The sequence below is a fragment of the Microcaecilia unicolor genome, chromosome 1, assembly GCF_901765095.1.
Source record: "Microcaecilia unicolor chromosome 1, aMicUni1.1, whole genome shotgun sequence".
In the NCBI taxonomy this organism is placed as follows: domain Eukaryota; kingdom Metazoa; phylum Chordata; class Amphibia; order Gymnophiona; family Siphonopidae; genus Microcaecilia; species Microcaecilia unicolor.
The window spans coordinates 5,982,916-6,055,004 of NC_044031.1; the positions used below are offsets into that span (position 1 = coordinate 5,982,916).

At 46.3% G+C, this 72,089-nt stretch overlaps 1 protein-coding gene across 1 annotated transcript; it reads left to right on the top strand.

Annotated features, from left to right (window-relative positions):
• Positions 1-21,021: 21,021 nt before the first annotated feature.
• Positions 21,022-30,421, top strand: LOC115460444 (gastrula zinc finger protein XlCGF26.1-like; the record flags this gene model as incomplete). The annotated part of the gene is made up of 2 exons (XM_030190212.1): positions 21,022-21,042; positions 29,531-30,421. Coding segments are annotated over exons 1-2 (912 nt in total), but the record flags the coding sequence as incomplete, so codon positions are not given.
• Between the last annotated feature and the right edge of the window lie 41,668 nt (positions 30,422-72,089).

A 72,089-nucleotide genomic window follows, 5' to 3' on the forward strand; every position in this document is an offset into this window, starting at 1 on the left:
TGTTCCACTGCATGTGGAAATTGAAAAGGATTAAACCATTCTTCCCAAGATTCGTCTTCCGCAACCTAGTGCAATCCCTCGTCCTAAGCCATCTGGATTACTGTAACTCACTATACACAGGCTGTAAAGAGCAAGTGATGAGGAAACTGCAAACAGCCCAGAAGACAGCAGCCAGACTCATCTTCGGAAAACCAAAATATGAAAGGGCATACTAAAGCAACTACACTGGCTTCCATTTAAGGAACGCGTCACTTTCAAGGTATGTACACTAGTCCACAAGATCATTCATGGTGAAGCCCCTGCCTATATGTCCGAGTTGATAGACCTTCCAACCAGAAATGCAAAAAGATCATCCAGAACATACCTCAACCTCCACTTCCCTAATTGCAAGGGCGTGAAATACAAGACGCTACACACGTCAACCTTTTCTCACACGAGCACGCAACTTTGGAATACACTGCCGCGCAACCTAAGAATGACTCACGAACAAGCCTCCTTCCGCAAATTACTGAAGACTCATCTGTTTGAAACAATTTATGGCAAGAGCCAAAACACATAGAGTCCACACTCACTGATCATCAATGCTCCATACATCCACTTCTAACCTTCATCCCCCGTAATTCCACATCACTCATACATCTGCTCACAGGAATATGTACACCATATATCTCTGTGTCTTAACACTGCCCTTTAAGCTTCCCATTGTCTCTTTCCAACGTTTCAATGTTGATCTCCCATTGTCATATTCTTAATGATACTTTGATGGTTTCACAAAACTTGCACAATGTAACCTATAACCAAGTTGTAACAAATGTATTTCCATTATTCATATCTTATTGTAAGCCACACTGAACCCGCAAAGAGGTGGGAAAATGTGGGATACAAATGCAATAAATAAATAAATAAATGTTTGTTTTAGTGGCTCTTTACCAGGAGAAAATAAATCTCTGTACGGATATAGACTTATATTTGGAAAAACAAAATATGAAAGTGCAAAACCCCTAAGAAAGAAACTACACTGGCTCCCTCTTAAAGAACGTATCATGTTCAAAATCTGTACGTTAGTCCATAAAATCATTTACGGAGATGCCCCGTCATACATGCTTGACCTAGTGGATCTCCCATCCAGAAATGCCAAAAGATCTGCCCGTACCTTTCTTCATCTGCACTTCCCCAGCTGCAAAGGATTAAAATACAAACTGACACACGCGTCCAGCTTTTCCTACATGAGCACGCAGTTGTGGAATGCACGTCCAAAACACCTAAAAGCAATCAATGAAATCGTTGAAAACCTCTCTCTTCACCAAAGCTTACCAGGAAAATCCATAACTAAGTACAACACACCACCACGCGTTCCTGATTATGAATGTCTTGTTTTCTACAACTCTTTGATTAGATGGATATGTTAAGATTACTATTCTTGTCATCTTTCTAACACCAATTGTATTTCTGTACCCTGAAATGGTGTTGCCATTACAGGCATTTGTAAGCCACATTGAGCCTGCAAATAGGTGAGAAAATGTGGGATACAAGTGCAATAAAGAAATAAATAAAAACACATAGTAGAGTGTGTGTAGAAGGAATGGATCCTAAGGAGCTTAGCCTAACCAGCCCCTCTTATTTATCTCTATAAAGGTATTCCGTTATTATATTTCCTCTGTGTCCATCTGTATACTGCACAAGCCGGCAAGTTTGCAAATATAAGTGAGATGAACCAAATGGAGTGTTGCTTTGTTTTGAGTGTACTAGAGATGACGGATGTGCGGAAAAGGCGAAAGAGAGATTACCCTATGTGGCTTCAATGATTTGATGTCACTTCAGACTCTAGAGCCCGCTTCTTCCCCTGATTGGTCAGAAGACTCCCGAGGGCGGGATTGCTCTAATAGAGGACGTGCTAGAAGGAAAGATGCTCCCTCCCTATTTATTGTTCATCAAGTGCAGGAAATGACGTATAGACTTTTAGAGCCTCTGCTTCCTCCTTCATTAGGGGAGACCGTAAAGAGTAGTTACTTACCTGTAACAGGTGTTCTCCGAAGACAGCAAGCAATATATTCTCACATATGGGTGACGTCACGTCGGCCCGGAGCACTTTCTAGCAAAGTCCACATCAAAATCAAAAAATGTCCCCCGTCGCGCGGGCGGATGCAGTGCGCATACGCGCGTCCGTTTTCCCGCCCATCGCGAGGGCACATTCCTCAGTTAATTTCCAAGAATTAGAGGAATACAACTCCAAAGGGGAGGTGGGAGGGTTGTGAGAATATATTGCCTGCTGTCTTCGGAGAACACCTGTTACAGGTAAGTAACTACTCTTTCTCCAAAGACAAGCAGGCCAATATTCTCACATATGGGTATCCCTAGCCCCCAGGCTCACTCAACATAACAAAGAATGGTCAATTGGGTCCCGCAACGGCGAGGACAAAAACAAAATTGACCTGAAACCAAACACAACTAACTGAGAGTGCAGCCTGGAACAGAATAAAAATGGGCCTAGGGGGGTGGAGTTGGATTCTAAACCCCAAACAGACTCTGCAGCACCGACTGCCAAACCGACTGTCGCGTCGGCTATGCTGCTGAAGGCAGTAATGTGATGTGAATGTGTGGATTGAAGACCACGTCGCAGCCTTGCAAATCTCTTCAATGGTGGCTGACTTTAGATGAGCCAGTGACGCCGCCATGGCTCTAACATTATGAGCCGTGACATGGCCGTCCAAAGTCAACCCAGCTTGGGCGTAAGAGAAGGAAATGCAATCTGCTTGCCAATTAGAAATGGTGCGTTTTCCGACAGCAACTCCCCTCTTATTGGGATTAAAAGAAATAAACAGATGGGCGGACTGTCTGAAGGGGCGTGTCCGCTCCACGTAACAGGCCAGTGCTCTTTTACAGTCCAAAGTGTGCAACTTGCTTTCGCCCGGGCTCATGTGAGGAGGGGGAAAAAATGTTGGCAAGACAATTGACTGGTTCAGATGGAACTCCGACACCACCTTCGGTAAAAACTTGGGGTGCGTGCGGAGAACTACTCTGTCATGATGAAAGACAAGGAAAGGTGCATGAACCACTAGGGCTTTAAGCTCACTGACCCTACGAGCTGAAGTAACAGCCACCAAGAAAATGACCTTCAAGGTCAAGTACTTCAGATGGCAGGAATCCAGTGGCTCGAAAGGAGTTGTCATCAGCTGGGTGAGAACGACATTGAGATCCCATGGCACTGGAGGAGGTTTGACAGGGGGCTTTGTCAAAAACAAACCTCTCATGAAACGCATGACTAAAGGCTGTCCAGAGATAGGCAAACCATCTACATGTGAATGATAAGCACTGATTGCGCTAAGATGAACCTTGACCGAGTTGGTTTTAAGACCAGACTCGGATAAATGCAGAAGGTACTCAAGCAAGGTCTATGCAGGACAAGAGAAAGGATCTAGACCATTGCTGTCACACCAGACGGCAAACCTCCTCCATTTAAAAGAGTAACACTTATGTGTGGAATCTTTTCTGGAAGCAAACAGGACTCTGGAGACACCCTCAGAGAGACCAAAAGAGGCAACCTCTATGCTCGCAACATCCAGGCCGTGAGAGCTAGAGACTGGAGGTTGGGATGCAGAAGCGCCCCCTCGTTCTGAGTAATGAGGGTCGGAAAACAGTCCAATCTCCATGGCTCCTCTGAAGAAAGTTCCAGAAGAAGGGGAAACCATATCTGACGGGGCCAAAAGGGCGCTATCAGAATCATGGTTCCCTGGTCTTGCTTGAGTTTCAGGAGAGTCTTCCCCACTAAAGGGATGGGAGGATACGCATATAGGAGTCCCGTCCCCCAAAAAAGGAGGAAGGCATCCGACGCTAGTCTGCCGTGGGCCTGAAGTCTGGAACAGAATTGAGGAACCTTGTGAGTGTCCTGGGAAGCAAAAAGATCTATCGATGGAGTGCCCCAAACTCGAAAGATCTTTTTGGCAATAGTCATGTTCAACGACCACTCGTGAGGCTGCATAACTCTGCTCAGCCTGTCGGCCAGACTGTTGTTTACACCGGCTAGATAAGTGGCTTGGAGAAACATTCCGTTTTGACAGGCCCATAGCCACATCTGCACAGCCTCCTGACACAGAGGACGAGATCCGGTACCCCCTTGCTTGTTGGTGTAATACATTGCCACCTGATTGTCTGTCTGAATGAGAACAATTTTGTTGGCTAGCCGATCTCTGAAGGCCTTCAGGGCGTTCCAGATTGCTCGCAATTCCAGGAGATTGATCTGGAGATGAGACCAAGCTCCTTGAGTGTGAAGCCCATCTACATGCGCTCCCCACCCGAGGAGGGATGCATCCGTTGTCAGCACTTTTTGAGGCTGAGGAATTTGGAATGGGCGCCCCAAGACCAGATTGGATCGAATGGTCCACCAATTGAGGGAGTTGCGAAAATTGATGGACAGCCGGATAACATCCCGATTCCCCGTGGCTTGAAACCACTGAGAAGCTAGGGTCCATTGAGCAGATCTCATGTGTAAACGTGCCATAGGTGTCACATGAACTGTGGAGGCCATGTGGCCAAGCAGTCTCAACATCTGCCGAGCTGTGATCTGCTGAGATGCTTGCACTTTGGAAACCAGAGACAGAAGTCTGTCCGCTCTGGGTCCTGGGAGATAAGCACAAGCTGTCTTTGTGCACAACAGAGCTCCTATGAATTCCAATTTCTGAGCTGGGACGAGATGGGACTTGGGATAATTGATGACAAACCCCAGCATCTCTAGCACCTGAATAGTCATCCGCATGGACTGCAAAGTTTCTTGCGGGGAGGTGTTCTTCACCAGCCAATCGTCCAGATAAGGGAACACATGCACTCCCAGTCTGCGTAGCGACGCTGCCACAACTGCCAGGCACTTTGTAAATACCCTGGGTGCAGACGCCAAGCCAAAAGGCAAAACACAGTACTGAAAGTGCTGTGATCCCAGCCGAAATCGAAGATACTTCCTGTGAGTTGGAAGTATCGATATGTGAGTGTAAGCGTCCTTCAAGTCCAGAGAGCATAGCCAATCGTTTTCCTGAATCATGGGAAGAAGGGTGCCCAGGGAAAGCATCCTGAACTTTTCTCGGACCAGGAATTTGTTCAGGGCCCTTAGGTCTAGGATGGGACGCATCCCCCCTGTTTTCTTTTCCACAAGGAAGTACCTGGAATAGAATCCCAGCCCTGGTGGAACGGGCTCGACCGCATTGGCGCTGAGAAGGGCGGAGAGTTCCTCTGCAAGTACCTGCTTGTGGTAGGAGCTGAAAGACTGAGCTCCTGGTGGGCAATTTGGAGGTTCGGAAATCAAATTGAGAGCGTACCCGGACCGGACTATTTGGAGAACCCACCGATCGGAGGTTAAGAGAGGCCACCTTTGGTGAAAAAATTTTAACCTCCCTCCGACCGGCAGATCGTTCGGCACAGGTACTTTGATTCCGGCTATGCTCTGCTGGAGCCAGTCAAAAACCTATCCCTGGTTTTTGCTGGGGAGCTGCAGGGGCCTGCTTCGGTGCCCGCTGCTGACGAGAGCGAGCGGGCTGGGGTCGAGCCTGAACTGGCTGACGGGAATAAGAAGTGTACTTGCGGTTTCTAGAAACGTAAGGAGCACTTCTTCTTCCCTTAAAAAATTTCCTAGAAGTGGAAGTGGTTGCAGAAGGCGCCCGGCGGGAGAGAGAATCCATAGCGTTGTCACGCTGGTAGAGATGATCAATCATCTCTTCTACCTTCTCTCGGAAAAGGTGATCCCCCCGGCATGGGATATCTGCTATCTTCTGCTGAGTTCGTTCCTCCAGGTTAGAGGCACGCAGCCATGAGAGCCTGCGCATCGCTATACCTTGAGCAGAGAAGCGAGATACCACATCGCAAGTGTCAAAAACGCCCCTGGACAGGAACTTGCGACACGCCTTCTGCTGCCTGATCACTTGACGAAAGGGTTTGGCTTTCTCCTCTGGGAGTGTATCTACCAAACTCTCAAGTTGCCTCACAGAGTTCCGCAAATGAATACTCGTGTAGAGTTGGTACGACTGGATCTTGGCGGCGAGCAGACCAGCCTGATACGCCTTTCTCCCAAAAGAGTCCAAAGTTCCATACTCCCGCCCCGGGGGCGCCGAGGAGAAGCTCCTGGAACTCTTGGCTCTTCTGAGAGCGGAATCCACCACCGCTGAATCATGAGACAATTGAGCCCGCATGAGACTGGGTTCCCCGTGGATCCGGTATTGGGACTCAACTTTTTTGAGGACGGTTGGGCAAGAAAAAGGCTTCTCCCAGTTCCTCAGCATAAGTTCCTTGAGAGTCTCATGAAAAGGAACTGTGGCAGAAGATGAAGGTGGAGATGGATAGTCCAGAACCTCAAGCATTTTGGCTCTGGGCTCATCCACAATTTCCACGGGGAAGGGGATGGCCTCAGACATCTCCCGAACAAAAGATGAAAAAGACAAGCTCTCGGGAGGAGACAGCTGCCTCTGTGGCGAGGGAGTGGAGTCAGATGGAATGCCTTGAGAATCCTCGCCAGAGAACTCCCCATGCACCCCATCATCATCCTCAGATGAGGTATTGTCAGATGGGGCTAAAAGCTCAGACAGAGCCGCCTGGATCTGAGCCCGTCTCGACGAAGAGGCTTGACGGCCTCTATGATGATGCCGAGAAGTTGACGGTCCCTGAGACTCCGGAGAAGCTTCCTGCCCCGATGTCTCGGGAGAGTCAACTCGGGAAGTCAAAGACACCGGCGCCGGAGGCGGCACCGGTGAAACAGACCTCACCACAGGCTGAAGGCCTGATGCATAAACATCCGGCACCGGCAATGTCGATACCTCCGACGCCGTCGGCACCGGTGCCTCTGAAATCGACACCGGCACCGCCGACGCCGTCGGCACTGACAACCTCGATGCCGATTGCCACTGCTGCATCATGTCCATAAAAAATGGAAACATGGCCTGCATACGCTCATCAAGAGCTGCTGCCGGAAGATGCTGAGGGGTCGGTTGAGGCATTGGAGGCAAAGTCTGCTGAGGTTGGGGAGTGGGGACTCGGCTGCCAGTGACCCCACGCGTCGGAACCTCAGTAATAGAGGGGGAGCGGTCCTCTCGGCACCGACGCTTCTCGGGTATCGAATGTATCGATGACCCGGAGCTCCCGGTGCCGTGACGCGAAGGAGACCGACGACGATGCCTCTTGGCCTTCGCCCGACGCCCGTCGTCGAGACTCCTCGGCACCGGAGAAGAGGACGTGGAATCCACACGTCTCTTCGGGGCCGGGTCCCATGCAGGACGGTCCCGGGGGGTCTGCAAAGCAGGAGGCGCCGAGATGGGTGGAGACCCACTCGATGCATCACTGCTCCCAGCGTGCATCGGTCGAATGGCAGCCTGTCCCCGGTCTCCCGGTGCCGACGCTTCCTTCGACCTCGACGACACCGGCTTCGAAGACATCGTCCTCGACGGCACTGACTTCACCGGCACCAACTTCAGTGGCGCCGATTTGGACGGCGCCGACTTAGACGACGTCGACCGACGCCGAAGCACCGGGCCCAAAAATCTTCTCCCTTTGGGCATCTCGGGAGAGCAGTGTCCGCTTTTTCATAGCGAGACACAGTTTGCAGCCCTCCGAGCGGTGGTCCGGCCCAAGACACTGAATACACCACGAGTGTGTGTCAGTGCCGGAGATGGCCCGATGACAGCGGGCACAAGGCTTGAAGCCGCTGGGCGTCTTTGATGACATCTCGGGAAAAACTGTCCCTGCCAAATCAAAAGATGCGATTGTGTCGTTGAAAGAAAGGACACAATAAAAAAAGGGAAAAACAAAAGTAAATCCCGAACGAGCGATTTAAATAAAATCGCAGGCTAAAAGAAAGGAAACTTAATAAACGAAAAAACACTAATAAACACTAGTAAGGATACTTTTTTCACTGAATTCTTCACCTCCGGGCACAGCAACACGAAGACGAAAGTCGAGCTCCGTGTCACCTCAGACGCGGAGAAGAAAAAACTGAGGAATGTGCCCTCGCGACGGGCGGGAAAACGGACGCACGCATGCGCACTGCATCCGCCCGCGCGACGGGGGACATTTTTTGATTTTGATGTGGACTTTGCTAGAAAGTCCTCCGGGCCGACGTGACGTCACCCATATGTGAGAATATTGGCCTGCTTGTCTTTGGAGAAATACTATTTCCTGATCCCAGCACTGATTATTCAACAAAGCCCAGCTCTGCCCCCAGGGATGAAGGGAGTCAGGGCTGGAGCTGTAGAGAAGGGCAGCTCATAAGTTTGTCTAGAGTGTACTAGGGAGACGGCTGCGCAGTGCGCGGGTGCAGTGGAAACAGAGACTAACCTACTTGGTTTCAACGTGTTAACGTCACTTTGGTCTCCTGTCTATTAAACATTGCACGAGGGAAGACCCCGCCCTTTCTATTGATTGGTCACAAGACTCCTGAGAGAGGGGAGAGGAGGCCAAGATTCCACCCCTCTGACCCTGATTGGTGAGAACGTTCCTGGGGGAGGAGTTCCACTTCTCTGGCTTGTCTTACCTTTCCCTCCCTTTTGTTCTCTGGTCTCTTCATCACTGACCCTGATTTCAAGCACTGACCCTGCAAACCCAGGGGGGATAAAAGGAGTCAGACTCACAGCTGGAGCTGGACAAGGGCAGGAGGATGGAGCAGGTAGGAGACTGGCAGGAGGTGGGCAGCAGGGGATGCAGTGCCAGGCAATGCCACACACAGAAGAAATGAGCCTGGCACTGCTCAATCCATTCCCTGCTGTAGCCCCTCAGGCTCTTCTTCCTCATTCTCCTCCCCTCACTGGTAGGAGGTGGGCAGCAGGGGACCCAGTGCCAGGCAATGCCACACACACACAAGAAGAAATGAGCCTGGCACTGCTCAATCCATTCCCTGCTGTAGCCCCTCAGGCTCTTCTTCCTCATTCTCCTCCCCTCACTGGTAGGAGGTGGGCAGCAGGGGATGCAGTGCCAGGCAATGCCACACACACACAAGAAGAAATGAGCCTGGCACTGCTCAATCCATTCCCTGCTGTAGCCCCTCAGGCTCTTCTTCCTCATTCTCCTCCCCTCACTGGTAGGAGGTGGGCAGCAGGGGACCCAGTGCCAGGCAATGCCACACACACACAAGAAGAAATGAGCCTGGCACTGCTCAATCCATTCCCTGCTGTAGCCCCTCAGGCTCTTCTTCCTCATTCTCCTCCCCTCACTGGTAGGAGGTGGGCAGCAGGGGATGCAGTGCCAGGCAATGCCACACACACACAAGAAGAAATGAGCCTGGCACTGCTCAATCCATTCCCTCCTGTAGCCCCTCAGGCTCTTCTTCCTCATTCTCCTCCCCTCACTGGCAGGAGGTGGGCAGCAGGGGATGCAGTGCCAGGCAATGCCACACACACACAAGAAGAAATGAGCCTGGCACTGCTCAATCCATTCCCTGCTGTAGCCCCTGAGACTCTTCTTCCTCATTCTCCTCCCCTCACTGGTAGGAGGTGGGCAGCAGGGGACCCAGTGCCAGGCAATGCCACACACACACAAGAAGAAATGAGCCTGGCACTGCTCAATCCATTCCCTCCTGTAGCCCCTCAGACTCTTCTTCCTCATTCTCCTCCCCTCACTGGCAGGGGGTGGGCAGCAGGGGATGCAGTGCCAGGCAATGCCACACACACACAAGAAGAAATGAGCCTGGCACTGCTCAATCCATTCCCTGCTGTAGCCCCTCAGGCTCTTCTTCCTCATTCTCCTCCCCTCACTGGTAGGAGGTGGGCAGCAGGGGACCCAGTGCCAGGCAATGCCACACACACACAAGAAGAAATGAGCCTGGCACTGCTCAATCCATTCCCTGCTGTAGCCCCTCAGGCTCTTCTTCCTCATTCTCCTCCCCTCACTGGTAGGAGGTGGGCAGCAGGGGATGCAGTGCCAGGCAATGCCACACACACACAAGAAGAAATGAGCCTGGCACTGCTCAATCCATTCCCTCCTGTAGCCCCTCAGGCTCTTCTTCCTCATTCTCCTCCCCTCACTGGCAGGAGGTGGGCAGCAGGGGATGCAGTGCCAGGCAATGCCACACACACACAAGAAGAAATGAGCCTGGCACTGCTCAATCCATTCCCTGCTGTAGCCCCTGAGACTCTTCTTCCTCATTCTCCTCCCCTCACACAGCAGCTGCTGCTCTTCTTCCTGATTCTCCTCCCCTCACTGGCAGGAGGTGGGCAGCAGGGGATGCAGTGCCAGGCAATGCCACACAGTCAGAAGAAGAAATGAGCCTGGCTGGGAGATGGCTTAGGCGGAGTCAGTCCTGGAGAACACAAGAGCTGGGTGTTAATGCCGGGGGAATTCTACACAAAAAGATAGATAAAGCTGAATTTTTAAGAATTCTGCACAGTTACAACCCAAACACAAAGGCAGGAGCTGAAATCTAATGCATTCTGAGTACCTCCCGTGTCCCTGACTGTGTTTCTGGTTTGTGTTTCAGATGCGGGTGACATTTGAGGAGGTCTCTGTCTCTTTCTCCCAAGAGGAGTGGGAGTATTTAGATGAAGGGCAGAAGGAGCTTTGGAGGGAGGTGATGAAGGAGAACTATGAGATCCTGATGTCTCTAGGTAAGGGTTTCCCGTTATTCTTAAAATCTCTTCTCAGGAGTGACTGGCAATGGGTGAGTCTCACTACAGGAAGCCGGTGAGACTGATAATGAGTGATGGCGAGATGACATTAGTACGGGGGATCGGCCTGTTTCTAAGATTCTTCTGTTTTCATAGGAGTATTGTTTCGATTCCTGTCTGTAAAACCTTCATTAACTATGACTCTGGCATTCTTAGGGTATCCTATACTTTGTTTTTCACAATTTGTCACTCGGCAGGACTTGGGGGTGATTGTGTCTGATGACCTTAAGGTAGCCAAACAGGTAGAAAAGGCGACGGTCAAAGCCAGAAGGATGCTTGGGTGCATAAGGAGAGGGATGCAATTCTGGAGACCACACCTACAGAAGGATATAAACAGGATGGAGTCTGTCCAGACAGGGCCATGAACCTCAACATGTATACGCTGGAAGAGAGGCGAGAGAGAGGGGAAATGATAGAGATGTTTAAATACCTCAGTGGCATTGATAAACAGGAGGTGAGCTTTTTTCACATGAAGGAATACTCTAGAATGAGGGGGCATACAATGAAGTTAAAAGAAATAGGCTTAGGAGGAATCTACGAAAGTATTTGTTCACGGATAGGGTGGTGGAGGCGTGGAATGGCCTCCTGGTGGAGGTCGTGGCAACGAAGACTGTCAATTTAAGAAAGCATGGGACAGGCACGTGGGATCTGTTAGGAAAAGGAGGCGTTAGTGGTTTCTCAGGAAAGGCAAACTGGATGTGCCATTTGGCCCTTGTCTGCCATCATGATTCTATGTTTGGGGAGGGGAAGGGGAGGTTGAGGCTTTGCTGGGTCAGTAGTTGTTTCATCTTATACTGTAGAGGGCTATCGGAGCCAAAGCTAGTAGCTTTATTGGTTTAGGAACAGTTAGATGCATTGTCTATTTCTTATCTCAAAACCAAGTAAAGAACAGCAGATTGAAAAATCGTTGAAAGGTTTATTATTGTAGTTATCTGGTTCTTGCCGCGTTTGAGTAAGAAGAACCGACATTTCAGCCACCGTGAAGAAAGCCAGAGCACGTTGGCTGAAACGTCTGTTCCACTTACTCAGACGGACAACCACAACATCATAATGCCAGCTGCAGCAGCCTAAGAGAACGTACATAAGTATTGCCACACTGTGATAGGCCAAAGGTCCATCAAGCCCAGCATCCTGTTTCCAACAGTGGCCAATCTAGATCACAAATACCTGGCAAGATCCCAGCAAATCTTAATACATTTTATGATGCTTACCCCAGAAATAAGCAGTGGATTTTCCCAAGCCAATTTATTATTTTATTTATTGCACTTGTATCCCACATTTTCCCACCTATTTGCAGGCTCAATGTGGCTTACAGAGATCTGTTATGGCATCGCCATTCCAGGGTAAAGGTACAATTGGTGTTACAAAGAGGATGACGAAAAAGAGCTAGGCAAACATTATAGAAGGAAGACGTTCAGAATAAGGGAAGAGTGGTGAAGTGTTATAATTGAGCTATGGATTATCGTGGTAGGCCTTGTTGAAGAGAGAGGTTTTCAGAGATTTGCAAAAGTGGGTTATATCGTTAATTGTTTTCAGGTTAGTTGGTAGTGCATTCCACAGCTGCGTGCTCATGTAGGAAAAGCTGGATGCATGTGTTAGTTTGTATTTTAATCCTTTACTGTTGGGGAAGTGTAGATTAACAAATGTGCGGGCAGATCTTTTAGCATTTCTGGGAGGAAGGTCCACAAGATCTAGCATGTAGGTCGGGGCGTCTCCGTAGATGATTTTACGAACAATCGTGCAGATCTTGAATGTGGTCTGTTCTTTAAGTGGGAGCCAGTGTAGTTTCTCTCTTAAGGGTCTTGCGCTTTCATATTTTGTTTTTCCAAATATGAGTCTGGCTGCGGTATTCTGGGCCGTCTGAAGTTTCTTGATGGTCTGTTCTTTACAGCCAGCGTAGAGTGCGTTGCAATAGTCCAGGTGACTTAGTACCATTGACTGTACCAGGTTTCGAAAAATGGCTCTTGGGAAGAAAGGTTTTACTCTTTTGAGTTTCCACATGGAGTAGAACATCTTCTTCATTGTATTCTTCACGTGGTTTTCGAGTGTGAGATTTCGATCAATGATAACTCCAAGAATTTTCAAAGTGTTTGAAACGGGAAGGGAAAAGTTTTGGTATATTTATGGTGGTGAATTTACTTGTATTATGTTGTGAGGTGAGTATAAGTCATTGTGTTTTTTTCTGCGTTACGTTTTAGCTGGAATGCATCAGCCCAGGAGTGCATGATTTGGAAACTTTGGTTGATGTGGTTAGTGATTTCCTTTAGATCATGTTTGAACGGGATGTAGATCGTGACATTGTCTGCATATATGTATGGATTGAGGTTTTGATCGGCTAGTAGCTTGGCTAAGGGTATCATCATTAGGTTGAAGAGGGTTGGTGAGAGGGGGGGATCCTTGAGGAACTCCGCATTCAGGTGTCCATGGGGCAGATATAGCCGCATTGGCTGTTACTTGGTATGATCTTGTGGTCAGGAATCCTTTAAACCAGTTGAGAACGTTACCTCCGACTCCAAAGTATTCTAGGATATGGAGTAATATTCCGTGGTTGACCATGTCGAAGGCACTGGACATGTCAAATTGTAAGAGAAGTATGTTGTTACCAGTTGCAATTGTTTGTTTAAATTTATTCATTAAAGTCACTAGTACTGTTTCAGTGCTGTGGTTCGACCGAAATCCTGATTGAGATTCATGAAGAATTGAGAATTTATTTAAGTAGTTAGTGAGCTGTGTTGTCACCAAGCCCTCCATAAGTTTGGTTATCAGCGGGATAGATGCTACTGGACGATAATTGGTTAATTCATTTGTATTTTTCTTTGCGTCTTTAGGTAGCGGAGTAAGCAGAATATTTCCTTTATCCTTTGGGAAGAGACCATTTTGTAGCATGTAGTTCAGGTGACTCGTTGGGTCTGTTTTGAGTTGTTGAGGGGCAGATCTTATGAGGTTTCTAAAAAAAATTTTTTTTAATGTTTTGTTACATTTGTACCCCGTACTTTCCCACTCATGGCAGGCTCAATGCGGCTTACATATACAGGTACTTATTTGTACCTGGGGCAATGGAGGGTTAAGTGACTTGCCCAGAGTCACAAGGAGCTGCCCGTGCCTGAAGTGCGAATCGAACTCAGTTCCCCAGTTCCCCAGGACCAGAGTCCACCACCCTAACCACTAGGCCACTCCTCCAGATGTCTAATTTGCATTGTGATTTGGCGTATCTTCCAAGTGATTGGGAGATGTTATCGATCGAGAGTGTGTCAAAGTTGGTCCATGATCGGTCTGCTGGAAATTCCCCAGGTAATGGATCTAAACATTCAAGGAGGTTTACATAGTCAGTTGCGTTGGTGGGTATCATGAGTCGTAATTTAATAATTTTCTCTTTGAAGTAATTCGCAAGATTGTTTGCTGATGGGGTGTCTATGTTGTTAGAGGTAACCGGTGTGGTATTTAGTAGTTTGTTTACGAGTTGGAAGAGTTTATGTGTATCCTTGTAGTCTGGTCCGATTTTAGGTTTATAATATGATCTTTTAGTTTCTATGATTGTGCATTTGTATTTCATGCTCGTTCTAATCTTCTGACTTGTGTTTTTAATTCTTTTAGTTCTTCATTAAACCATGGTATCGAGTTCTTTCTGTGTGATGTTCTGGTTTGAAGTGGTGCTATGTTGTCCAATATGCTTCTGCATCTGTTGTCCCATTCATGGAGAAATTGGGGTGAGTCTGTTGGTGATGTCCATTCGTTGTTGTAGAATTCTTGCCAAAATGTTAGTGGGTCTATTTTGCCTCTCGTGGTATAGGTTAGTTGTTCTTGTTTATGTTGTGAGACTTTTGTTCACCAGTAGAGGGAAAGGTTTGCTTTGTAGTGATCGGACCATGGTATAGCTGTCCATTTTGTATCTGTTAGTGCGAAATTTAGTTCTGTTGAGAATTTGTTTGTAATGTGTGTCCTTTAATATGGGTGGGTTGCATATTTGGCCAGTGAAGCTCCCATAGTTGAAGGAAGTCCTTGCATTCACATACGTTTGTTAGGTTAGTATCCTCAAGGTGAAGGTTGATGTCTCCTGCTATGAGAAGGTTTTGGATAGAAACACATGTGCTCGATATGAAATCCATAAATTCCTTGTCATCAAGCAGATGAAGCCATTACGTATGGGTTGTGTCTATCAACCAGCAGGGGGAGATAGAGAGCACTCAACTTTTCACAGTGCCTCATGGCCAGCCAGCTCCACTGCCTCTTCAGTATTCTCTATCTCCCCAAGCAGGGTGGCTGCAGCTTCTTCGAGCTCCATCAAAATTCTGCCTGGGGGTGGCTCCTGGCTTGCCAGTTGTTAGCCGGGGTGTTAGAGGCTATAGCAGCTTCACTTTGAAGGCACATAGGTCAGCCCTTTCCCTGCCTTACCCATGCCCCCGTAGATGTGGACATATTAGCTTGCTTTTCCCTGTCCTTTCCCACTCAGTGGATGCAGGCACATTGGTTCGCCTTTCCCTTCCTTTCCCACTCATCTGAGCCTCCGGAGTTCTTATTACCTCTGCTTTCCTCACAGCGTTAAAACAAAAAAAAATGGAACAGAGGTTTTCCTTTGATTCTTCTATGGGACCGGAGCTGTGATACTCGGTCCGGTGAGGTAAGAGTGTTTTCTAACTCCTCCGGGGTGGGCCCGCGATGGGGGCGTTTTTGGCGCGAAACCGCCATTTTGAATTTTCCCGCCGTTTTCGGCGATGGCTGCAGAGAATGTAAAGCGCTGCTCCCGGTGTGGCAAGCGCAAATCAGCAGCGGGGCTCTGTAAATCGTGCTGTACAGGTGTAAGAGCCGGCCCGAGCATGGCGAGCGATGATTCTTCCCGCTCAGAGCTGGCAGAGGACGCCATTTTGATTTCTCTGCATGGCACGGCCTCCGTAGAGACGGAGAGCCCTGAGTCCGGGGGGGGTGGGGACCTCGAATTGAGGCTATTCAGGGAGCGGCTAGCCCCGGATTTTGTGTTATTATTGCATAAAGCATACATGCAGAAAAGAGCTCTCCCTCAAGGGTCGTCTGAGGCCCCTTCTATTGTTCCCCCCGGTGGATTCTGGCCTGGGACTGCCCGCTGAGGCTATTTTCCCTGATAATTGGCATAAAGAAAAGCGTAGAAGGGCTAATTCCCCTTCAGATTGTGGTGCACCTCCTTTTTTCCCCCCTGTGGTCGGGCTGTGAGGATTTGGAGAGTTCTGGCAGGCCTTCGTGGTCTGAGGAGCCAGAGTCAGGAGCAGAATTATCACAGGATCTGGATGATCCCTCCGCGGTGAGGATTTTCCACCGTGATGAGCTGCCAGCGCTTATTTCAGATGCCCTACAGGTCCTTTCTATTGAAGAGCCTGACAGTGGCACGGCCTCCTCTGTGAGTCCTAGGATGGCTAGTACCAAAAAGCCTGCTCGAGCCTTTCCTTTGCATGACTCCATCCAAGAGCTTATTTCCGCTCAGTGGGCTGACCCCGAGGGACCTTTGAAAGTTTCCAGGGCTATGGGGCAATTATACCCTCTGCGTGAGGAGCATTTGGCTCGCTTTGCAATGCCTAAAGTAGATGCCCTAGTCACTGCGGTGATAAAAAGAACTACCCTCCCTGTGGAAGGAGGAGTTGCCCTGAAGGATATACAAGACCGTAGGCTGTAAGCAGCACTTAAACGGTCCTTTGAAATTGCAGGTCTTACTATTCGGGCGTCTGCATGCAGTTGTTATGCTGCTAGAGCCTGCCTGGCGTGGTTGCAACAGGCAGTGGAACAGCCCGGAGATGGAGCGGAGTCCTTCTCGGATGTGGCTCCGCGGCTGGAGTCGGCCTTGTCCTTTTTGGCTGATGCCCTTTATGATATTGTCAGAGCTTCGGCTAAACAAATGGCAGTAGCAGTGGCGGCTCGCTGTCTTATTTGGCTACGACATTGGGCAGCGGACATGGCCTCTAAGCAAAGGTTGGTGAAGTTGCCCTTTCAAGGCCTTCTCCTATTTGGTGAGGAGTTGGAAAAAAAAATTGTTAAAGGCCTGGGAGATCCTAAACCCCAGCGCTTGCCCAAAGATAGGCTGAGGCCTTCCTCCAAGGGCCAGGCGGTCCACTCCTCTTATAGACCTCGCTTCCGTGAAGCTAGAAGGTACCGCCCGGGGCGTTCTGCTGGGTTCACTTCTCGTGCCCGTTTTTCAGCAGAGGAACTCCTTTCGCTCAGACAAGCGTTCCGCAGCCATCGGCTCTAGGCCTGGAGTTCAGGGGCGACCCTGTCAATGATGGTGCGCCGGCCCCCTCCTCGCTTCCTGTCATCGGAGGACGTCTTTCCCTCTTTGCCGAGGAGTGGGCCAATATTTCCTCAGATCAGTGGGTTCTGGACCTGATCAGAGATGGCTACAGAATAGAATTCAACGCCCCAGTAAGAGACGTGTTTGTGGAGTCCCGATGCGGTTCTGCCGCCAAACGGGCGGCGGTAGAGGAGACTTTGCACAGTCTGATTCAGTTAGGGGCTGTGTCCCCGGTACCTCCCGCCGAACACGGCTACGGCGGATAATCCATCTACTTTGTGGTGCCGCGAAAAGGTGGGTCTTTTCGCCCTATTCTGGACTTAAAAGAATTAAACAAGTCCCTGAGAGTGCGGCATTTCCACATGGAAACCCTGCGCTCCGTCATTGCTGTGGTACAGCCAGGAGAGTTTCTCACGTCTCTAGACCTGAAAGAAGCTTACTTGCACATACCAATTTGGCCCCCGCACCAGAAGTTTCTGAGGTTTGCGGTGTTGAGAAAACATTTCCAGTTCCGGGCCTTGCCTTTTGGTCTCGCCACAGCTCCCCGAACCTTTTCAAAGGTAATGGTGGTAGTAGCTGCTTTGCTCAGGCGAGAAGGGTTTCAGTGTGCTCTCTGGGTCAATGTGCTGTTGCCTGGGTCTAGGGAGTGTGACATCATCTGGGAGGGCCTTGATAAGGAAGTGGTGTTGTTTCCTTCAGAGCCTTTGCAACGGTGGTGTTTGCTTTAGGTAGGGTGGTGCAGTGTGCACTTCTGACTTTGTGTCTAGTTTCCCTGCTTGCTTTTGCTAAGGTCCAGGTTAGTGTTAGTGCAGTGTGCACTGGTGTCTGTGTGTTTAGTTTTTCCCTTGTGGTTCCCCTGGTTTTCCCTCTTGGTTTAGGAAGCACCTTGATAGTTTGTGTCTACCTTGCTAGGGTAGTGCTTAGGAAGCACCTTGTTAGTTTTGTTTCTAGCTTGCCAGAGTAGTGCTTAGGAAGCCCCTTGTTAGTTTTGTGTCTAGCTTGCTAGAGTAGTGTTTAGGAAGCTTGTTAGTTTTGTGTTTAGCTTGTTAGTATAGGGCTTAGGAAGTCCTTTTGTTAGTGTAGGCCTAGGAGTGCCCTGGTTAGTCCAGTTCCTTGGAGCACTGCTGTCTCTTCTGTTTCCAGTCCTGGTCTCTGGGTCATCTGGTATCCGGTAAGTCCTGCCGGCCACTCGAACCCAAGGGCTCAACCCTTGGGGGGGGGGGGGGGTAGTGGCCAAGCGCAGGTGAAGCTGTACGGACCAGTCCAGTGTGCTCCAGTCCAGTGTGTTCCAGTCTGGTGCGCTCTAGTCCAGTGTGTTCTGGTCCAGTGTGTGTTCCAGCCCTGTGTCCTCCACTCCCTGGGATTGCAGTCCAGTGTTCCCCAGTCCGGGGGATTCCAGTCCGTGTGTTCTGGCTCGCTGGGCAGTGCCTGCAGTCCCTGCCGGTGCCGGTGTGCTTTCCCAGCGTTGGTTGGTGGGTTTTGCCTGCTGCTGTCGCTCCTCGGCAGCAGCCCAAGGGCTCATGTTTGCTCCAGAGCCTGGCCCCGCGGGCTCTGAACCTGAGAACCTGACAGATTGCAAAGGCCATGAGCCTGGCAAGAACCCTCACCCAGCTGACCCAGCTGGGATCCAGCTCCATCATTGTTCTTGATCCTTCTATGACTCTTCGTCAGTATCGTGGGAAACTTTTGTCTCATCCTGTTTTGAAGAAGACCCCTGAAGCGGCAGCTGAGAGAAAACGTGTCCGGTGGCTTGAAATCGCTGAAAACCCAATTTCAGATATGGACCCTTTTATCACGCTCGCTGAATATCGCCGCAGACTGGTCTTGAATCCAGCTTTGTGGGATACTCCTGACGCTGTCGCTGAGAGGAGATGTCTGAGAAGTTCCACGCTTTGGGCCCAGAAGGGATCCAGTCCAGTCCAGCTGCGTGTCCAGTCAAGTCTACAATTCCAGTTCAAGTGGCGCTTCCACTCACGCCTCGGAGCCTAGTCCGAGGAGTGCTTCGAACCGAGCCTCCTATCCCAGTTCAGATGGCGCTTCCATTCAAGCCTCCGAGTCCAGTCCGAGGGATGCTTCTGACCGAGCCTCCGAGTCCAGTCCAGAGGGCGCTTCGAACCGAGCTTCCTATCCCAGTTCAGGTGGCGCTTCCATTCGAGTCTCCGAGTCCAGTCCGAGGGATGCTTCCGACCGAGTCTCCGATTCCAGTCCATGCAGCGCTTCAAGCCAAGTCTCTGCGTCCAGTTCAGGTGGCGCTGTCTACTGAGCCTCCTAGTACCAGTTTGGATCCCAGTTCCAACCCCATTTTTGAGCTGGATCCGTTTCTGACGCTCCATGATTACCGTGTCAAACTGTTGTCTGATCCAGCCCTGAAGAATACTCCTGAAGCTGCAGCGGAGAGAAGGCGTGTCTCCTGGCTTGGGTTCGAAGAAAACCCAGTTTCTGCTATTGATCCCTCTAATAAGCTGTTGTTTTACCGCTTCCAACTCCTCTCAGAGCTAACTCTGCGGGATATTCCTGAAGCCCAAGCTGAAAGAAGGTGGCTTCCTGACTCTGCCTGCCAAGCTTCTGAGTCTGTTTTGAGTTCCAGCCCAGATGCTGAGTCCAAGCCGAGGCCCAATTCCAGCCAAGTTCGGAGGCCTGTCCGAGCAGCGCTTCTAACCGAGCCGCCAATCTCAGTTCAAGTAGCGCCTTCAGTCAAGCCTCTGAGTCCAGTCCGTGGGACGCTTCTAATTGAGCCTCCGATTCCTGTTCAAGTGGCGCTTCTGGCCGAACCTCCGGTCCCAGTTCAAGTGGCACAGCCAGTTAAGCCCCTGAGTCCAGTCCAAGGGACGCTTCTGACTGAGCCTCTGATGCCAGTTCAAGTGGCTCTGCTAGCCAAGCCGCTGCCAAGTTCCAGTGGCAGCCAAGATGCTGAGTCTGGAGCGAGTTGCAGCAGTGGCAGCCAAGATGCTGAGTCCGGCGCGAGTTGCAGCAGTAGCAGCCAAGATGCTGAGTCCGGAGCGAGTTACGGCAGCCAAGATGCTGAGTCTGGAGCAAGTTGCAGCAGTGGCAGCCAAGATGCTGAGTCTGGAGCGAGTTGCAGCGGTGGCAGTCAAGATGCTGAGTCTGGATCGAGTTGCAGTCCCAGCTGGGATGCTGAGTCTACACCGAGTGATGAGTCCATGATGAGCGCTGAGTCTACACCGAGTGCAGAGCCCAGCCGAGATGCTGAATCAGAATTGAGTTGCAGCTCCGGTCAAGATTTTGAGTCCGGGGAGAGTTGCAGAACTGGTCAAGATGCTGAGTCCGGTGAGAGTTACAGTCCCGGCCAAGATGCTGAGTCCAGTGAGAGTTGCCGTCCCGGTCAAGATGCTGAGTCCGGGTCAAGTTGGAGTTCCAGTCCCAGGCAAGATGCTGAGTCTGGGTCAAGTTGCAGTCCCGGCCAAGATGCTGAGTCCAGGTCAAGTTGGAGTTTCAGTCCCAGGCAAGATGCTGAGTCTGGGTCAAGTTGCAGTACCGGCCAAGATGCTGAGTCCGGGTCAAGTTGGAGTTCCAGTTCCAGGCAAGATGCTGAGTCGGGATCGAGTTGCAGTTCCAGTCAAGATGCTGAGTCCGGGTCAAGTTGCAGTCCCGGTCAAGATGCTGAGTCCGGGTCAAGTTGGAGTTCCAGTTCCAGGCAAGATGCTGAGTGCTGGTCAAGTTGCAGTCCCGGTCAAGATGCTGAGTCCGGTGTGAGTTGCAGTTCCTGCCAAGATGCTGAGTCCGGAGCGAGTTCCAGTGCCAGCCGAGATGCTGAGTCTACACTGAGTACCGAGTCCAGCCAAGAGGCTGAGTCCGAATTGAGTGGCAGTTCCGGCCAAGAGGCTGAGGCCAGATCAGGTTGCAGTCTCAGGCAAGATGTTGAGTCTACTCCGAGTTCCCATTTCATCCAAGATGTTGACCTCCTTCTGAGTTCCAGCTCCAGCCAAGAGACGAGGTCCAGTCTGAAGTCCAGTTCAGATTCCAGGATGGGTGTGGGCTCTAGCCCAGTTCTGGCTGCTACAGTGGAGTGCCAGGAAGTCAAGGAAGTTGTGGACTCCTTCAGGAGATGGTTCCTGTTGAATAGAACTCCACTTGTTGCATCCAAGACTCTGATCCTGCCTAGCAGCCGTCCTAAAGAGCCTCATGGCGGCCAAAGCCACACTGGTATCCAAGTTCAAGATGTACTTGTTACTTCCTGCCCAGCCATCCAAATTTATGTTGTGAAACCCATTGGGAGATTTCATCACAGTTACCCATGGAGACCAAAATTTTCTTTGGAGACCTGGAGCTCCCGTGGGGACACGGGAGCCTTGAGGGGGAGGTGCTGTTATGATTGTGGTCATAACCCCTCTCAGACTTACCTTTTTCCTGGTGGTCAGCTTAGCTGGCTTCTGTTTCTTTTGTCTGTCCTTTCTGAGCTAGCTCTCTCTCTCTGTGCTGGCAGCTTCCAGCAGCATGGGGCTAATTGTTTCACTTTACTACAGCTGTGTGTGTGGACTGAGTTAGCTCTAACTCTCTTTGGGTGTACTGGCTTCAAGTGCTTCACGGTGCTGCATTGGTGTGGGTTGGGCCTCTATGGGTTTCAGTGTGCTCTCTGGGTCAGTGTGCTGTTGCCTGGGTCTAGGGAGTGTGACATCATCTGAGAGGGCCTTGTTAAGGAAGTGGTATTCTTTCCTTCAGTGCCTTTGCAACGGTGGTGTTTGCTTTAGGTAGGGTGGTGCAGTGTGCACTTCTGACTTTGTGTCTAGGTTCCCTGCTTGCTTTTGCTAAAGGTCCAGGTTAGTGGTTGTGCAGTGTGCATTTTGAGTTGTGTTTAGCTTTCCTGCTTTTCCCTCTTGGTTTAGGAAGCACCTTGATACTTTGTGTCTAGCTTGCTAGAGTAGGGCTTAGGAAGCACCTTGTTAGTTTTGTGTCTAGCTTGCTAGAGTAGTGCTTAGGAAGCACCTTGTTAGTTTTGTATCTAGCTTGCCAGAATAGTGCTTAAGAAGCATCTTGTTAGTTTTGTATTTAGCTTGCTAGAGTAGTGCTTACAATGCTTGTTAGTTTTGTGTTTAGCTTGTTAGTATAGGGCTTAGGAAGTCCTTTTGTTAGTGTATGCCTAGGAGTGCCCTGGTTAGTCCAGTTCCTTGGAGCACTGCTGTCTCTTCTGTTTCCAGTCCTGGTCCCTGGGTCATCCGGTATCCGGTAAGTCCTGCCAGCCACTCGAACCCAAGGGCTCAACCCTTTGGGGGGGGGGGGGGTAGTGGCCAAGCGCAGGTGAAGCTGTACGGACCAGTCCAGTGTGCTCCAGTCCAGTGTGTTCCAGTCTGGTGCGCTCTAGTCCAGTGTGTTCTGGTCCAGTGTGTGTTCCAGCCCTGTGTCCTCCAGTCCTGGGGATTGCAGTCCAGTGTTCCAGTCCTGTGTCCCCCAGTCCGGGGGATTCCAGTCTGTGTGTTCCGGCTCGCTGGGCGGTGCCTGCAGTCCCTGCCGGTGCCGGTGTGCTTGCCCAGCATTGGTTGGTGGGTTTTGCCTGCTGCTGTCGCTCCTCGGCAGCAGCCCAAGGGCTCACGTTTGCTCCAGAGCCCGGCCCCGCGGGCTCTGAACCTGAGAACCTGACATTACCTGGTGGTCTATAGAACAGGATAATGTTTAGGTGGTCGTGTAGGGTTGGTTGGTTGATTCTAACTGAAGCAATTTCGAGTTGGGGAAGCATGGATTCGGCTGTTGTTGTGACGGTGAATTGGGATCTATAGATTATAGCTATGCCTCCTCCTCTTTTTCCATTCCTTGTCCAGTGGGTAATTTTGTACCCTGGAGGGCATAGCTCTAAAATTATGGGTTCTTTGAGGTCTTGGATCCAGGTTTCGCTAATAAATAAGAAATCGAGATTGTCTGTTGTGATCCAATCGGTTAGAGTCGTAGTTTTGTTAACTACCGATCTGACATTTATATAACCCATGTGTATTAGTTGGTGGGGTTCGGTTGGGGTCGAAGATGTGATGATTTTTATTAGTTGTCTGTCCTCCTGGTATTTGAGTTTGTTTTGTCCCTTTTTTTTCCTTTCTGTTGGTTGTGTCCGTAGGTGGTAGGTTTTCCATTCCATTTTTTAATCTTTTGGGTGGGTGTATTGTTTTTGGGTTGTGTGCATGGTTTGTGTCCTGTAGGTAGATCATTGTCTGTGAGAGGAGTCGTCAGTGCATGGTGGATTAGGGAGAGACAATAGATGATTAGGAGTAATTTGTTAGTGTTCATGTTGGCGATAGTTTGTATAGTGCAGTTGGAGCGAGCGTAGGTTAGTGTTCAGTCCTGCAATTTAGTGGTGATTGGTTAGAATTTGCAGTCAGTCGTGTAATTCAGTGTACGTACTTACAGTCCGTAGTACAGTTCAGTGTTTTGCAGATTGGAACAGAGGAAGTGGTTAAGGTCAGCTTTAGCAATTTACAGTTTTGCAAGTCAGTGAAATGCTATGAGATGTATACAAAGCATTTAAAAAGCATTTAGAGGTCGTCAGACAGTTCAATAGTACAGTTCTATATAATACAGCAATACAGGCCTAGAGCAGTCAGCAAGTTGATGACACAGTCCGTATGTTACCATGTGGTCTAGAAAAAACAATCAAGGTGGATAAGTTCTACCTCACTGTACTCTAGGTCTCTCCTCTAATATCCTGCTCAATTTTCTTTCTTCTGCACCCTACTCGTTGGTCACCTCTTCGCCTCTCTTCCACATTACCTGCACACAGCCATAGGCGCCGACTCCGTGGGTGCTGGAGCACCCCCAATATTTTTAGCACCGGAAGTTCCCTTCGTTCCAGCCAGATTAAAAGTCCCTCCGATTCCAGGGCCCATCCTCCGTCCCTCCCTCTGCCCGTCCGAATTTTAAAAGCCCTCTTTTTACGTCGTCAGTGAAAAGTGTGCACTGCAGGTTTCTTTCTGGTTTCTTCAGCCTTCCTTCCTTTCTGTCTCTCGGCTCTGGTCCTGCCCTTGCGAAAACAGGAAATGAGGGCGGGACCAGAGCCAAGAGACAGAAAGGAAGGCTGAAGAAACAAACCTGCAGTGCACGCTTTTCACTGAGGAGGTAAGAAGAGGGCTTTTAAAATTCGGACCGAGGTAGGGGGGGCCTTGGAACTCGGACAGTAGCTTGCAGACTTTCACAGGATTTCCTATAAAATACTCATTCTTAATATCCTACACCCTAGGATGCACTCTGCAATCTTCACAACTTAACCAAGTTGTGGTACCTTCTTTCAGACGTATTTGTTTTGACTACTAAAGAACTAGGATCTTCAGTGTCACTGGTCCTTCTCTTTGGAATGCTTTACCTTCCCATTTATGCCTAGAGAGTTCCTTCGATAAGTTTAAGATCACCTTGAAGACATTTTTCTTTCCTGATGCCTTTAGCTAATGTCATAAAGCCCACACTTCTGCAGCCTGCTGTGAGTTGTCTCCAGATCACAGCCCTTGGGTCAGATCTGTAGAACTATTATTTTTCTCTGTCTTATCAATGATGTACTTCTGTTCATTTTCTTGATAAACCTATTTTTGAATTTGTAAACTGCTTTGAAAGGCTCCTCTAGAGCAGAAAAAGATCTGCACGGTCCATCTAGTCTGCCCAACAAGATAAACTCATATGTGCTACTTCTTGTGTATACGTTACCTTGATTTGTCTCTGCCATTTTCAGGACACAGACCGTAGAAGTCTTGCTCAGAACTAACCCCACCACCCGAACACCAGCCTCGCCTCCCAATCTCGGCTAAGCTTCTGAGGATCCATTCCTTCTGCACAGGATTCCTTTATGTTTATCCCACGCATGCTTGAATTCTGTTACCGTTTTCATCTCCACCACCTCCCGCGGGAGGGCATTCCAAGCATCCACCACTCTCTCCGTGAAGAAATACTTCCTGACATTCTTCTTGAGTCTGCCCCCCTTCAATCTCATTTCACGTCCTCTCGTTCTACCGCCTTCCCATCTCCGGAAAAGATTTGTTTGCGGATTAATACCTTTCAAGTATTTGAACGTCTGTATCATATCACCCCTGTTTCTCCTTTCCTCCAGGGTATACATGTTCAGGTCAGCAAGTCTCTCCTCATACGTCTTGTAACGCAAATCCCATACCATACTCCCCCCCACCTATGCAATCCTCAAAATTCAGCAGTGGTACTGCATTTACATTCATGAAATATGAAGCTATACAAATAGATGTAGGACAGTAAAGGTTACCACTGTATATGTATTTTCAGTGCTGCCAGTTCTACAGATATTGGCACTGAATATATGTAAAATATTTAAAAGTTAAGGCTAGGATTTTTTTTTTTTAAACACTGACCATAGGGTTTAGGATCCTGAAAGGCTTTTTCAATATGACGTTTAAATTCAACTCAAAATTCAAGTGGTGAATACGGCAATTTTCTTTTTGTTTTGAAAATGGCCAGTTGCTGTATGTTTCTGTACTCACAGTATCTACCTTTTTGAGCCATTTTCAAAACAAAAAAAAAAAGCCCAAATGAAAAATGCACAAAATCAAGCCATTGGGATGTAGAAGGAGCCAGCGTTCTTGGTATGCTGGCCATGCGGACATCCCAGCAGAGCAGTGGGGCACCCTGGGGTGCACTGCAGTGGACTTCACGGGAAATGTCCCAGGTACACATCTCACTGTTACCACCTTATGTTGTATGGTAAGCTCTCCAGGACTCACCAAAAACCTACTGTACCCAACGGTACACTACTGCAATAGCCCTTATGGCTACACGTGTAACCTATATGTGGGTACAGTGGGTTTTTGGAGAGTTTTAGAGGGCTCACACATTCTACTACACGTATAATAGGTAGAGTGGGATATAGACCTGGGTCCCCTTCTCTACAGTGCACTGCACCAACCACTAGGCTACTCCAGGGACCTGCTTGCTGCTCTGATAGGACTAGCTATAACAGAGGCTGGTATGCACTTTCTTCCACATTTGGGGGGGTGGGGGTGGTGGTGGCTGGGAGGGGATCACTGACCACTGAGGGAGTAAGGCTAGACATGTTGGGGGAGGGGGATTGAGGTTTATCCTTGACCTTTGTACCTGCCCGTCAAGCAGACAATTATTGTCTCTGGAGAGATGTAAATGCCAATATGGATATTCCATAGTCATCCCGAAACTGTACGTCTAGCCCTGTCTTTAGCCGTTTTCAAGTCCAAACTCAAAACCCACCTCTTTACCACTGCTTTTGACTCCTAACTCACTTACCCTGTCCTTTATCCTCACCTCTTTATTCCCTTACCCTTAATTGTTGTGTCTGTTTATTCCCTTACCCTTAATTGTTCTGTTTACCTGTCTTATCTAGATTGTAAGCTCTTTCAGCAGGGACTGTCTTCTGTATATGGTGTACAGCGCTGCGTATGCCTTGTAGTGCTATAGAAATGATAAGTAGATAGATAGTAGATAGGGAGGAGGGAAGGAGGGCCTGGAACGCGGAGGGAGGGGGAAGAGAGAGAGAGAGGAGAGGTGGGCGGGGAGAGGAGAGGGGGGGGCGGAGGGGGGCGGGGAATGCACCACCTGTAAAAAAAAAATTTCAGCACCCCCAATCATTTTGAAAAGTTGGCTCCTATGCACACAGCCATGTGCAGTTCCAGCCACAGCAGCACTCCGGAGCACCCTCAAGCTCTAGATCTCGGACTGGGGTGGTCTGAGCGCTGCTCTCGGTGTGGTCTGGCTGGGTCGGGGTAGCGCTGGTGGCCAAAGATGAGTCAGCTCTCGTCCGCCGTCGGTTGGATCACTCGATCTGCAGACCGATCGCCTCACTGGTCAATCGCCGGCGCTGCCCGTCTCTCCACCCGGTGGGTTGCTCGGGTCGGGCTCCGATCTCCGTACGGAGCGTTCAGGAAACTGGACGAAACCCCTTGTAAGCTGCACGCAAGCCACTGCGTGTGAGCACGCGGAACAGCGCTTTGCTGTCCAGGGTTTCTCACCGTGGCTCTCGTGCTCAGCCCTCGTCTCCCTGGATGTTTCTTCAGGTCCAGTCCTTCCTGTGGGTGCCCCTTTCTCGGTCCGACTTGGTCCTGGGCAATCGCCGGCACCGCCCGTCTCTCCACCTGATGGTCTATGACTTTTCCTTTAGGAAGCCGGCCAGACCCTTTTTAAACCCTGCTAAGTTAACCGCCTTTACCACATTCTCTGGCAACGAATTCCAGAGTTTAATTACATGTTGAGTGAAGAAAACTTTTCTGAGATTCATATTAAATTTACTGCTTTGTAGCTTCATTGCATGCCCCCTAGTCCTAGTATTTTTGGAAAGAGTAAACAAACGATTCACGTCTACCTGTCCCACTCCACTCATTGTTTTATAGATCTCTGTCATATCTCTCCTCAGCCGTCTCTTCTCCAAACTGAAGAGCCCTAGACGCTTCAGCCTTTCCTCATAGGGAAGTCGTCCCATCCCCTGTATCATTTTCGTCGCCCTTCTCTATATCTTTTCTAATTCCACTATATCTTTTTTGAGATGCAGCGACCAGAATTGAACAAAATATTCGAGGTGCGGTCGCACCATGGACCGATACAAAGGCATTATAACGTCCTCATTTTTGTTTTCCACTCCTTTCCTAATAATACCTAACATTCTTGCTTTCTTAGCTGTTGCAGCACACTGAGCAGAGCATTTCAATGTATCATCAACAACGACACCGAGATCCCTTTCTTGGTCGGTGACTCCTAACGCAGAACCTTGCATGACGTAGCTATAGTTCGGGTTCCTCTTTCCCACATGCATCACTTTGCACTTGCTCACATTAAACATCTTCCATTGACCTGCAACGCATAATTAAACTGTGGACTCAGTTTCTGGAGAATGTGGTCAAAGCAGCTAATATAGAAGGATTCAAAAGAGGTTGAAAGTTTCTGGAGGAAAAGCCCATAAATAGACTTGGGGGTTTCATTGCTCATCACTGGAAAATGAATAATGAGAAATAGATCTGCTTTTTTGGATCTGCCTGGCACTTGTGACCAGATTGGCCAAAGTTGGAGACTCGATGGAGCTTAGCCCAGCTCAGCATATTGTATAAATCTGCAATCCATAAAATGGTGGACTACTGTGTAACTCCTAAGATTCCTGCCCTTCTATCTGTGAAGCAGAGTCTCCCCAACTCTGTAATACATCAAGGTAAGGTCATCAGGAGTTCATAGGCAGAATTCCAGCAGAAGTTCTTATCTAACATTCCACTTGCAAGCACAGCAACAGGGAGGGGTGAAGAAGGAGGTGAAACAAGCCCTAGGGCTATCGTGCAGATTTGTGCCTGTGGGTTGTGAGATTGGTTTTGCAGGAACAAATATAGCCAGATGTTGTTTTTAGATAAGGGGGGCACCGCAGAGACGTAAGAATTGGCTAATGGTGAATCTCTTCCTGTGAACTTCAGGATCAGGTAATGCCCAAATTAGTTTATCTGGGGAACAAGCACCCTGAAGGTTTAGCCTTGCATCTTGCAGCCTGTCTGAAAAGAGCAGTTATAGGGCTAAACGATATCTATGTACAAAGACCAAAAGGTGCTTTTAAATATCAACTTCAATATAATCATATATTCTGTATTCATCCCTGGTAGTGATTACCTTGGAAATGTATTCCCAACAGGGAGGGGGTGGAAAATTTACAATTTATTTATACAGATTTTTTATTGAACTCGTTAAACTGCTGTTCTCCTACAGTACTATACAATGCTCTGTTTTTATTTATTTAGAAAAAGATGACCCTAAGAACAGTAATGCAGAGACACATAAATGGAAGCTCAGTGAGAAGCCTGAAGAGGAAAAGATGTTCTCAGAAAGAGAGAAAGAAGAGACTTCGTCCTGTTCTGACTGGGGAGAAAAGGGAAAAAATCAAAATAAACAAAAACCTTCAACAGGAGGTGAACATTGTACCAGTAATATCACACAAACAGTGGAAGAACAGACAAACCCAATGAGAGTTCAGAAATGTTTGTGTGATGGATGTGAGATATTCCTTAATGATCATTTAACTCTGAAATCACATCAGAGATCCGATACTGAAGAGAGACCATATACAGGTACGGACTGTGGGAAAACCTTCAGTCAAAAGAGAGAACTACAGCAACAGCAGAAAACATGCATAAGAGAGACCCACTGTATAGGTTCTGAGTGTGGGAAAGATTTCAGTAGGAAGAAAGAGAAACATGAGAACAATAATACAGAAACTAGAGTGTGTACAACTACAGTAGATGAGAAAACCTTTATCAATAAAGGAAGCGTTACAAAATACCAGAAAAATGACACTGATGAGAGATTATCTGCATGTTCTAGTCATGACAAAAGCTTCAGTCAGGAAGAAAATGTCATAAGAAATACAAAATTCCACCCAGAAGAGATACTAGTTTCAAGTGCTGAATGTAAGAAAAAATTCAGCCATAGAGAAACATTCACAGTTCATAAAACTCCTCAGAGTGGTGAAGAATCAATGACTACTACTAAACCTGAAAAAGTCTTTTGCAGAAAGACAGACCTCTCAAAGTACCAGAAAATTCAGAAAAATGAAAGCTTGTGTACTTCTGCTGACAGTGGTACAAGTGCTTGCTGGAAAAGAAACCTCCCTATGCAGAAGAGAAACCACAAAGGAATGAAACCACTTAACTGTACTGAGTGTAATAAAAGCTTCAGTCGGAAGAGAAACCTCACAATACACCAGAGAATCCACACAGGAATGAAACCATTCATCTGCAGTGAGTGTAATAAAAGCTTCAGTCAGAAGGAATACCTCACCAACCACCAGAGAATCCACACAGGAGTGAAACTGTTTATCTGCACTGAGTGTAATAAAAGCTTCACTCATAAAACAAGCCTCACAAAACACTGGAGAATCCACACAGGAGTGAAACCATTCATCTGCACTGAGTGTAATAAAAGCTTCATTCGGAAGGCAAACCTCACAGAACACCAGAAAATCCACACAGGAATGAAACCATTCATCTGCACTGAGTGTAATAAAAGCTTCACTCATAAAATAAGCCTCACACAACACCAGAGAATCCACACAGGAGTGAAACCATTCATCTGCATTGAGTGTAATAAAAGCTTCATTCGGAAGGCAAACCTCACAGAACACCAGAGAATCCACACAGGAATGAAACCATTCATCTGCACTGAGTGTAATAAAAGCTTCACTCATAAAATAAGCCTCACACAACACCAGAGAATCCACACAGGAGTGAAACCATTCATCTGCATTGAGTGCAACAGACGCTTCAGTCAGAAGGTACACCTCACAAAACACCAGAGAATCCACACAGGAATGAAACCATTCATCTGCACTGAGTGTAATAAAAGCTTCAGGGAGAAGGGAAACCTCACACAACACCAGAGAATCCACACAGGAATGAAACAATTCATCTGCAGTGAGTGTAATAAAAGCTTCAGTCAGAAGGGAAACCTCACCAGACACCAGAGAATCCACATAGGCATCAAACCATTTATTTGCACTGAGTGCAACAGACGCTTCAGTCAGAAGGCACACCTCACAGAACACCAGAGAATCCACACAGGAATGAAAGCATTCATCTGCACTGAGTGTAATAAAAGCTTCAGTCAGAAGGGAAACCTCACAATACATCAGAGAATTCACACAGGAATGACACCATTCATCTGCACTGAGTGTAATAAAAGCTTCACTCATAAAATAAGCCTCACAGGACACCAGAGAATCCACACAGAGATGAAACCATTCATCTGCACTGAGTGTAATAAAAGCTTCTTTCATAAAATAAGCCTCACACGACACCAAAGAATCCACACAGGAATGAAACCATTCATCTGCACTGAGTGTAATAAAAGCTTCAGTCAGAAGGTAAACCTCACAAAACACCAGACAATCCACACAGGAGTGAAGCAATTTAGATGTTCTGAGTGTGGTAAAACATTCATTGACAAGGAAACACTTACTATGCACCAGAATAGCCATTGAGTAGTAAAACCATTTCCATGTACTGAGTGTGGCAAATGCTTCAGGTTGCCTGGTGTACAGCCCTGCGTATGCCTTGTAGAGCTATAGAAATGATAAATAGTAGTAGCAGTTGAAGAAATACGTGATACAGCACCAGAGAATACACACAGGAGTGAAGCTATTTAAATGTACTGAGTGTAGTAAAAGCTTCACTGAGAAGGGAAACCTGACAAGGCACCATAACTTTTACATGAGAGTGAAGTCATTTACATATAGTGAGTGTGGGAAGAGCTTCATTGAGAGTGAAACACTCGCCATACACCAGAGAATACATTCAGGAGGAAAACTATTTCTGGGCACTGACTGTGGCAAAAGCTTCACAAAGAAATACATGACAATACACCAGAGAATCCACAGAGGAGTGAAGCCTTTTGCATGTACTGAGTGTGGTAAAAGCTTTACCATTTATCTGCACTGAGGTTGAAGAAATACATGATACAGCACCAGAGAATCCACAGAGGAGTGAAGCCTTTTGCATGTACTGAGTGTGGTAAATGATACAGCACCAGAGAATCCATACAGGAGTGAAGCCATTTAAATGTTCTGAGTGTGGTAAAAGCTTTACTAAAAAAGGAACACTCAACAGACACAGGAGAATCCACACAGGAGTGAAGCCATTTACATGCACTGAGTGTAATAAAAGCTTCTGTTAGAAGGTAAACCTCAAGAACCTATGGAAATGATAAGTAGTAGTAGTAGAAACTACTGAATGATCCACACAGGAAGGTTCCTGCACTCTCATATTGTTTTGGTATTTCAGACTGGCCTCTTAAACACCTGCAAAAACTAGGGGGCCCTTTTACTAAGCTGCGTAGACGCCTACAAACACCCAGTGTGCATCAATTTGGAGTCATCACCCGGCTACTGCGTGGCCTGGGCAGTAATTTCGATTTTTACGTGTGTCCACTATGCGCGTCAGAAAATTATTTCTATTTTTGGTGCATGGTGGAAACCAGGCGGTAATCGTCATTCTACGCACGTAGACCATTACCACCCGGTTAACGCTTGCGACCCTACCACTAAGTCAATGGGTGGCGGTAAAGTCTCAGGCCCAAAATGGACGTGCGCCAATTTTTATTTTGATGAAGTCAAGGACTGCTTTATGGAGCAGCTGGTTCAGGAACCAACAAGAGGGGGAACAATTCTAGACCTAGAGCTTAGTGGAGCATGATCTGGTTCAGGAGGTAATGGTGCTGGGTTCACTTGATAACAGTGATCATAACATGATCAGATTTGATATAAGCTCTGTAGTAAGTACACGCAGGAAATCCAATATGTTAGCATTTAACTTTCAAAAAGGAGACTATGATAAAATGAGAAGAAGGGCGAAAAAAAAAAACTTAGAGGAGCAGCTGCAAAGGTCAAAAATGTACATGTGGGGGGGGGGGAGCAGAGGAATATGGCTGAGAGGACACACGAGAATCTGCTCTATCATGTGTAAGAGGTTTGAGAGGAGTCCACTTCAAGGAGGGCGAAGGCAGAGGCAGAAGGAAGGTGTGCTCTTGAGGAAGATCAAATTTCGTTCACATTCCTTATAAACATGGAATTCGCCTCCTAGTGGCCAAAAGACCAACCAGCATACTAACTAGGAGTAAGAACTACCATCCCCAGAACCCACCCTTAGGCAGGACTCTCAGGAGATAGAGGGGGAGGGGCAGGACTGGGAGATGAGGATCAGCTGCGAGAACTAGGTGGGGAGGAGGCAGTAGAGGAGATGGGGGAGGAGAGCATGGAGGTTTCAGTTCTTGCACAGACTCCAGATGGCATGGTGAAAGGTTTCCTGGCTGCAGTTCTACCTGAATTGTTTAAGATTGGGGAAGTTTGGGAGGAACCTGTGGAGGAGATTAGTACAGCATACTACACAAGGACAGAAGGTTGTGCCTGGAAAGATTGAATTGTGATTAAAGCTCCTTAAAAGAGGAGACTGAGACTGTGTTAATGAACTGATTGTGAAAAGTGCAAGTAGCCAGCAAACTACCTGAGGACAGAAGATAGTGCTGAGGAAAGTTGGACTGTGTTTAAAATTATTTGAGGCAGGAACTTAAACTATATGATGGGGCTGGAGAAGCTTCAGGTGTGGAGCTGTCCTGTGATGATGAAGCTGGAACAAGAATAAGAATGTGTGATTTAACCTTTGTAAATAAAAACCTTTTCACTTATAAAAGTATTGGAGCCTCTGCCCGTTTTGTTCAACTACTACCGTAAGGACAGCTGGTGCAGCGGTTTACTGAAAGGAGCTGCAGAAATTGAAGGTCTGGAGTAAGACCAAGATTGTAACCCGAGTGTCCTGGAGTGCATAGAATCCTTCAAGCTGAACAGGGTCAACCCTGGCTGGTCGGTGGAAGGGAGACCAGGTGACACATGCCTTCTAAGCATAAGGGTAAGGTGAGGTTTTATCCCCCTGAAACCACCTCTACCCCTCTTGGTCAACTAAAGTTACTACTACTACTACTTAACATTTCTAAAGTGCTACCAGGGTTACGCAGCGCTGTACAATTTAACACAGAGGACAGTCCCTGCTCAAAGGAGCTTACAATCTAAAGGTCAAAAAGTGCAGTCAAACAAATTGGTGCAGTCTAGATTTCCTGAATAGAGGTATGGTGGTTAGGTGCCGAAGGCGACATTGAAGAGGTGGGCTTTGAGCAAGGATTTGAAGATGAGCAGGGAGGGGGCTTGGCGTATGGGCTCAGGGAGTTTATTCCAAGCATAGGGTGAGGCGAGGCAGAAAGGGTGGAGCCTGGAGTTGGCGGTGGTGGAGAAGGGTACTGAGAGGAGGGATTTGTCCTGTGAGCGGAGGTTACGGGTAGGAGCGTAAGGGGAGATGAGGGTAGAGAAGTAATGAGGGGCTGCAGATTGAGTGTATTTGTAGGTAAGTAGGAGAAGCTTGAACTGTATGCGGTACCTGATCGGAAGCCAGTGAAATGATTTGAGGAGAGGGGTGACATGAGCATATCGGTCTAGGCGGAAGATAAGACGCGCAGCAGAGTTCTGAACGGATTGAAGGGGGAATAGATGGTTAAGTGGGAGGCCAGTGAGGAGTAGGTTGCAGTAGTCAAGGCGAGAGGTAATGAGAGAGTGGATGAGAGTTCGGGTGGTGTGCTCAGAGAGGAAAGGGTGAATTTTGCTGATGTTATAGAGATTTGTTTGTACTCCCGCAGCGGGCAGGAAATGAGGGTGAGATCCCAGCTCAGCACTGGACACAGGGAGAGTCCTTGCTTTTGGGAGAGACATCTTTGTCCCCTTCAGACCAGGTTGCTCCACTGCTCTGACAACACCACGGAGAAGGCTGTGAAGACTCCGAAGAAAGATGTGACATCTTCAGCAGCCACTGTGGGGGATTCTCCTGGGTCAAGTCACTGGTCCTTGTTTCTGACTATCCCTCTTTGCTGGATGGATATTTTGTTTTGTTCACCTACTGGCACCTTTGGATCGTGTGTTTCCTTTTACCTTCAGGCGGGTCTCCCTGCTGGATAACCTGTACCCATTTGTTTTAGGATCGGCCGAGACAAACTGTGCAATAGGCTTACTCCTAGAGATCTCGCTCTTTAATTTACTTAAATAGTCACCCAAAGGAGGATTCCACTCACCCTCTTTGCTCAGAAAAATCACAGAGTCTGTATCGTGATAAAGACAACACTCTTGAAAAGCATAAAGAACCCTGTACAGTTCTAACCTGCATGTGCAGTTATAAATGAGGTTATGAAGATGTTAGTGTTAGTGCGCCAAAAATGAAGTTACCACCGGGTTAGCGTCGGAGCCCTTATCACCACCTCAATGGGTGGCGGTAAGGGGTCCCCACTGCATGGCCACATGGTAAGAGTTCTCTCACAGCAATGTGTGTGTGTGTGTGTGGGGCTTTTACCAGCTATGGGAAAAAGGCCCCCACCGCTACCTCAAGGCCCTTTTTCCTGCCACTTAGTAATAGGACCCCCTAGGGGGTCTTTTACTAAAGGTTATCTCAAGTTATCTGTAGCGGGTCCCATTTTATTCCTGCCCATACCTGATTTCTGGCCTTAAATTGATCAGGTATCCCTCTTGGAACGCCTATAGAGTCTAGATAGACAGTGTCATCAAGATGGTTAGGAACATGTCTTTTGACATGAGATACCTGGTGAGGGTAGGCAATAACAATGGGTATAACTAATTGGACCAGAGCACATATACCAGACCATTAGAATGGCAATATGGGATATAAAATTTTGGTTCCGCAATACCACCATAAATCAGAACGTGGGATAGAGAGGCGAGAGAAATTAAGCATTGGGAGGTCAGAAGGGTTAAAAGTATCAGAACAATGGGTAACATTTCCTCAAAAGCGAGAATATGTCTGGGTAGTGTAGTGTCGCAAGCATATAGAAAAGGTCAGATTAAAACGCACACCAAAAGGAGGATACAAGGAATGAAAAGCCAAAGGTGGATACAAAGAGTAAATAGACTTGCATGAAGCTGAAATAGGGCGTTTAGAAGTAAAAGACAATAGCATACACAAAGAAGTATTATAATGCTGTCTGAAATGAAAAGGAAAGGAAACTAATTGAGGTGCAGGACAAGGTCTTGTACACATGTAGCAGTCAGAAACCTTAAGGGAAGAAGCAGTGTAGTGCAGCCAGTGTAACCATGTATTAAAATCTTCATATCCAGTCTCTTGGAATATGGTATCCTGAACAGAATTAGCATGAAGAATTTGGCGATCATAGTGGGCGTATGTGGTTTTGGGTAACCAGGGTTCAGGGGTTATAGGTGGGTCTGTAACCCTGATCCGAAAACGGATCATAGGATCACGACCTGTACTATCAATAGCTAGGGAATAGGTACGAGTCAAAGTCTGGTCAACATTATTAAAGGTGAAAAAAACAACAGGATGAGCAGGCTGTATAGAGAGAGGTGTGATCAGCAGAAGAAAGGAAATGTTGATGCCTCTGTACAAGTCGTTGGTGAGGCCCCACCTGGAGTATTGTGTTCAGTTTTGGAGGCCGTACCTTGCGAAGGATGTTAAAAAAATGGAAGCGGTGTAAAGAAAAGCTACGAGAATGGTATCGGATTTGCGTTCCAAAACGTATGAGCAAAGACTTGCTGACCTGAACATGTATACTCTGGAGGAAAGGAGGAACAGGGGTGATATGATACAGACGTTCAAATACTTGAAAGGTATTAATCCGCAAACAAATCTTTTCCGGAGATGGGAAGGCGGTAGAACGAGAGGACATGAAATGAGATTGAAGGGGGGGCAGACTCAAAAAAGATGTCAGGAAGTATTTTTTCACGGAGAGGGTGGTGGATGCTTGGAATGCCCTCCCGCGGGAGGTGGTGGAGATGAAAATGGTAACGGAATTCAAACATGCGTGGGATATGCATAAAGGAATCCTGTGCAGAAGGAATGGATCCTCAGAAGCTTAGCCGAAATTGGGTGGCGGAGCAGGTGGGGGAAGAGAGGTTGGTGGTTGGGAGGCGAGGATAGTGGAGGGCAGACTTATACGGTCTGTGCCAGAGCCGGTGATGGGAGGCGGGACTGGTGGTTGGGAGGCGGGAAATACTGCTGGGCAGACTTGTACGGTCTGTGCCCTGAAAAAGGCAGGTACAAATCAAGGTAAGGTATACACATATGAGTTTATCTTGTTGGGCAGACTGGATGGACCATGCAGGTCTTTTTCTGCCATCATCTACTTTGTTACTATGTTACCATGTATCCTGTAATGACAATGTTAACAAAACTATGTAAGCCACATTGAGCCTGCAAATAGGTGGGAAAATGTGGGATACAAATGCAATAAATAAATAAATAAAATAAAGCAGGTTCAATGCAGCTTACATAGTAATAGGGATTACATAGTATAGACTTCGCGCCTTCTGTCTCGCTGCACCCTACGCCTGGAATAAACTTCCTGAGCCCCTACGTCTTGCCCCATCCTTGGCCACCTTTAAATCTAGACTGAAAGCCCACCTCTTTAACATTGCTTTTGACTCGTAACCACTTATATCCACTCGCCTCCACCTACCCTCCTCTCCTCTTTCCTCTACACATTAATTGATTTGTTTGCTTTATTTTTTGTCTACTAGATTGTAAGCTCTTTGAGCAGGGACTGTCTTTCTTCTATGTTTGTGCAGCACTGCGTACGCCTTGTAGTGCTATAGAAATGCTAAATAGTAGTAGTAGTAGTAGTGATAGAGAAAATATAAATTGAGTAAAGCAGAATAATAAGAGAGATAGGTAGATAGATAAAGGTAAGGGTGAAGGGGGTAGGAGAGGTATAAACAATGGGTAGGTGGCACTGGAGGATGGGTAATGGAGGCGGGAGGGGGGATGAGCAAGGGGTAGTAGAGCACGGGAGGAGGGATAGTGGGGGCGGGAGGGGGTGGGACAACGTGATAGGGATAGGGACATTTGGTGGTTGATGTAGTCTGTATCGTTGTCATTGTCTCCTGGATATGTATTGGGTAAATGGGTTCATAAGATTAGTGTTACGTCAGTGCTTTCCTCGCCCTCTGGTGGCCAGAACGGGTGGCTGCTATGGACCATCACCCGTTCCAGATTTCAGCTGAGTCCGGTCCGGATCTTCCAGGCTGCCAGGTTTGCTTGTGTTGTTTGAGCCTGCACAGCACCCGTAGCTGCCTGGTGATTGCAGCAGCTGAGCCTCAACTGCTTCTGGGCTTATTAGCCATCTTGAGACATTTTTGCTTTGCCTTTGCATCACCTAAGGCCCTGGTATGTGGATGCTTGTTGCACTTCAGCCTGAGTTTTTTCTAGTTCCTTGCCTGATTCTGTTTAGTCTTTGTATATCTTAACTTGTACTGTCCTAGTTTTGATTCTTACTTGTTTTTCTGTGTCTAGTTCTGGGTTCTCTGTGTTTCTTGTATTTTAGTGGCTGCTCTGCAGTTTTCAGTTCTGTGGCTTGTTAGTGTTCTGTTTTCTGTTTAATGGCTGCTTGCAGCTTCCAGTTTCTGTCCCCTAGCGTGTCCATTCTCTGCCTTGTGTTGTGTTGTTTATCTGTGTTCCTAGCCCAGTTTCCTGCCTTGCTGCTCATGTTTATTCCTTTTCCCTCTGACCCTCAGTCCCTGTGCTGCCTAGCTGTAATCGAGTCCTGCCCTGTCCTATAAGTCCTGCCAGCCACCAGCAGCCATGGGCTCAACTCCTGGTGAAAGGTGTCCATGTGGAGGTGAAGCCTAGCTCTTTAACAGAGTTCTGCCTTGCCTCTGGTGTGGGGTGGTTTTGCCTGCCGCTGCTGCTCCTCGGCAGTGGCCCAAGGGCTCACAAACCTAGCTTCCTGCTTTGAAAACGTGACAATTAGTTTGGGTCATTTGGGTAGGCTTGCTTGAACAGATGGGTTTTTAGAGATTTCCGGAAGGGTAGATAGTTACTAATTGATCGGATAGGTCTGGGGAGAGCATTCCAGAGTTGGCTTCCTAAGAAGGAGAAGTTGGATCCATAATAGGTTTTGTATTTGAGTCCTTTGCAATTGGGGTAATTGCAGGCTGAGGTAAGTTCGCGAAGTTTCAGACATGTTTCTGGTTGGAAGGTCAATCAGATTAAGCATATAGTCCGGAGATTCAGCGTGGATAATCTTGTGGATTAATGTGTGGACCTTGAATTTGATTCATTCTCTGATAGGAAGCCAGTGAAGTTTTTCACAGAGAGGTGTTGCGCACTGAAAACGAAATTTGCCAAAAATGAGTCTTGCCGCCGTATTTTGGGCAGTCTGAAGTTTTTTCAGGATATGGGTCTTGCGGCCAAAGAAAATACTATTACAGTAGTCGGCGTGGGTAAGTACCGTGGATTGCACCAAGTTCTGGAATATTTTCAAGGGGAGATACGGTTTTACACGTTTCAGCATCCACATCATGTTGAACATTTTATTTGTAGTAGATTTTGCGTGATTTTCGAGAGAGAGGTGATTGTCTAATGTTACTCCTAGTATTTTCAGGTTGTCGGATATGGGGATTGTGATGTCGGAAGTATTAAGATTAATTGGGAAGAGCGTGGAGTGTTGAGATGAGAGAATTAGGCATTGTGTTTTCTCTTTGTTTAAAGCTCCGCCCTCAGTATTCAATATCTGTCTTTTAATTAACAGTGCATTTTTATAATATACAACTGCAATCCACAAAACAAAAGAACAAGTTCCCACATGCCATCTTTTTCTTTTGATCTAAGCACAGGGGGAGAAAAAAAGATTTTAAATGCTCCCAAGTTTCAGCCTAATTCGTGTTTAGTGTGGGTTATAAATGTAATAAATAAGTAAATAAATTGCTAGATAGAAACACTGAATATTGATTCTCATAACGATGTTTGTTTTAGTGGCTCTTTACCAGGAGAAAATAAATCTCTGTACGGATATAGACTTATATTTGGAAAAACAAAATATGAAAGTGCAAAACCCCTAAGAAAGAAACTACACTGGCTCCCTCTTAAAGAACGTATCATGTTCAAAATCTGTACGTTAGTCCATAAAATCATTTACGGACCTAGTGGATCTCCCATCCGCCCGTACCTTTCTTCATCTGCACTTCCCCAGCTGCAAAGGATTAAAATACAAACTGACACACGCGTCCATGAGCACGCAGTTGTGGAATGCACGTCCAAAACACCTAAAAACAATCAATGAAATCGTTGAAAACCTCTCTCTTCACCAAAGCTTACCAGGAAAATCCATAACTAACTACAACACACCACCAGGCGTTCCATCCTGATTATGAATGTCTTGTTTTCTACAACTCTTTGATTACTATTCTTGTCATCTTTCTAACACCAATTGTATTTCTGTACCCTGAAATGGTGTTGCCATTACAGGCATTTGTAAGCCACATTGAGCCTGCAAATAGGTGAGAAAATGTGAGATACTGAGGCAGTGGACAAAAGAAATTGATTAATTCTGAGAAATTATATTAAGTGTTAATTCTGTTAAAAGCTTGGTCAAATACTATTTCAACTCTTTAGTCCTTGCAAGTAATGGAGGAATGCCATCTGGTTTAAATCTAGCTCTTAGTGATGGATTGCTAATGCTAGCACACACATCTGTATACCATTATACAAGTGCAATAAATAAATAAATAAAAACACATACTAGAGTGTGTGTAGAAGGAATGGATCCTAAGGAGCTTAGCCTAACCAGCCCCTCCTAATGTTTATCTCTATAAAGGTATTCCGTTATTATATTTCCTCTGTGTCCATCTGTATACTGCACAAGCCGGCATGTTTGCAAATATAAGTGAGATGAACTAAATGGATGTAGCAGCTCATAGGAGTGTTGCTTTGTTTTGAGTGTACTAGAGATGACGGATGTGCGGAAAAGGCGAAAGAGAGATTACCCTACGTGGCTTCAACGATTTGATGTCACTTCAGACTCTAGAGCCCTGATTGGTCAGAAGACTCCCGAGGGCGGGATTGCTCTAATAGAGGACGTGCTAGAAGGAAAGATGCTCCCTCCCTATTTGTTGTTCATCAGTATAGACTGTTTTAGAGCCTCTGCTTCCTCCTTCATTAGGGGAGACCGTAAATACTATTTCCTGATCCCAGCACTGATTGTTCAACAAAGCCCAGATCTGCCCCCAGGGATGAAGGGCAGGAGGATGGCTCTTGGGGTTTGTGCTGAGCAGGTAGGAGACTGGCAGCCCTGGAAACTGTTTTCTCTGCAGCATCTGAGTGAAACATCCGGCCACAGGTGGCAGCAGCTGATGTGTCTCAAGATAAAGAGGGACTTGGTGCTGCCTCTCTCTGCTCTCACACCCAGGAAGTGACTCTATGATGTCACTCTCAAGGAGGTTAGATTGAGAACAAGGAGGTTAGATTGAGAACACAGCATGAGAGAGACTCTATGATGTCATTCACAAGGAGGGTAGATTGAGAACAAGAAGGATAGATTGAGAACACAGCATGAGAGAGACTCTATGATGTCACTCACAAGGAGGTTAGATTGAGAACAAGTATGTTAGATTGAGAACACAGCATGAGAGGGACTCTATGATGTCACTCACAAGCAGGGTAGATTGAGAAACAGGAGGTTAGATTGAGAACACAGTATGAGAGGGAGACCACGCCCTTTCCATTGTTTGGTCACAAGGCAGGGGAGAGGAGGCTAAGATCCCGCCCCTCTGACACTGTGATTTGTCAGATTCCACCTAGGGCGGTCCTAATGGTCCAGGGGTTCCTTCCTGCTTCTCTCTGATTCCCATTTCCCAGATCTGCCCCCAGGGATGAAGGGCAGGAGGATGGCTTTTGGGGTTTGTGCTGAGCAGGTAGGAGACTGGCAGCCCTGGAAACTGTTTTCTCTGCAGCATCTGAGTGAAACATCCGGCCACAGGTGGCAGCAGCTGATGTGTCTCAAGATAAAGAGGGAGTTGGTGCTGCCTCTCTCTGCTCTCACACCCAGGAAGTGACTCTATGATGTCACTCTCAAGGAGGTTAGATTGAGAACAAGGAGGTTAGATTGAGAACACAGCATGAGAGAGACTCTATGATGTCATTCACAAGGAGGGTAGATTGAGAACAAGAAGGTTAGATTGAGAACACAGCATGAGAGAGACTCTATGATGTCACTCACAAGGAGGTTAGATTGAGAACAAGGAGGTTATATTGAGAACACAGCATGAGAGGGAGACCACGCCCCTTCCATTAATTGGTCACAAGGCAGGGGAGAGGAGGCTAAGATCCCGCCCCTCTGACACTGTGATTTGTCAGATTCCACCTAGGGCGGTCCTAATGGTCCAGGGGATCCTTCCTGCTTCTCTCTGATTCCCATTTCCCAGCACTGACCCAACAAAGCCCAGATCTGCCCCCAGGGATGAAGGGCAGGAGGATGGCTCTTGGGGTTTGTGCTGAGCAGGTAGGAGACTGGCAGCCCTGGAAACTGTTTTCTCTGCAGCATCTGAGTGAAACATCCGGCCACAGGTGGCAGCAGCTGATGTGTCTCAAGATAAAGAGGGAGTTGGTGCTGCCTCTCTCTGCTCTCACACCCAGGAAGTGACTCTATGATGTCACTCTCAAGGAGGTTAGATTGAGAACAAGGAGGTTAGATTGAGAACACAGCATGAGAGAGACTCTATGATGTCATTCACAAGGAGGGTAGATTGAGAACAAGAAGGATAGATTGAGAACACAGCATGAGAGAGACTCTATGATGTCACTCACAAGGAGGTTAGATTGAGAACAAGTATGTTAGATTGAGAACACAGCATGAGAGGGACTCTATGATGTCACTCACAAGCAGGGTAGATTGAGAAACAGGAGGTTAGATTGAGAACACAGTATGAGAGGGAGACCACGCCCTTTCCATTGTTTGGTCACAAGGCAGGGGAGAGGAGGCTAAGATCCCGCCCCTCTGACACTGTGATTTGTCAGATTCCACCTAGGGCGGTCCTAATGGTCCAGGGGTTCCTTCCTGCTTCTCTCTGATTCCCATTTCCCAGATCTGCCCCCAGGGATGAAGGGCAGGAGGATGGCTCTTGGGGTTTGTGCTGAGCAGGTAGGAGACTGGCAGCCCTGGAAACTGTTTTCTCTGCAGCATCTGAGTGAAACATCCGGCCACAGGTGGCAGCAGCTGATGTGTCTCAAGATAAAGAGGGAGTTGGTGCTGCCTCTCTCTGCTCTCACACCCAGGAAGTGACTCTATGATGTCACTCTCAAGGAGGTTAGATTGAGAACAAGGAGGTTAGATTGAGAACACAGCATGAGAGAGACTCTATGATGTCATTCACAAGGAGGGTAGATTGAGAACAAGAAGGTTAGATTGAGAACACAGCATGAGAGAGACTCTATGATGTCACTCACAAGGAGGTTAGATTGAGAACAAGGAGGTTAGATTGAGAACACAGCATGAGAGGGAGACCACGCCCCTTCCATTAATTGGTCACAAGGCAGGGGAGAGGAGGCTAAGATCCCGCCCCTCTGACACTGTGATTTGTCAGATTCCACCTAGGGCGGTCCTAATGGTCCAGGGGATCCTTCCTGCTTCTCTCTGATTCCCATTTCCCAGCACTGACCCAACAAAGCCCAGATCTGCCCCCAGGGATGAAGGGCAGGAGGATGGCTCTTGGGGTTTGTGCTGAGCAGGTAGGAGACTGGCAGCCCTGGAAACTGTTTTCTCTGCAGCATCTGAGTGAAACATCCGGCCACAGGTGGCAGCAGCTGATGTGTCTCAAGATAAAGAGGGAGTTGGTGCTGCCTCTCTCTGCTCTCACACCCAGGAAGTGACTCTATGATGTCACTCTCAAGGAGGTTAGATTGAGAACAAGGAGGTTAGATTGAGAACACAGCATGAGAGAGACTCTATGATGTCATTCACAAGGAGGGTAGATTGAGAACAAGAAGGATAGATTGAGAACACAGCATGAGAGAGACTCTATGATGTCACTCACAAGGAGGTTAGATTGAGAACAAGTATGTTAGATTGAGAACACAGCATGAGAGGGACTCTATGATGTCACTCACAAGCAGGGTAGATTGAGAAACAGGAGGTTAGATTGAGAACACAGTATGAGAGGGAGACCACGCCCTTTCCATTGTTTGGTCACAAGGCAGGGGAGAGGAGGCTAAGATCCCGCCCCTCTGACACTGTGATTTGTCAGATTCCACCTAGGGCGGTCCTAATGGTCCAGGGGTTCCTTCCTGCTTCTCTCTGATTCCCATTTCCCAGATCTGCCCCCAGGGATGAAGGGCAGGAGGATGGCTCTTGGGGTTTGTGCTGAGCAGGTAGGAGACTGGCAGCCCTGGAAACTGTTTTCTCTGCAGCATCTGAGTGAAACATCCGGCCACAGGTGGCAGCAGCTGATGTGTCTCAAGATAAAGAGGGAGTTGGTGCTGCCTCTCTCTGCTCTCACACCCAGGAAGTGACTCTATGATGTCACTCTCAAGGAGGTTAGATTGAGAACAAGGAGGTTAGATTGAGAACACAGCATGAGAGAGACTCTATGATGTCATTCACAAGGAGGGTAGATTGAGAACAAGAAGGTTAGATTGAGAACACAGCATGAGAGAGACTCTATGATGTCACTCACAAGGAGGTTAGATTGAGAACAAGGAGGTTAGATTGAGAACACAGCATGAGAGGGAGACCACGCCCCTTCCATTAATTGGTCACAAGGCAGGGGAGAGGAGGCTAAGATCCCGCCCCTCTGACACTGTGATTTGTCAGATTCCACCTAGGGCGGTCCTAATGGTCCAGGGGATCCTTCCTGCTTCTCTCTGATTCCCATTTCCCAGCACTGACCCAACAAAGCCCAGATCTGCCCCCAGGGATGAAGGGCAGGAGGATGGCTCTTGAGTTTGTGCTGAGCAGGTAGGAGACTGGCAGCCCTGGAAACTGTTTTCTCTGCAGCATCTGAGTGAAACATCCGGCCACAGGTGGCAGCAGCTGATGTGTCTCAAGATAAAGAGGGAGTTGGTGCTGCCTCTCTCTGCTCTCACACCCAGGAAGTGACTCTATGATGTCACTCTCAAGGAGGTTAGATTGAGAACAAGGAGGTTAGATTGAGAACACAGCATGAGAGAGACTCTATGATGTCATTCACAAGGAGGGTAGATTGAGAACAAGAAGGTTAGATTGAGAACACAGCATGAGAGAGACTCTATGATGTCACTCACAAGGAGGTTAGATTGAGAACAAGGAGGTTAGATTGAGAACACAGCATGAGAGGGAGACCATGTTGGATTATTTGTAGTCAATAATTAGCAGATTTTAGTACACACAGCTTCAGCTTTAGAAATGTTAATTTCTTTCTTCATCTCTCTCTCATTCACCCCTGAATAATTCACTGCTGAGTCACTTTAAAGTTGAAGTAACAAAACATCTGTTTACTCACAGTTTGTAGTTAGATTATAATCAGACAGGCTTATATATACATATTACTATACATTTGTATTATCAGCTCCTTCCATGTGCTTAGATGGTAATGGATGCTCACACCACCATAGATCCTCTCAGGTTAGGAGAGATCATGAGCTCCATGTGCTCCATGTGCTGCATGTGCTGCATCTAACCCCCACAGGAAGTTGCATAGCTGTGTGACCTCTCTAAGTAATTCACATCAGAGGTCACAGAGTAACCACAGAGAAATAATAGGTGACAGGCAATGCATGTAAAATACAATTACATTCCAACAAACCCCTTCTCATGCATAACTGTCATGCAATTATTTATTCATACAAAGTCCAAGCTTTATACGCAGATTCACAAAACGTTCTCTGGGTAACGGTTTGGTCATGATGTCAGCTGTCATCTCACTGGTGTGACAATAGTGTAGACTGATGACCCCTTCTTTCACCAACTCTCGCACGTTGTGGTATTTCGTTGCGATGTGCTTGGTACGTGACTGAACCTTGTCATTCTGTGACAGTCGGATGCAGCTCTGATTATCTTCCATTATCTGGATTGGTCTCTTTTCAGCTATTCCGAAATCCAGCAAAAGTTTTTCAATCCACATCAGTTCTCTGCACGCTTCCGATACGGCCACGTATTCAGCTTCTGTAGAAGACAAACTCACAATACTTTGTTTATGACTGGCCCATGAAATTTGTACATTTCCATACATAAACACATATCCACTTGTGGATTTATAATCAGAATGATCCCCTGCCCAATCTGAATCACAGTAACATATTAGTTTTGGATTACTATTGGCTGAAATCTTTAATTTACAATCAATGGTACCCTTTAAATACCTTACCATCCTTTTAACTGCAGTCCAATCTGATTTGGTAGGTGAGCTGACCCTTCTGCTCAAAATTCCTACTGCATTTGCTATATCAGCCCTGTATGTGGTAGCTAGATATAAAAGCTTACCTATGGCTGATCTATATTGGATGTTATCTGGTAAAGGTTCTCTTACTGTTTCATCCTTCAGAAAATCAGTGATCATGGGAGTGCTTACAACTTGGGCATCTTGCATACCTAAACTTTCAATAAGCTCATTTATTTTCTGCTTCTGGCTTAGAAGATAAGAACCATCATTTTGTTTCTCAATTTCTATACCAAGATAGTATGACACATTACCAAGTTCTTTTATCTCAACATAGTGGTTTAAACATTTTACAATGTCCTTGTACTCTTGCTCACTTTTGCTTGCAATGAGCAGATCATCAACAAAAGCTAAAATGTATGCATATTGTCCATTTGTGCACCTAGTGTACAAGCATTTATCTGCTTCACCTTGCTTAAATCCTAAATTTGTCAATATTTCATGCAATTTATCATTCCAACATTTTGCACTTTGCTTTAATCCATAAAGACCTTTGTTTAATTTACACACTAGCTGTCTTTGTTTTGTATTTATGAAACCTGTTGGCTGTTCCATGTACAAGTCTTCAGTTATATCTCCGTGAAGAAACGCTGTTTTCACATCAATGTGGTTGACTTGCATGCCTTTTGAGACTGCAATGCTCAGAAGTGTTCTTATTGTCGTGTGTTTCACTACAGGTGCAAACACTTCATCAAAATCTTCTCCATATTTTTGAAGATATCCCTTTGCCACTAATCTGGCTTTATACCTTTCCACTTTTCCTTGTGCATTCTTTTTTAACTTGAATACCCATTTGCATCCTATAGCTTTCTTGCCAGGAGGTAATTTTGTAAGAATCCAAGTATTATTTTTATCCAATGCATCAATTTCTTCTTGTGCAGCTTTATGCCATTCAGCAGCTTCTTCTGCTGGCATTTTCTCAATCTCATCCCATGTTAAGGGCTCTTGAGCTTCTGCTGACTTTGTTAGGTAAGACAGTCTTGGGGGTGGAACACCTTTGTTTTCCCTGGATGAGCGTCTGACAACAGGTTGGTCTGACCTTTCCGCATCCTCTAAATCTGAGAGTTCTTCTCCAATTGATTCCCCTTCTCCAACTGTACTGTCTTCTTCAATGATCCTTTCTGTGTCTGCTTCCTCTGCCTGTTCCTCGTTAGATACAGGTGAGTTGCTTTCAGACATCTGCCTTGGTATGGCATTTATATACACTGGCATGTCTATTATGGTTCTATTTTCATATTCTGGATGATAAGGCTCATCTGGGATAATCCAGCCTTTATCAACCCTTTTGTTTTCATCAAAATATGTAACATGTCTTATGCCAACAATGCCAGTTTTCAGATTCAAAATTCTATATCCTTTGTGTCCTGGAGCATAGCCAACTAAAATGCCCCTTTCTGTTGTGGAATCCAGCTTATGCCTTCTTTGCTTTGGTTCATGAGCATATGCTGTACTTCCAAATGTTCTTATGTGTGACAGGTTTGGCTTCCTACCATGCCATGTCTCATGTGGTGTGCGCTCAGCGCCTTTAGTTGGCATTCTGTTTTGTAGGTACACTGCTGTGAGGATGGCTTCCCCCCATAGTCTTTTAGGGAGATTGCTATCTGACAGCATACATCTGGTCATTTCCACAAGTGACCTAAATTTTCTCTCTGCAACAGAATTTTGCTCTGGTGTATAAGCTACTGTTGTGATATGCTGAATGCCTTCTTGTTCTAGAAATGTGCGCATGCTTTGTGAAGTGAACTCACCACCATTGTCGGTCTGAAGAACCTTTGGTTTTCTTTCAAATTTATTGCTCACCATGGCTACGTATTTCTTCAGCATGTCTGTGACTTGACTTTTTTCTTTCAGCAAATAGGCCACACAATATCTAGAGAAATCATCCAAGAATATTAGCACAAATCTGTTATTTCCCAATGATGGGATATTAAATGGTCCACATAAGTCACTGTGTATTAAGTCCAGCACTTTATTACTCCTATTTCCTGTGTATGCAGGAAATGAGGGTCTCACACCTTTTTGAGTAACACAGTCTATGCATTTCTCCATTTTACCAGCATCTGCACTTATCTGAATGCCGGTGGCCAGTTGCTTACTGTAAAGATCCTGGATCACCTTACAATCACGATGTCCCAGGCGGCGATGCCAGATTTCCAGACTACATTTACCATCATTCTTCCTTACTTGCGCCATATGTGAGGCTTCACCTGAAATGTTCAGCTTATAAACATCATTATGCATAAAAGCTTCAGCATACACTTCATCATTTTTAGAGATTGTGCACTTACTGTTTTCAAAATGAATCGCAAATCCCTTCTTATCTAATGTAGATACACTAAGCATATTGCAAACTGCTTGGGGAATATACAAGACATCACTTACAGGAATTTCTTTAACTTCATTAGACACTTTGCATTTTAAGAATCCAATACCTTTTGCTTGGATCTTAGCAGTCCCTGCGTTTGCAGTTTTAAGAATACCTTCCTCTGGACACATTTCCTGAAAGAAATCCTTACAATTGGTTAAATGGCATGTGCTCCCCGAATCCAAAATCCAAGTACTTTCATTTGAATTATTATTTACCATAGTCAAAGATTTTTCTGCCATTAGAAAGCCCTTGTGTTTATCTTTGTCCTTCATACATTTCCTGGTTTGAAAATTCTTTAGTTCCATTGGCTTAGGTGAGCTAGAGGGAGTGTTTTGTGTTTCCTTACACCATTTAGATACATGTCCCTCCTTTCCACATGAGTAGCAAATCAGCTTGCCCTTGGGTGGAGTTTTCCCATAGCTCCGCCTTCCTCTGTTCTTTGCCAAGAAATTTGTTTCATTTCTCTCTGACTGACTTTGAGAACACATCTCCTCAGAATCATTTATTATGCATTCCTGCCTTAGTTTTGATGTTGTCTGTTCAAAAGATTGCCCTTCAATGGCCTCATTTACAGACCTAAAAACATCAAACTTCTTTGATAGTGAGGTAAAAAGAAATGCTCTTTTCAATGCATCACACATGGGAATTCCAGAAAGTTTTAGCTTTTGAAATGAAGACATAAGATGCATAATGTGATCATTACATTTACTTTTATCCCTTAATTTGGTTTCATTCAACTCTGCCAGCCAAATTGGTTGCTGCTTTGCATATGTAGTTGCATACATAGTTCTCAGTTTATATAAAATGTCCTTTGGTGTATCTTTTCCCTCCACTAATATGGCTTGTTTCTCTGAGAGAGCTTCCAAAAGCATGCACTTCACATAATAGTTTGCATTGTCCCATTCAGCCATATTTTCAGCTGTTCTGTCTTGGTCTAAGCATATATTTAATCTTTTTGCTCGAAGGAGACATATGAATCTTAATTCCCACTGCTGATAATTAAACTCAGTTAATCTAGGCACCTTGAGAGAATAGAAAAATGGTGAATTTCTTCCCTCAGCCATTTTCTTAGCCTTCTGTCTGCTGTGTGGGGGGAGAGAGAGACAGACTGAATCTTTCCTTTAAAACTTAAGAGAAAAATGTGGCCTTTTTTTCTGCCTGGTAATATTTCTCTTCTTTTTCAATTCCTGAGCCCTGGGCCCATAACCCTTTTGTTGGATTATTTGTAGTAAATAATTAGCAGATTTTAGTACACACAGCTTCAGCTTTAGAAATGTTAATTTCTTTCTTCATCTCTCTCTCATTCACCCCTGAATAATTCACTGCTGAGTCACTTTAAAGTTGAAGTAACAAAACATCTGTTTACTCACAGTTTGTAGTTAGATTATAATCAGACAGGCTTATATATACATATTACTATACATTTGTATTATCATCTCCTTCCATGTGCTTAGATGGTAATGGATGCTCACACCACCATAGATCCTCTCAGGTTAGGAGAGATCATGAGCTCCATGTGCTCCATGTGCTGCATGTGCTGCATCTAACCCCCACAGGAAGTTGCATAGCTGTGTGACCTCTCTAAGTAATTCACATCAGAGGTCACAGAGTAACCACAGAGAAATAATAGGTGACAGGCAATGCATGTAAAATACAATTACATTCCAACAGACCACGCCCCTTCCATTAATTGGTCACAAGGCAGGGGAGAGGAGGCTAAGATCCCGCCCCTCTGACACTGTGATTTGTCAGATTCCACCTAGGGCGGTCCTAATGGTCCAGGGGTTCCTTCCTGCTTCTCTCTGATTCCCATTTCCCAGATCTGCCCCCAGGGATGAAGGGCAGGAGGATGGCTCTTGGGGTTTGTGCTGAGCAGGTAGGAGACTGGCAGCCCTGGAAACTGTTTTCTCTGCAGCATCTGAGTGAAACATCCGGCCACAGGTGGCAGCAGCTGATGTGTCTCAAGATAAAGAGGGAGTTGGTGCTGCCTCTCTCTGCTCTCACACCCAGGAAGTGACTCTATGATGTCACTCTCAAGGAGGTTAGATTGAGAACAAGGAGGTTAGATTGAGAACACAGCATGAGAGAGACTCTATGATGTCATTCACAAGGAGGGTAGATTGAGAACAAGAAGGTTAGATTGAGAACACAGCATGAGAGAGACTCTATGATGTCACTCACAAGGAGGTTAGATTGAGAACAAGGAGGTTAGATTGAGAACACAGCATGAGAGGGAGACCACGCCCCTTCCATTAATTGGTCACAAGGCAGGGGAGAGGAGGCTAAGATCCCGCCCCTCTGACACTGTGATTTGTCAGATTCCACCTAGGGCGGTCCTAATGGTCCAGGGGATCCTTCCTGCTTCTCTCTGATTCCCATTTCCCAGCACTGACCCAACAAAGCCCAGATCTGCCCCCAGGGATGAAGGGCAGGAGGATGGCTCTTGGGGTTTGTGCTGAGCAGGTAGGAGACTGGCAGCCCTGGAAACTGTTTTCTCTGCAGCATCTGAGTGAAACATCCGGCCACAGGTGGCAGCAGCTGATGTGTCTCAAGATAAAGAGGGAGTTGGTGCTGCCTCTCTCTGCTCTCACACCCAGGAAGTGACTCTATGATGTCACTCTCAAGGAGGTTAGATTGAGAACAAGGAGGTTAGATTGAGAACACAGCATGAGAGAGACTCTATGATGTCATTCACAAGGAGGGTAGATTGAGAACAAGAAGGTTAGATTGAGAACACAGCATGAGAGAGACTCTATGATGTCACTCACAAGGAGGTTAGATTGAGAACAAGGAGGTTAGATTGAGAACACAGCATGAGAGGGAGACCACGCCCCTTCCATTAATTGGTCACAAGGCAGGGGAGAGGAGGCTAAGATCCCGCCCCTCTGACACTGTGATTTGTCAGATTCCACCTAGGGCGGTCCTAATGGTCCAGGGGATCCTTCCTGCTTCTCTCTGATTCCCATTTCCCAGCACTGACCCAACAAAGCCCAGATCTGCCCCCAGGGATGAAGGGCAGGAGGATGGCTCTTGGGTTTGTGCTGAGCAGGTAGGAGACTGGCAGCCCTGGAAACTGTTTTCTCTGCAGCATCTGAGTGAAACATCCGGCCACAGGTGGCAGCAGCTGATGTGTCTCAAGATAAAGAGGGAGTTGGTGCTGCCTCTCTCTGCTCTCACACCCAGGAAGTGACTCTATGATGTCACTCTCAAGGAGGTTAGATTGAGAACAAGGAGGTTAGATTGAGAACACAGCATGAGAGAGACTCTATGATGTCATTCACAAGGAGGGTAGATTGAGAACAAGAAGGTTAGATTGAGAACACAGCATGAGAGAGACTCTATGATGTCACTCACAAGGAGGTTAGATTGAGAACAAGGAGGTTAGATTGAGAACACAGCATGAGAGAGACTCTATGATGTCATTCACAAGGAGGGTAGATTGAGAACAAGAAGGTTAGATTGAGAACACAGCATGAGAGAGACTCTATGATGTCACTCACAAGGAGGTTAGATTGAGAACAAGGAGGTTAGATTGAGAACACAGCATGAGAGGGAGACCACGCCCCTTCCATTAATTGGTCACAAGGCAGGGGAGAGGAGGCTAAGATCCCGCCCCTCTGACACTGTGATTTGTCAGATTCCACCTAGGGCGGTCCTAATGGTCCAGGGGATCCTTCCTGCTTCTCTCTGATTCCCATTTCCCAGCACTGACCCAACAAAGCCCAGATCTGCCCCCAGGGATGAAGGGCAGGAGGATGGCTCTTGGGTTTGTGCTGAGCAGGTAGGAGACTGGCAGCCCTGGAAACTGTTTTCTCTGCAGCATCTGAGTGAAACATCCGGCCACAGGTGGCAGCAGCTGATGTGTCTCAAGATAAAGAGGGAGTTGGTGCTGCCTCTCTCTGCTCTCACACCCAGGAAGTGACTCTATGATGTCACTCTCAAGGAGGTTAGATTGAGAACAAGGAGGTTAGATTGAGAACACAGCATGAGAGAGACTCTATGATGTCATTCACAAGGAGGGTAGATTGAGAACAAGAAGGTTAGATTGAGAACACAGCATGAGAGAGACTCTATGATGTCACTCACAAGGAGGTTAGATTGAGAACAAGGAGGTTAGATTGAGAACACAGCATGAGAGAGACTCTATGATGTCATTCACAAGGAGGGTAGATTGAGAACAAGAAGGTTAGATTGAGAACACAGCATGAGAGAGACTCTATGATGTCACTCACAAGGAGGTTAGATTGAGAACAAGGAGGTTAGATTGAGAACACAGCATGAGAGGGAGACCACGCCCCTTCCATTAATTGGTCACAAGGCAGGGGAGAGGAGGCTAAGATCCCGCCCCTCTGACACTGTGATTTGTCAGATTCCACCTAGGGCGGTCCTAATGGTCCAGGGGATCCTTCCTGCTTCTCTCTGATTCCCATTTCCCAGCACTGACCCAACAAAGCCCAGATCTGCCCCCAGGGATGAAGGGCAGGAGGATGGCTCTTGGGGTTTGTGCTGAGCAGGTAGGAGACTGGCAGCCCTGGAAACTGTTTTCTCTGCAGCATCTGAGTGAAACATCCGGCCACAGGTGGCAGCAGCTGATGTGTCTCAAGATAAAGAGGGAGTTGGTGCTGCAGCCCAGGAAGAGACTCTATGATGTCACTCACAAGGAGGTTAGATTGAGGACAAGGAGGTTAGATTGAGAACACAGCATGAGAGGGAGACCACGCCCCTTCCATTGATTGGTCACAAGGCAGGGGAGAGGAGGCTAAGATCCCACCCCTCCGACACTGTGATTTGTCAGATTCCACCTAGGGTGATCCTAATGGTCCAGGGGTTCCTTCCTGCTTCTCTCCACGTGGAGACTCTGATTCCCAACAAAGCCCAGATCTGACGCCAAATTGAGGTTTTCTTTTGCCAGTCAGGGGTGAAAATGTGCAGCCCAGTTCACTGGCCTCTTCTGACTCCTCCTTGATCCTGTAAATGAATCATTAAATAACACAGCATTAGCCCAGCCCCCAGTCTCATTTGCAAACCCTTCACAGGGCTGGAGGGAGGTGTCTCAGTCTCAGTCTCGCTTCCTTTTGCTTCATGCACAGACTTCCTGTTTCAGAAGCAAGTGGTAAAGAAGCTGATCAGTGGCTTCCAGAGAAACCCATCCCTGCAGCCCAGGAGACATTCACTGAGGAGCTGGAGAAGGGCAGGAGGATGGAGCAGGTAGGAGACTGGCAGGAGGTGGGCAGCAGGGGATGCAGTGCCAGGCAATGCCACACACACACAAGAAGAAATGAGCCTGGCACTGCTCAATCCATTCCCTGCTGTTGCCCCTCAGGCTCTTCTTCCTCATTCTCCTCCCCTCACACAGCAGCTGCTGCTCTTCTTCCTGATTCTCCTCCCCTCACTGGCAGGAGGTGGGCAGCAGGGGATGCAGTGCCAGGCAATGCCACACACACACAAGAAGACATGAGCCTGGCACTGCTCAATCCATTCCCTGCTGTAGCCCCTCAGGCTCTTCTTCCTCATTCTCCTCCCCTCACTGGCAGGAGGTGGGCAGCAGGGGATGCAGTGCCAGGCAATGCCACACACACACAAGAAGTAATGAATATAGTAACATAGTAGATGACGGCAGAAAAAGACCTGCATGGTCCATCCAGTCTGCCCAACAAGATAAACTCATATGTGTATACCTTACCTTGATTTGTACCTGTCTTTTTCAGGGCACAGACCGTATAAGTCTGCCCAGCACTATCTCCGCCTCCCACCACCCAATCCCAGCTAAGCTTCTGAGGATCCATTCCCTCGGAACAGGATTCCTTTATGTTTATCCCATGCATGTTTGAACTCCGTTACCGTTTTCATCCCGCGGGAGGGCATTCCAAGCATCCACCACTCTCTCCGTGAAAAAATACTTCCTGACATTCTTCTTGAGTCTGCCCCCCTTCAATCTCATTTCATGCCCTCTCGTTCTACCGCCTTCCCATCTCCGGAAAAGGTTCGTTTGCGGATTAATACCTTTCAAATATTTGAACGTCTGTATCATATCACCCCTGTTCCTCCTTTCCTCCAGGGTATACATGTTCAGGTCAGCAAGTCTCTCCTCATACGTCTTGGAATGCAAATCCCATACCAAATACAGAAAAATGTTTAAATAAATCATAAATATATAAATTGTACTAACACAGCTACAAACGGTGATGCAAATCATTAAAAAATATGTGCTAAAAAAACCTGGCAATTATAAACCACAGAGCTCAGCCAAAAACAGGCAAATATCGTCTCCATCAACTCCATGTAGCTTTTCTTTGCACCGCTTCCAGTATTGAAGAATAGCCATAGCCATTTAACTCCCCCACCCCTAGTGTGCACCTGCCCTCCTGTGGCACCGCTCTCCTTGTTCCATTTCATTTCTTGCCCTCTACCTTCCTGGGGCTCAGTCATTTCCCACCCTCTCTAGCCTTTTTTTTTTTACCGATCGTCTCTTCTTTCTTAAATCAGGTCTGGAACAAGGAAGTTAGAGCAGCAAACGGATGTGCACAGAGGACAATAACTTTTCATAGGTAGAGTAGTCATTTGTTATAAATCATAATCAGTACATCATTTTGAGGGACTGAATTAGGTTCAAACCTAGTTTAGTGGTGTGGGGGGCATTTGTCCCCCCCGCTCATGAACTGCATATCTGGAAGGGGAAAAGGATGTGTAAAAGATAATGTTGGGGGGGGGGGGGGGGTGAGGGGTTACGATCTGGAAGAGAAAAGAGAGTGAGATTACTCGCCTGTGTAGAGCATTGGGAACGAAAGGAAATGAAAGGTAATGAACAGGACAAGTTAGGTGGTGCAGCGAGAGGGCAGGTGCATACTAGGGGTGGAGGGAGAGAGGAAATGAAAAGGGCAAGCTGAGGAGGGGGTGCTGCAGGAGGGACAAAGAGGAAAAGCTGGGGGTGTCAGGGGTGAAACGTGGCTGAACTTTGGGGATTCCATAGGGCGGGAGGAGTTCCGTATGGGAGGGAGGGAGACAGCTGGTGATATGTATTGGCAATATTCACAAATGGGCAGATGATCAAAAGCCCCGTGCTGTTCCAAACAGCGCTCTAAAAATAGTGCTGGAAGAGCAGGGGGCTTTACTGGACCTAGGATCAGAGATAATTGCATGCAAATTTAAGCACACAATTCTCTCTGATCATGGAGTAGACAATCCTCCCGCACTTGTTTGACAAGTCTGGGTTGTCAAAAGGTGGTCTCCCTCCTCTTCCATCCCAGTGCATCCCAGAGGAGGCCACCTCCCTCCTCCAACTGAAGGTGGGGGGAGGGGTAAGGAAGGGCCACTAGAGTACCAGGTGGTGGGGGGGGGATTGTCCCGCAACCCACTGGGCCACCAGGGACATTGAGGGATGCTGGGGGGGGGGAGCGTTGGAGACCGCTGGATCTCCAGCTCCCCCCCCCAAACCGGTGTCGGGGGACCAGAGATCCGCTGGATCTCCAGCCCCCTGTTGCTGGGCTGGGGGGGGGGGGGTCAGGTCAAGGTTCCTGCGGGGGGCTACTGCATTGGGGGGAATGGGGACCTGCTAGCATGCAAATGCATGCTAGACAGGGTTCACCATTCCTCCCCAATGGCGTAGGGTTTGCCGCAGCCAACGAGCCAATCTTTAGCGTGCTGGTCGCTGATCATTGCGGATGAATAGGTTTAGCATGCATTTGCATGCGACTTATGCTAAGAGCCCTGTTTTGCATGCTAGTTACGTTCAGAGCCAGCAAGCGCATTGTTTCACGCGCTCGGTTGCTCTGATTATGGGGTGGTAGCAGTCTCTAGCGCCTGAGTTTGCTTCTGATCAGTGTGGGGGGGTTTGGTATGGCTATGATGCTGTGAGTGCTGAGGGTGTGGGTTGGGGGCTATGTGGGTTGGGGGTATTCTGAGAGAGCTGTGGAAGTATATGTGCTGGGAGCAAGAGGGATTTCAGAAAGAGAACCAGTGTGTGCAGTATGAGAGAAAGTTCTGGGTGTTTTTACTGCTGGTGGGGGGGCTGCAGATTGACAGAGGTATGGGATTTGTATGCTCTGGGAGGAATGGGGAGGTGGGATTCTTGGAATGAGTAAAAAAAGAAATAAAGGTTGGGGCAGAGAAAACTGCTGGGTGGGGGGGGGGGGGTGTCAGCCTTCTTAGGGAGGGGTTCATACTAGTTGGAGACTGAGATTACTGAGGGGATGGGGTAATCAAGCCTGAGCTGGGAGACAACTTAGGCGGAGTCAGTCCTGGAGAACAAAAGAGCTGGGTGTTAATTCCGGGGGGGGGGGGGGAATTCTACACAAAAATTGAGATAAAGCTGAATTTTAAAAAAATCTGCAGTTATAACCCCAAAAAGAAAGGCAGGAGCTGAAATCTAATGCATTCTGTGTCCCTGAGTGTGTTTCTGGTTTGTGTTTCAGATGCGGGTGACATTTGAGGACGTCTCTGTCTCTTTCTCCCAGGAGGAGTGGGAGTATTTAGATGAGGAGCAGAAGGAGCTTTGGAGGGAGGTGATGAAGGAGAACTATGAGATCCTGATGTCTCTAGGTAAGGGTTTCCCGTTATTCTTAAAATCTGGGTGAGTCCCACTACAGGAAGCCGGTGTGACTGATAATGAGTGATGGCGAGATGACATTAGAACCTGGGGTGGGTCTGTTTCTAAGATTCTTCTGTTTTTATTGGAGTATTGTTTAGATTCCTGTCTGTAAAACCTTCAATAACTATTTATTTATTTATTTTATTGCATTTGTATCCCACATTTTCCCACCTCTTTGCAGGCTCAATGTGGCTTACAATACATCATAAGTTGTGGAAATACATAGTAGAATAGACATTTGGTATTACATAAGGATCTTGGGTAACATGATAATGGTTTAACAAGCAAGTATCGTAAGGCAATACTGGATATCCGTGTAGGAGTTCACATTTGTTGATCTTTGTGGTATGCCTTATTAAAGAGATGAGTCTTCAATGGTTTGCGTAAGCTAGTTAGTTCATAGATCATTTTTAAGTTGCGCGGCAGTGCGTTCCAGAATTGTGTGCTCAAGTAAGAGAAGGTTGACGCATGTGCTAGTTTGTATTTTAGACCTTTACAGTTAGGGAAGTGAAGATTGAGGAATGTGCGGGATGATTTTTTAGCGTTCCTGGGTGGTAAGTCTATCAGGTCTGACATGTAGGCTGGGACATCTCCGTGAATGATTTTGTGAACTAGGGTACATATTTTGAACGTGATGCGTTCTTTAATTGGGAGCCAGTGTAGCTTTTCTCGTAGAGGTTTAGCACTTTCATATTTTGTTTTGCCGAATATGAGTCTAGCTGCAGTGTTTTGGGCTGTTTGAAGTTTCTTGATTATTTGTTCTTTACAGCCAGCATAGAGTGCGTTACAATAGTCTAGATGGCTGAGTACCATTGATTGTACCAGGTTACGGAAGATGGTCCTTGGGAAGAAAGATCTCACTCTTTTCAATTTCCACATTGAGTGGAACATCTTCTTGGTTGTGTTTTTCGCATGATTCTCAAGTGTTAGGTGTCGATCAATGGTAACTCCAAGAATTTTTAGGGTTTCCGAAATGAGAAGATTCAGTTTTGGTGTGTTGATAGTGGTGAATTTGTTCGTGTTATGTTGAGAGGTAAGTATTAGGCATTGGGTTTTTTCTGCATTGAGTTTCAGCTGAAATGCATCCGCTCATGAATGCATGATATGTAGACTCTGGTTGACGTCATTGGAAATTTCCTTTAGATCTTGTTTAAATGGTATGTAAATCGTTATGTTGTCTGCGTATATGTATGGGCTGAGGTTTTGGTTTGATAATAGTTTGGCCAGGGGTAACATCATTAAGTTGAATAAGGTCGGTGAGAGGGGGGGATCCCTGTGGAACTCTGCATTCAGGTGTCCAAGTGGTTGATGTAGTTGAGTTAGATGTCACTTGGTATGATCGTGTGGTTAAGAACCCCTTGAACCAGTTGAGAACGTTGCCTCCAATTCGGAAGTACTCGAGGATATGTAGTAGTATTCCATGATCAACCATGTCGAAGGCGCTAGACATGTCGAATTGTAGAAGTAGTATGTTCTTGCCAGTTGCAATCAATTGTTTAAATTTATTCATGAGAGTAACTAATACTGTTTCAGTACTGTGGTTAGACTGAAATCCTGACTGGGAGTCGTGTAGTATTGAGAATTTGTTTAAATAATTTGTGAGGAAAGGTCACGTGATGCCACACTGAAAAGCAGTCGAGGACGAGGAGAGCTCCTGCACCCCGATTGAAAAAGTGGGCACTACAGCTGCAAAACCGGACAGACCGACAATCAGAACATAACATTCTGAAGTACGGACCGCAACTTGCTGGGAGTCAGAGAGAGGGGCATTGATGGCGAGTAAATCGGTCTGGAAACAAGGAGATAAGGTGAAGGCGCCCCACTCACACAAAATGGCGGAGGCTGATGGCGGCGGCCCGGGTTCAGTGTGCTCCGCGTGGGTTTCTGAAATCGTGACGGAGGCCACACAGGCGCTAAATGCCTCATTAGATCAAAAATTCCAGAAAATTACTGACAAACTGGAAACGATGGACGAAAAAATGGAGGCGCTCAAAGGAGAGTTCGCTACATCATGCCAGAGACTGTCGGACTTAGAAGACCAAATGCAAACAATGACCTCTGATAAAGATTCCCTGAAAGCCAGAGTAACAGAATTAGAAAACAAACTCGATGACCTGGAAAACAGGTCTCGCAGGGGGAATCTGCGACTGGTGGGGCTAACGGAGGCTGTTACTGAAATCGAAATTCGCCCCTTTTTAGAAGATTGGCTCACTAAGACACTACAATTGCAGTCCTCGGCTGGCCCGCTCCGCATCGAGTGGGCACACAGACTAGGCCCCAGGAGACCAAGAGTGGTTATTTTGAAACTACTCAACTACGTTCAAAAAACGGAGATTCTTGGAGCAATTCGAGCTAAGGGTCCCTTGAAATATGACAACAAAACTATTCTCTGCTTTCAAGACTTCTCAATGAGAGTCTCGCTACTCAGGAAAGCATACTCGCAGATTTGTTCAACGCTACATCAGAGACAGGTACAATTTGCATTATTGTACCCTGCACGGCTCAAGATATTCACAGATGGAAAGGCCACTTTTTTTGACTCTCACCAGAGGTGGCCCTCGAGTTCTTGAACAAGCATGACTCACTGCAACAGAGAGCAGCAGAGTGAAGGCAAGAGGAGTGATTACGACTTAACATAAGGAGAGGGATCCATCGCTGGTATCGATAAAACCTTGCACTTTGGATTACAATGGACAGATATAATTTCATGAGACGAATGATTGACGTCGCTTTGTTGTTGGACAAACCACGGTTTCGGACCATCATAACTTGGTAAACCGTGAGTAATGCGACCAATGATGGGATGTATCAGGGATCACAATAGAGACTTTGGCAGAGCTTCCTAGAGGGGCAATAGAAATTTCACACGGACTGTGCTTTACAAAATGGAAATCTTCCCCCCCCCCCCCCCCACCCCGGGTTACTATTGCAGCGGATGGGGGCTTTCGACATGAGGCAGCTCTGAAATAATATGACTGACAAAGAGTTACCAGAATTCAAAAGATGTGCAGTTTTTGGTACCAAGGTGGGAACCTGGGATGATTCGACCAAAGCAGCAGACAGGAGATTTACAAATGATACCAAAATGAGTGCAGCTTATCAAGCAGACAGAGATGTTGACGTATTTGGAGGGTGGAAAAGGGGGAATCTATAAGCATTACAGAGGGACATTTGAAGTATGATTTGAAAAGACACAGACAAAGTGGGAACCAATGGTTATGTTTAAAGATTGATCAGACTGATACGAGTTGGAGGGGAGGGGAAGGGGGGGGGGAGGAAAAAAAGGGGGGAAAACCACATATCAGGAAGAGAGAGGAAGGAGATGAGATGAGGGAAAAGGAAAAGAGAAGAAAAACTGCACATGGATGGAGAAAATAGGCAGAAGCTGGATCCACTGGACAGTCAAGTCTGCGGAGGACCCAGCTTTTACTTACAGATGTAGGACAAGAAACGAAGAAGAAAGGCGGAAAGTAAAGAAATAAATGGAAAGGAAGCCCTGGAAATGGAGTTAAGAGGACAGATAGCAGCAGAATCGGATACTGGGCCAGCATGATCAGAAAAAGAAAGTCACCAGACAACAAAGGTAGAAAAGAAAATTTTATTTTCATTATAGTGTTTGGAATATGTCCACTTTGAGAATCAGGTGCTCAACATTAAAAGTTAATATTTATTTACTTATTTATGGCATTTTATCCCACATTAATTAGGGTGTTTTGTGGCTGTACATGAGAATTGTGATATTATGATCCCTTGTTTCATATTGTTGACGGTCTGCATTTTCCGTATGGGTGGTATATTGGTGTATTAGGTTCTGCCCAGTGTAATATTTATGGTACAGTAAGGTTCTGAGTGTGTTTTTGCACAAAGTTGTGCATAGTGTTTTGCAGTTGAGCGATTGTGGTTAGTATATGCTTTGAGCAACCACTTTATTCTTTGACATATGATACATATCTAATATGTAATTTTAATAAAAGGTATTAATTGTGACTTTTATTTTTATTTTTTTTCTGTGTGTTATCAGACAATTATGGATTTAAGCTCCACCCCTGACCCCGCCCCCTTTAGCCTCCCCAACCAGTTGGGCCACCGACCGCCTCTGGGGATAGGCAGGAGAAGGCTTCGACAGCAACTCCAGTAGTTGGAACATAAGGACAGTGCCAGGTGGACTTCTACAGTCTTATGTCCCAGAAATGGCAATGAAAGACCAGGTTCAAGTATTTTATACCGCACTCATTCTTGGTTTAATCCTGAATTGATAATGAGTGTAGCTGTTGGGCTGACTGGGTGGACCATTCAAGTCTTTATATGTCATCATCTACTATGTTGTTATGCTAGATGTTTTATACAGCGGTTAACATGTGCTGTTACTGCAGTGCATTCAGGCTTTCTAGAACTGTGAGTTAACATGTAGGGACTGGTGGTTGGGAGGCGGGGATAGTGCTGGGCAGACTTATACGGTCTGTGCCAGAGCCGGTGGTGGGAGGCAGGACTGGTGGTTGGGAGGCGGGGATAGTGCTGGGCAGACTTATACGGTCTGTGCCCTGAAGAGGACAGGTACAAATCAAAGTAGGGTATACAGAAAAAGTAGCACATATGAGTTTATCTTGTTGGGCAGACTGGATGGACCATGCAGGTCTTTTTCTGCCGTCATCTACTATGTTATTATGTTAGGTTCCCACTTTGGCAGAAAATACTGGTACAATTAAGCATATAATACTGTTCGATGGTTTAGTTTGGTTTGAGTTAACAGAAATGTTAGCTGTAGGCAATGGGTTACTATATGTTACATTCAAAGACAAGCCTACAGGGGGGCAACCGTTTTGGAGGAAGGGATGGGGAGTTCTCTATCGAGGTGACCTAAGAAGCTTTGCTCGGCACAGAAAGGCTGTGTGCGGGCAAACCTCAGGGGAGGGTAAATTCAACTATGCAGGGTGTGAGTAGCGGGAGCGCGACGGCGGCCCAGGGGGGGACGGTCAAGGGATTAGTGAGGAAAGACCAAGAGGTCAAGCTGCGGAATGGAGGAGAGTTGGAGGCAGGGCTGACTCTCCCTTGTATGATAATGGAGAAACGGCTGATTAAGAGAGAACCGAAAGGCGAGGGATGAGACCTCTGCGATTTATTTCATGGAATGTGAGCGGGGTAACTTCCCCGATCAAACGCCAAAAAATATTGCAACTCCTGAACCGAAAGAGGGCAGATGTGGTGTTTTTGCAAGAGACCCACCTATCCTCGGCAGGTAGTTATCTGGTTCTTGCCGCGTTTGAGTAAGAAGAACCGACATTTCAGCCACCGTGAAGAAAGCCAGAGCACGTTGGCTGAAACGTCTGTTCCACTTATTCAGACGGACAACCACAACATCATAATGCCAGCTGCAGCAGCCTAAGAGAACGTACATAAGTATTGCCACACTGTGATAGGCCAAAGGTCCATCAAGCCCAGCATCCTGTTTCCAACAGTGGCCAATCTAGATCACAAATACCTGGCAAGATCCCAGCAAATCTTAATACATTTTATGATGCTTACTCCAGAAATAAGCAGTGGATTTTCCCAAGCCAATTTATTATTTTATTTATTGCACTTGTATCCCACATTTTCCCACCTATTTGCAGGCTCAATGTGGCTTACAGAGATCTGTTATGGCATCGCCATTCCAGGGTAAAGGTACAATTGGTGTTACAAAGAGGATGACGAAAAAGAGCTAGGCAAACATTATAGAAGGAAGACGTTCAGAATAAGGGAAAAGTGGTGAAGTGTTATAATTGAGCTATGGATTATTGTGGTAGGCCTTGTTGAAGAGAGAGGTTTTCAGAGATTTGCAAAAGTGGGTTATATCGTTAATTGTTTTCAGGTTAGTTGGTAGTGCATTCCACAGCTGCGTGCTCATGTAGGAAAAGCTGGATGCATGTGTTAGTTTGTATTTTAATCCTTTACTGTTGGGGAAGTGTAGATTAACAAATGTGCGGGCAGATCTTTTAGCATTTCTGGGAGGAAGGTCCACAAGATCTAGCATGTAGGTCGGGGCGTCTCCGTAGATGATTTTACGAACAATCGTGCAGATCTTGAATGTGGTCTGTTCTTTAAGTGGGAGCCAGTGTAGTTTCTCTCTTAAGGGTCTTGCGCTTTCATATTTTGTTTTTCCAAATATGAGTCTGGCTGCGGTATTCTGGGCCGTCTGAAGTTTCTTGATGGTCTGTTCTTTACAGCCAGCGTAGAGTGCGTTGCAATAGTCCAGGTGACTTAGTACCATTGACTGTACCAGGTTTCGAAAAATGGCTCTTGGGAAGAAAGGTTTTACTCTTTTGAGTTTCCACATGGAGTAGAACATCTTCTTCATTGTATTCTTCACGTGGTTTTCGAGTGTGAGATTTCGATCAATGATAACTCCAAGAATTTTCAAAGTGTTTGAAACGGGAAGGGAAAGTTTTGGTATATTTATGGTGGTGAATTTACTTGTATTATGTTGTGAGGTGAGTATAAGTCATTGTGTTTTTTTCTGCGTTACGTTTTAGCTGGAATGCATCAGCCCAGGAGTGCATGATTTGGAAACTTTGGTTGATGTGGTTAGTGATTTCCTTTAGATCATGTTTGAACGGGATGTAGATCGTGACATTGTCTGCATATATGTATGGATTGAGGTTTTGATCGGCTAGTAGCTTGGCTAAGGGTATCATCATTAGGTTGAAGAGGGTTGGTGAGAGGGGGGATCCTTGAGGAACTCCGCATTCAGGTGTCCATGGGGCAGATATAGCCGCATTGGCTGTTACTTGGTATGATCTTGTGGTCAGGAATCCTTTAAACCAGTTGAGAACGTTACCTCCGACTCCAAAGTATTCTAGGATATGGAGTAATATTTCGTGGTTGACCATGTCGAAGGCACTGGACATGTCAAATTGTAAGAGAAGTATGTTGTTACCAGTTGCAATTGTTTGTGGCCTAGTGGTTAGGGTGGTGGACTTTGGTCCTGGGGAACTGAGGAACTGAGTTCGATTCCCACTTCAGGCACAGGCAGCTCCTTGTGACTCTGGGCAAGTCACTTAACCCTCCATTGCCCCATGTAAGCCACATTGAGCCTGCCATGAGTGGGAAAGCGCGGGGTAACAAAAATAAAAATAAACTAGTACTGTTTCAGTGCTGTGGTTCGACCAAAATCCTGATTGAGATTCATGAAGAATTGAGAATTTATTTAAGTAGTTAGTGAGCTGTGTTGTCACCAAGCCCTCCATAAGTTTGGTTATCAGCGGGTAGATGCTACTGGACGATAATTGGTTAATTCATTTGTATTTTTCTTTGCGTCTTTAGGTAGCGGAGTAAGCAGAATATTTCCTTTATCCTTTGGGAAGAGACCATTTTGTAGCATGTAGTTCAGGTGACTCGTTGGGTCTGTTTTGAGTTGTTGAGGGGCAGATCTTATGAGGTTTCTAAAAAAAATTTTTTTAAATGTTTTGTTACATTTGTACCCCGTACTTTCCCACTCATGGCAGGCTCAATGCGGCTTACATATACAGGTACTTATTTGTACCTGGGGCAATGGAGGGTTAAGTGACTTGTCCAGAGTCACAAGGAGCTGCCCGTGCCTGAAGTGCGAATCAAACTCAGTTCCCCAGGACCAGAGTCCACCACCCTAACCACTAGGCCACTCCTCCAGATGTCTAATTTGCATTGTGATTTGGCGTATCTTCCAAGTGATTGGGAGATGTTATCGATCGAGAGTGTGTCAAAGTTGGTCCATGATCGGTCTGCTGGAAATTCCCCAGGTAATGGATCTAAACATTCAAGGAGGTTTACATAGTCAGTTGCGTTGGTGGGTATCATGAGTCGTAATTTAATAATTTTCTCTTTGAAGTAATTCGCAAGATTGTTTGCTGATGGGGTGTCTATGTTGTTAGAGGTAACCGGTGTGGTATTTAGTAGTTTGTTTACGAGTTGGAAGAGTTTATGTGTATCCTTGTAGTCTGGTCCGATTTTAGGTTTATAATATGATCTTTTAGTTTGTCTGATTGTGTATTTGTATTTTCTTTGTAGTTGTTTCCAGTCGTTGAGTGCAGAATCATCTCTTTTCTTATTCCATGCTCGTTCTAATCTTCTGACTTGTGTTTTTAATTCTTTTAGTTCTTCATTAAACAATGGTATCGAGTTCTTTCTGTGTGATGTTCTGGTTTGAAGTGGTGCTATGTTGTCCAATATGCTTCTGCATCTGTTTTCCCATTTATGGAGAAATTGGGGTGAGTCTGTTGGTGATGTCCATTTGTTGTTGTAGAATTCATGCCAAAATGTTAGTGGGTCTATTTTGCCTCTCGTGGTGTAGGTTAGTTGTTCTTGTTTATGTTGTGAGACTTTTGTTCACCAGTAGAGGGAAAGGTTTGCTTTGTAGTGATCGGACCATGGTATAGCTGTCCATTTTGTATCTGTTAGTGCAAAATTTAGTTCTGTAGAGAATTTGTGTGTAATGATGTCTAATGTGTGTCCTTTAATATGGGTGGGTTGCATATTTGGCCAGTGAAGCTCCCATAGTTGGAGGAAGTCCTTGCATTCACATACGTTTGTTAGGTTAGTATCCTCAAGGTGAAGGTTGATGTCTCCTGCTATGAGAAGGTTTTGGGTAGAAACACATGTGCTCGATATGAAATCCATAAAATGTGTTTGGCAGTCTTGCCAGTTACCTGGTGGTCTATAGAACAGGATAATGTTTAGGTGGTCGTGTAGGGTTGGGTGGTTGATTCTAACTGAAGCAATTTCGAGTTGGGGAAGCATGGATTCGGCTGTTGTTGTGACGGTGAATTGGGATCTATAGATTATAGCTATGCCTCCTCCTCTTTTTCCATTCCTTGTCCAGTGGGTAATTTTGTACCCTGGAGGGCATAGCTCTAAAATTATGGGTTCTTTGAGGTCTTGGATCCAGGTTTCGCTAATAAATAAGAAATCGAGATTGTCTGTTGTGATCCAATCGGTTAGAGTTGTAGTTTTGTTAACTACCGATCTGACATTTATATAACCCATGTGTATTAGTTGGTGGGGTTCGGTTGGGGTCGAAGATGTGATGATTTTTATTAGTTGTCTGTCCTCCTGGTATTTGAGTTTGTTTTGTCCCTTTTTTTCCTTTCTGTTGGTTGTGTCCGTAGGTGGTAGGTTTTCCATTCCATTTTTTAATCTTTTGGGTGGGTGTATTGTTTTTGGGTTGTGTGCATGGTTTGTGTCCTGTAGGTAGATTATTGTCTGTGAGAGGAGTCGTCAGTGCATGGTGGATTAGGGAGAGACAATAGATGATTAGGAGTAATTTGTTAGTGTTCATGTTGGCGATAGTTTGTATAGTGCAGTTGAAGCGAGCGTAGGTTAGTGTTCAGTCCTGCAATTTAGTGGTGATTGGTTAGAATTTGCAGTCAGCAGGGCCGTGCCAACACGGTAAGCGGGGTAAGCACAGCAGGGGGGCGCCGTCCTCTTGGGGGCGGCGCCGCCGCACCATGCTTACCTCGCTCGCCCTCCCGCTCCCATTGCTCAATTGCCCGCCCTCTTCTCCCCCCCAACATCCCTTTTCTTTTCTTGTCCTTTTAGTGTAGAAACAATTTTTATTGATGACATTTCCAACATATAAATCCAACATTGTCAGTAATATGAACAAGTTTTTTTTTTTTGTTTGATTTAGACCAACATCGTCATCACTTTTTTCAAACTTTTGTATGTAATCTAATAATAAAATTATCAAAAACAACATCCTTAACACCCATCACATTATAACATTCTATCTCGTCTTTAACACTTTACAGAACATTAGATGTCGAATCTCATCATGGATAGTATGCCCTCCTCCCCTCTTCGTTTATTATCCCAATCGAATTAATGAAGTTCTTCCCTCCCCCCTCCCTACAAATTCCCTCCCCCCCTCCCCCCCCCCCCTTTTTGAAGCATCAGTTCCTGAGTCCTAGGGATGTTGGACCACCTTTTTATTTGTTATGTTACAGGATTTGTCAGGTAGGAATGCGAGGGTCCCCCAATCTGTTAATAATGTTACTACGTGCGTGGGGTGCAAGGACCTGTATATAGTTTCTCCAAATAAGATATAATTCTTTTTGTCTCTTAAATCGCAAGGCGACAGCTCGAACTTCCATCAACAGTAAAGCATGAAATCTATTACGCCATTGCCAGTATGTCAGAGGCTCCTGCGTAACCCAGTTGACCAGTATGCATTTTTTCCCCACTAAGCAGGCCTTGTAGACCAACAAATTATGGTGGACAGCACCAGCCCCAGACCCTTCGTCCATCCCTAATAGGGCTTGTTCCGGTTTCAGCGAAATTCTTTTGTGTTCCAAATACCCTAAAAAATTAAATATTTTAGTCCAGAACTGCTGGACTTCCGGGCACTCCCACAGAGCATGGTAATATGTACAGGGCACATTTCCACATCTCCCACAAGTTGATTCTCCTACTCCTCCCATTTTGAAAAGCCGTGATTTAGATGTATAAGCCCTGAAAATCACCCTTCCTTGACATTCTCTTAATTATGCACTGTTTATTCGTTTAGGGATTTGTCGTAAACAACTCAACAGCATATGCAATGTCACCTCCCTTCCAAAATCTGCTGACCATTTCAGTAGAAGCTGGCTCATAGTTTGATGTTTTTTGTGTTGTATCAGTCTTTTGTGAAGGAGTGATATTGAGACCGCTTCCTCAGTAGGCATCTCATACAATTGTTCTATTTTATTGGGCACATCTGCTATGAGAAATTGCGTGGGAATCCCTATTATATAGTGAGATATCTGTTGATGTGCAAAGACATCCGTCCACGAGACTTCACCTATCCCCAATGACTCCACTCCTCTCAGCCTACCTGCAGAGTCTACCAGGTCTTGTATAATTTTAAGCCCTTTTTTCTTCCAAATTTTAAATCTAAAATTATCCATTCCTGGAAGGAAGTCTCCATTCCCCACTATAGGTAGTAATCCACTTTGATGTGCATCAAACGCCCATTGGCGGCTCAATTCTCTCCATATCAATCTAAGTGGTCTAACCAACAGACTGTTCTTTATGTGTTTTGGTAGTGAGGACTGTTTGGCCTGCAGCACATACTGCAATTGCAGAGGGCTAACCCACCTCTCCTCCACTGCCCGCGGTGTGTGGTAAGACGTCTCCCTGAGCCAATCCCCCACATGCCTCATCAAACATGCTCTGTTGTAGCGTAATAAATTCAGTACCCCCACTCCTCCTTTTTCCCAAGAGTCTAACATATTTTGCCAATTTATTTGTGGTCGTTTATGATTCCAAAAGAACTTTGAGAGCATGCTCATCAATTTCCTCCAATCTTTTTTTAAAAGAAAGAGTGGTAAAACCTGAAAGCAATACAGCCACTTCGGGAAGAGTATCATATTAAATAAAGATATGCGGCCTAGTAGGGATAGCGGTAATTTAGTCCATCTATCTAATAAACGCTTTGTATACTCAAACAATTTAGCTATATTCCTCTGGTATAATCCAGAAGGCTCCCCCGGCAATTGTATCCCTAAGTATTCAAACGAGTTATTTGCACGTTTTAGTGGACATGCTAATCTAGACCACTCTGTTTCTGTCATATTTATCAATTGAATCTCAGATTTGTCCAGATTAAGACCAAACCCTGAAAAGTCCCCAAATTCTTGTAAAGTCTCTAAGATCACTGGTAAGGATAGTTCAGGTTGTGTTAGGATGACCAGTAAATCATCCGCAAACGCAGATATCTTAAAATGTTCGTGTCCTATATGTACCCCTTGTATCTCTGGTGATTTCAAAATATCCCGAATTAGAGGGTCTATCACCAATACGAACAGAAGTGGAGATAAAGGGCACCCTTGTCTAGTGCCTCTAGCTACCTCAAATCGTCTAGATGTCAATCCATTTGTCATCACCTCCGCCATAGGGCCTTTATATAACGTTCCAATGGCCCTCCCAAAAAACCCATTGATCCCATATGCTTCCAGTACTCCAAACATAAAGTCCCATCGTACTCGATCGAATGCTTTGTGTGCATCAAAACTGATCAGTATAGACGGATCTTTGCTCAGTGTTATGTGTTCCAATGCTAATAAAATTTTTCTCAGATTTTTTGCTACTGATCGGTCTCGCACAAACCCCACCTGTGGATCCAATACCAGGTGGGGCAGAAATCTAGCTAGTCTATTTGACAAAATTTTAGCAAACAGTTTGGCTTCATAAGCTATTAAAGAAATAGGTCGATAAGATTCTGTTTGAGTTGGGTCTCTGCCCGGCTTCAATAACACGATGATTTGCGCTGTTTTCAGCGAGTTAGGGAGTTCTCCTCTTTCTACATAATTGTTAAAGACCTTAGTTACACAAGCTCCAATCTCTTCAATCAGAATTTTGTATACTTCTGATGTGAAACCATCCACTCCTGGTGATTTATAGAGTGGACTGTCCCTTATACACCACTGGACTTCCTCCTCCGTTATGGCTGCATTTAAGATGTCTTGTTGGTGGCTTTTGAGTTGTGGAAGTATCTGTCCCCCTAAATATGAAGTCGCCTCCAATCCCTCGTCTTCTGGTTGAGAATACAAGCGGGTGTAAAATTCCTCAAACACTCTATTAATATCTTCATTAGTATGGAATCTAGCACCTTTCTCATCCTGAATTTGTGTTACCCATCTCCGCCCCCCCACCTGACAGACCAATCTCGCTAAGAGTTTCCCTTGTTTGTTAGCATGTTGGTATAACTGGTATTTATAATATATCAAAGACTTTTGTGTATGAGAGTGAATCAGTTGATTGAGTTCTACCTGTGTCAGCAGCAGTAGTTTCTTATGGGAATGGGATTGCGTTCTACCATATAGTTGTCGAAGCGTTCGCACCCTTTTCTCCAACCGCCTCAGCTCGGCTTCTCTCATTTTCTTTTTATGGGAGGAGTATGATATTATATGTCCTCTCAGTACGGCTTTGGCTGCCTCCCAAAAGAGAACTGGGTCTGATTCATAGCTTTCTCTATTAAATTCCCCATACTCCCTCCATTTATCTTTCAGAAATATATGGAATTGAGAATCATAATATAAATTTCTTGGGAACCTCCAATAATATGGGCCCTTTGGTTCAGCTTCCCATTTCAGGATTACCGATATCATTGCATGATCAGACACCAGAGTAGGACCGATCTCTGCCCTCTCCAGCTGGGTCGCCATGCGTTGTGATATTAGCAGGTAATCTATCCGTGACTGAGTACCATGGGCTCTTGATAAATGGGTATAGTCACGATCCCCTGGATGTAGCAGGCGCCAGGAGTCCAGCAGCTCCAACTCCGAACATACCCACGGTACTCCCCTGGAAAAATTCACTGGTCTTATCCGGGAGGGGCCAGTGCTATCCACCAAGGGATCAAATACTTGGTTAAAATCTCCTCCAATTATTATCGGCATCTGGTCAAAGCTTTGTACATGTTTTAGGAGTGTCTGGAAAAAATTTTTGTCATACTGGTTCGGAGCGTATATATTAACCAGTAACAATGGCTTATTGTTTAATGTAATATGTTGAATAATATATCTGCCCTGGAAGTCTTGAATCTTTCTATGCTTCACATACTGTGTTCCTTTCCTAAATAAAATGGCTACCCCTGCTTTTTTGTTTGAAGTTGGGCTATCAACCAGGTCTCCCACCCACCAACGGCACAGTTTTTTATGTTCATCTGCATTCAAGTGCGTTTCTTGCAACATGACTATCTGGGCCTTATGTCTATTCAGCGTTTGCAATATCTTTGATCTTTTAATGGGTGATGAAATTCCCCCCACATTCCATGATATTATCTTAACCACAGTTGTTTCCACAAAAGCTCATTATGTTAACTCTCATTGAGCACAATTGTTCTGGGAGGCGAGAGCATCCCAACTTGCCCCCGCCCCCCACTATTAGGTGGCTCCCTCCAATCCCCGTATACCTGTCCATGTCTTTACATTGAATTCCCTTACGTTGATCTATCAGCTTCCCCCTCTGTCCCTGTTCCTGATCCAAATCCCTCCCCCCTCCCTCCTCCCCCAATTGTCCCCTCTTCCCCTGTCCTAATCCCAGTTCCCCCATGTAGTTCTTATAGAACCGGTCACGTATAGGTACCCCACCCCCTCCCTTACTGATTTGATTGCATTCCCTGGTTATGACTATGTACTCAGTTATATTACCACTCTTATTGCGATTTACCTTGCACCTCAGTCAGGTTATACAAGACAAAGCTGTTGAGTTATTAGAAAGCCAGGACCTTCTACTAAACCAACTTTAGTCTAAAGTCACAAGTCGCCATCTCGCAATTTTCAGGATTCAAATATTCCCTCTGTCCAATGTCCTTATCTTCAGCAGGTTATTGTTAATCCATTGTTATTCTCATCTTTCTGGAGTTCCATCTGTGTTTTATCGCTGAGCTTTATAACTCGTTCCGCTTTTCATTTTTATGAGGTCTCTTAACTGCTACACAGTCTTGTTATTCGCGTTTTCCAGTCATGAGGTTAGCTGCTATGTGCTATTTCATTTTGTTGCTTTAGTTGGTAGCGTTTTCAGATAATCTCTGGCTTTCTCCACTGTCTCATAGGTGTGTTCCTCGCCCTCATAAAGAATCCGCAGTTTGGCCGGATATATCAAAAAGAACTTAATTTTGCGTTCATATAACTCCGCACATATTGGAGCATAAGCCCGCCTCGCCGTCGCCACGCTGATTGAGTAGTCCTGAAAGCATAAGATTTTTTTCCCTTCATACTGCAGTGGCTGACCTGCTCGAATCGCTCTCAGGATCGCCTGTTTGTGGCCATATTGTAATAGCTTCATAATTACCACTCTGGGTTTGTCATTTGATTGTCGGCGAGGCCCCAGCCTGTGCGCCCGCTCAATTCGCAGTGGATCTTGTAAGTTATTTAATCTTAGTGTCTCCGTGAGCCAGCGTTCCAGAAATCCCACCAGTTCTGCGTCTTTTAAATTTTCCGGAAGCCCAACAAGTCTTAAATTGTTCCTTCTTGCTCGATTTTCCAAGTCGTCTAACTTGTGTTCTAGGTCTTGCACCTTTTTTTGAAGTTCCGCTCGTTGCTCCTCGGGCTCCTGCATGCGATCTTCGATGTCGCTGATTCGCTGCTGCATGTGGTCAAGATCTAGATTAAATCCATCTAGTCGTTCATGGGCAGCCTCCGCTCGATCGTATAGAGCCTGCAGTTTTTTATCTAAAGCTGCTTCCACTGCCGCCGTAACCTCTGCAGTGATCTCAGCGGTCCACGCGGAGCACACCGAGGAGTCCGCCATATTGGAATCTAGGGCCTTACCCTTTTCCTTTTCTTTCTTTTGAATTCTTGTGGCCATTCCTTAGCGAATTGTCGAGTCAAAGTTCTTGTCTCGTGCTCTCTTTTCTCTATTGTATTCTCTGTGTTTAACTGATGTCGGGTGCCGATTTTGCTGATGAGTATTCGAGGAAGTGTGGGAGCTCCGCTTTTCAGCGACTGCTCTCCACCATGGTACCACGTCTTCTTTTCTTGTCCTTTTAAATTTACCTCCGTCTGGCAGCACAGCGTCAGTGAAGGAGGCGGCGCTCCTGACATGTCTAGCCTTCCCTTCGCTCAGTGTTCCGCCTT